General features: G+C 44.1%; 1 protein-coding gene across 2 annotated transcripts; it reads right to left on the bottom strand.

The window, feature by feature from the left end:
• Positions 1–12,141: 12,141 nt before the first annotated feature.
• On the bottom strand, positions 12,142–70,844 carry LOC138521570 (keratin, type I cytoskeletal 19-like). 2 transcript variants are annotated; one of them, XM_069634513.1, is made up of 9 exons: positions 70,467–70,844; positions 60,582–60,710; positions 47,445–47,527; positions 44,087–44,243; positions 41,322–41,483; positions 31,757–31,882; positions 30,595–30,815; positions 17,259–17,287; positions 12,142–15,469 (listed from the first exon to the last, which is right to left on the bottom strand). In XM_069634513.1, exons 1-9 carry the CDS (start codon positions 70,764–70,766, stop codon positions 14,610–14,612), a joined length of 2,067 nt encoding a protein of 688 aa, XP_069490614.1. In that variant the 5' UTR covers positions 70,767–70,844; the 3' UTR covers positions 12,142–14,609. The 2 variants fall into 2 exon arrangements, with proteins under 2 accessions (XP_069490614.1, XP_069490615.1); XM_069634514.1 differs by lacking the exons at positions 44,087–44,243; positions 47,445–47,527.
• Between the last annotated feature and the right edge of the window lie 1,245 nt (positions 70,845–72,089).

The raw sequence follows: 72,089 nt of genomic DNA, 5'->3' as shown, positions 1-72,089 counted from the left end.
ATGTTCCCTGCTCTTTTGTGTGATCAATTCCTCTGTCTGTCCAATTCGGAATAGCAGAGAGGTAGATCGTAAAGAAGAGTCCCTCTTAGAGGAAGCCCGAATCTTTGATTCAGGGGTCTGGAGTACTGGAGATTGGTTAACGCTTTGATTCCTACACTTCCTGCTGGATCGCTATTCATCGCCCCGAGCTGTCAAGCATGGTGAGTAACAATAAGTCACTGGAGTCATTACCATCTATTGTGTTTACAGCTTGCTGAAGAGAGAATAATAATAATGATAATGTGTTCTTATATAGCGCTTCCTACCAGATTTCTCCTGCACTGCAATATCCTGTGATGTTGTTACCTAATTTGAAGGTGATTAGTTATCGACCTTGGACGCATAAAGGACTGACTCGGACCTGTCTAAGAAAGACAAGGTGAACTGGCAGAATTAATTTGGAGTCCTATTGAATAGGTCTGCTCCCACAGGGAATGGCAGGAGGTTGGGGTGTGGGATGGGCAAGTCCTCTGGCTTGGCTGTTGCAAGGATGGATTCTACATACACCCTTCCATGTGAATATCAATTAGATGTAGTATCTATTTTCTAGTACTGTTTTGAGACAATGGTGGTGCATGTGGGCCAAACAGGATGAACAGCCAGGAGTATAAAAAAAAATCTATGGTTCTAATTACAAGTCCGACGTTAACCCTGCCGGTGCTACTGACGGGTTGTCGCCATTCTCATAATATTTTCCCGGCGCCTGACTTCCCAGTGCTACTGTTAAAACTGATATAATATTGTTTCATCCTCATTGTATATGTTGGCCTATTCCCAGTCGCTTTGCGAGGAAATCCGCATCGCAAGGTCGTAACCTTAAGTTAATCGAGCCTCCATTTTAGGTTAAAGCCGCCATTTTAGTTAGTCGTGTAAAGTCACCCTGTGGCCTAAAATGGCCGACCTGTGTTCTCTTGTTCTTACTTAACCTCTTCAACCTCAGTAGGCGAGTTAATGTCCAATCTGCCTGCAGGCTACATGTTAGGGTCATGTAGACCTTGTCCTTTGTTGACCTCGGGATCAGGGGATTACTTGAATCAGCGATGTTAACCTACAAGTATATAAGAACAATAACGCTATTTAAACATGACATGCAAAACATCTGTTTGACCTGCATTGAAACAAATGTGTATAGAGCGTAAAGTTAAACCCGGAGAATAATAGTGCCTGTTAGTAAATGTATTAAGAAGTAAACCGCATGCACGAGATATGTAAATTAGGAATGAACCTGGCGCGAACCCTAGCCCAGTACATGATTAACTTGTAGGAGGCTGGACATCGTTATGAAGAAACTGTATAAATATGCTGATGTCCAGCTAGCAATTCCTTTTCACTGCTCACATTGAACCTTCTGGTGGTCTCTGTGAAGTACTGACGGCCAAATAGCTATTTGTGTACTTTGTTTTGTAAACTGTTCAGTATTGCAATAAAGATTCTGGGAATCTTTACAAGCCCGTGTTGGTGTATTTCTCTTTGCATGTCGTAAAAGCCTTAATATTGTATTTTCTGATTCCACACTACCAGGCTATTACAAGTCTGGCGGCCCGGGAAGTCGGCACTGGTAAAATGTAAGTCCCCATTTCCATAGAGTCCTATAGGACTCTATGGGAATGGGGACTCGGAAGAACAGGCACCATTGCTAACGGTGCCAGTGCTTCTGTGAACGGTCTGCCTAACATGGCCACAGCACCTGACAGGGTCAGACCTGTCGGGCACAGCGTACACGGCAGGCAGACTCGGAATTCTCTGATCCAGAAACAAGGGTGCCAGTGAGCTTACTGGCATCCTTCTTTCCGGACCGGCAAACTCATAATGAGGCCCTATGGTTCACTGTATCACACCTCCCGAACCAAGAGTGTGATAGTCTGATTGCATGGGTGCACCTCAAAAAATGGATGTATGAGTCATCCTGTGGGTTTGGGGGTGTTATGCCAGCCCAGCTATGAGCTATCAGTACACATATTAATTCAGTTCAAATGGTAATCCCCCTTGCAGTGTGGGTTTTGGGGCAATACATAAGGCAAGTGTCATGCAGTAGAGTGTCTCTTGTGATGTTACTAGGCAAAGGCATGGTGTGGAATGAGGTGGAACACAGTGCTGAGAGTACCCTCTGACCCCTCCTTTACTTTAGTTTTATGTATTTTTTTATTTATGTTTTGTTTATGGGACTCTGTATTATTGATGAAAGCAAATTAGTGGAATGTAGCTTTACTTCAAGAAAGCCTACATTTTGTAAAGGATTGTGTTTATGTGCAAACTGCACATTTTGTAAAAGTTGCTTTTGTGAAAGATAATGTTTTAAGGACAGCACAGTATTTTGTGAACAAGTCACAGGGTACGACTCTCCACTTCTCGATGTCACACAGTGTCATATTAAGTTGTGGGAAGTCCAACTTATCCTGCAAAAGCAGAAATCACACATATGATATGATATGATAGGTTATTTATAACGCACTTAATACCCAGAGGTTTCTAAGCGCGGACCCGCGGATCGAACCTGTGTTGCTCTATGTCATCTTGCTCCCAAGGCGCGCACGTTGCCGCTGAGCTATCATCTGACTTCATTTAAAAACATTGGCTTATTTATTTATTTGGTTATTTATTGGGTTTTTATAATGAACCTATACAGCAAAAGGTGTTTCAAGATGCAACATGGCAAAAGCGGGGGGGGGGGGGGGCAACAGGGAGAAGAAAAACAAAAACGGTCCTACTAGGCCTTGTGCCATTCGGATCGTACAAGGGCAAGTTACAAGAAGTGAGGGGGAGTGGGAAGGGAGGAAGTGTTGGTCAGGGTGCAAAAAGGCCCATGGGTTAGGTCAGATGAGTGCTAAGGGGAGGCGAGGTGGGCAAGTGCCAGGGGAAAGCAGAGAGTGCAAGGGAAAGAAGGTGCACGTGCTAAGTGCAAGGGACTGCGCTGGAAGGGCTCAATGGGGTGCAGGACCAGCCAGGCTACTGCAGCGGGAAGGAGCCCAGCAGGGCAAGTGCAGGTTAATGGGAGGCTTAGGGGAGACCAAGTGCAGGTTTGGGGGGGGCCTGGTGACCTGTAGAATCTGAATGAGTGAGGCAGCCAGTCAAAATGAGGCATAGGGGGACTTTAGCAGGGGAGAGGGGAGGAGGAAGAGACAATTAGGGTCTTCAGAAGCTTTCAGAACTTAAGGGGATCCAGCTCAAGCCTGAGAGGGGCAGGGAGGCCATTCCACAGGGAAGCACCTGCGAAGGAGAGAGATCTACCCCCACTCTCTGCTTGGAAAAGCGTCTGACCTGCAGAGAGTTGGAGCTAGAGGACCGAAGGGCTCTAGAAGGGAGGCATTTAGGGAGAGAGAGTTGGATGTACAAGGTCCCAGGCCCCAGAAACCTTGTGGATGATACAGAGGGTTTTGAACTTGATCCTCGCAGCAACCGGGAGCCAGTGGAAAGATTTAAGGGCTGGAGGGTCCCTGGGCTTGAGGCCACGGATAACTCTTGCAGTCCTTTTCTGAATTAGTTGTAGAGGGTGAAGAGAGGAATTAGGCAGATTGAGGAAGAGGAAGAGGATGTTGCAGTAGTCCAGCCTGGAGAGCACCAGAGGTCTGGAGACATTGAGTGTCTGGGGGAAGGTGGGGAACGGGGCAATGCCCCTGAGGAGGTATAGCTGAAAGTGGGCCTTGTTGGCATGGTTTGTGATGTGAGGAGAGAAGTAGAGAGAGAGGAGTCGAAGACGACACCAAGGTTTTTTGCCTCAAAGGAGGGTGAGGGGAGGGGACCCATGGATTATGGCCAGAGAGTAGGAGCGAGGGAGGGAGCTGGGGTCCCAATGAGAAGGATCTCGGTCTTACTGGCATTAAGGCAAAGATAATTAGCAGTGCACCATGCCCGAATAGCAGACAGTCAGGAAGGAGAGATGAAGAAGAGGAGGCAGTGAAGGGAAGCCTCAAGGAGAACTGAGTGTCATCAGCATAACACTCGAAGTGAGGAGAGAAGGCAGAGATCAAATGGGCTAGAGGGGCAAGGTAGATGTTGAAGAGCCACAGCAAGAGGATAGAGCCCTGAGGGACGCCACAGGTGGAGAGTGTAATGGAGGAGAGAAAAAGGAGCTGTGAAGGTCAGAGAGGAAGGAGGGCAACCAGTCCAGTGCCAGGTCTGTGATGCCAAGGGGATCACAGAGACAATTTGTAAGGGTGGTATGAGTGACCATATAAAAGGCAGAGGAAAGGACAAGTAGAATGAGAACGGAAGGAGAGTTAGGGTCAAGATTAGAGAGCAAGTCTTCACGGATGTTCAGGAGTGTAGTTTCCGTGACTCTGTCAGCTCTGAAGCCAGACTGGTGGTTGTGTAGACAACCAACAGATTCAGTGTGGTGGATAAGCTGGGAGATGGCCAGTTTATCCAAGAGTTTGCCCAGGAGACGGGTTATGGAGAGAGGGTGGTGGTTAGCCAGATAGGAGCGGTTGGCAGAAGGCTTTTTGAGGAATGGGTGCACAAGGGAGTGCTTGAGGAGTAACAGGAAGGAGCCAATGGCAAAGGAGTTATTGTAGAAATCTGCCAAGGCTGGAACAAGGGAGGCAATGTTGGCCTTGATAATTCTGGAGGATCAGGGGAGCACCTGTTTGGATGCGACTTTCATAGAGAGGACTTGTCTAGAGATCTCATCCGGTGCTATGGGCGAGAAAGAGGAGATTATGAGGGAAGGAGAGCGGGAGGCCAAGTGAGGCCTGAGAGCTGGGGAGGGAGATGGGAGGGGAATAGAGGAGAGTGAGAACAGGATGTCCTGCATTTTAGTAATGAAGTGAGAGGCCAGTGCAGTGCAGAGGGTCCGGGAAGGCAGGGGAGAAATGGAGGCTACCGTAGGATTGGCGCGTTTCTTGCAGATTTTGAAAAGTTCAGCCGTTTTTTTAAATGGCCCCAGAGATGCGAGCCTGGGGATAAGCCTTCTTCTTCGAGCTTAGTCTGTATTGCCTTTGGAGCAGGCGGCAGGGTAATCTGTTTGAGGATATGCTCAAAGCCTGCCACTTCCGCTCAGCAGCACTGCACTTGCTTTTCAGAGAGTCTATGTCGGAATCATACCAGGTATTATGCTTTGAGGCTGGCTTCATGTGGATCCTCATGACAGGGGCAAGAATGTCCAGAGTGTTGGAGATGGAGAGTTGAAGGTTAGTAAGGGCTGTGTGTTTGTGTGTGTGTGCGTGTGTGTGTGTGTGTGTGCGTGCGTGCGTGCGTGCGTGCGTGCGTGCGTGTGTGTCTGTGTGTGTGTGTGTATGAGTCAGTGGCAGGTGTAGGAGGGGGAACGAAGCTGGTGGCAAAAGCAGAAACTGACACTCATTGGTTGAATGACAAAGGAGGAGAGTGGTAGTGTGGACAGGGGCTTAGCCGGGGACCCAGGAGATCCAGGTGAGAGGACAGGAAAGCATGATCAGACCAGGTGAGAGGTGTAGGGAGAGGGTTGGAGATGGGAATGCCTGCTGAGATAAGAGCGTCCAAGGTGTGTCAGGCTGCAAAATACACTTTGTACCGCTGTGTGAATCAGGGTGTTTGTTGGCAGTGCAAAGTCACTTTGCACCACGCTGAAAGTTCCATGAATCGAGCCCCTAGTTATTTATTATCAAAATCCTCTTAATCTGTGCATATATTGGTCAAAATGTTTAAGAAAATGTCATTTCGATTGAAACATTGATCTCAATGTTATTACAATTATTCTATGTCTAAAGTCTATGGGCCTGATTCACAGAAGCCTTTTATAATGGTGCAATCCCATTGGAGAACGCTCTGTGAATCAGGCCCTGCGTCTACAAAGCAGATTCCTAACTAGAAACTAACCTGGGAGCTGCATAGATCGAGGAAAGTGTGCGAAGGATAGTCGCTGGTCACTCATGGCATTCTCATCAGCGCCCTCTTATCATTGGTCGGTGTCGTTGTCATTGAAGAGCAGGATGTCCATTTGCTCCATGCAATGCAGAAGAGATGGCTTGTGTTCCAGAGTGTAGGGGCATAGCAGGAGAGTGCTTGGCTTCTACGGCTCACTTTCATGCACTTCTGAGCTTCCAGTCTAGGTTCCTAATCTTGGAACTAGCGATGATGGCTCGGATCTTGGACGTTGCTGAATCCCTTGGTCTTCTATGCCCTCCTTAACATTGCCCTTCAGTGGAGAAGGGAAATAGAGTCGGTCCGAATAACTATCTTGGACATCCTTGAACAGAAGACCCATGATGGTGTCCATGGCTGGGCACTCTTTCTTCTCTTTCTATCCACACCATTGACTAGGACATACTACGCCAGTCAGCGTCACTATCTCTGATGTGTAGTGGCAGTCCCAATCTACGGGAAAACTTTGTGAAAATCTGCAGAAATATTTGTCCTTTTTTGTGTGGAGTCGGAAATTCCACAGATACAGAGGGGACGGCGCCGGGAACTAGTCAAACATTTCAAAGTATACAGGTGATTTCTTAAATCTGCAGAGAATTTTGAAAGTCTGTGCTCATAAGAATTCTGAATTTTCTGCATGAAAATTTTCCCCGCGGATTTGGACTGTCTCTGAAATCACCTGTGCGGTGTGGTTGGATCATTGTTAGTCCCAATTATTTAAAAACCCAACATTTATGCTTTTGCATGAAATTAATAGGCTGGTATTTTGACATCAAATATTGTGACACATAATTACCAAAGTAACTTAATCACGCAATAGATTCAATTGTGATATTTTTCTTAAATGAGTGCATATAGCAGAGATACAGAAGCAAAGTTTATCACCAGCAAATATGGAGGGCATTGCCACTACCATAGTGGTTGCAAGAATTGTATGCATAGAGCCTGATTGACAGTATTTTTAGCACTGTGCAAAGTGACTTTGTACTGTACTGAAGCAAAGTCACTTTCCACTGCCAACAAACATCCTAATTCACAGAACACCTTGCACTGAAAAAGTACTCTTTGCACCGGAAATTGGGCCCATTTTTTTAGCGGAGTGCAAAGAGTACTTTTTCAGTGCAAAATGATTTACAAAACAATGCAAGGTAATACCACTTTGCACTGTTCTGTAAATCAAAGTGTTTGATGGCAGTGCAAAGTCACCTTGCACTGCAACAAACACCCTGATTCACAGAACACTTTGCACTGAAAAAGTATTTTTTGCACCGGGAATTGGGCCCATTTAGTGCAGTGCAAAGAGTACTTTTTCAGTGCAAAGTGATTTACAGAACAGTGCAAAGTAATACATTTTGAACTGTTCTGTAAATCAGGCTGTTTGTTGGCAGTGCAAAGTCACTTTGCACCACGCTAAAAATTCTGTGAATCTGGCCCCTAGACTCTTATTTATTTATTTGTTTTGCACAGTAGCAGCATGCCACGTGGGGACTACCTGAGAGCATCTTCACAGCATGGGGCAGGTGCACTTTAGCCCTCATTCTGCAAAGGGCTGAAATTCTACTGCCAGTGACAAATGCAAAAACACCACAAGAATAAAATACCTCCAATCAAAGGCAGGAAAATCGAATGCCTGACTCTGTTTCAATTTACCACCGGTAGTAAAAGAATAGCCACCAGGGGTTAATTCATCACCACCACCAAATCCCATCAGGAAAACACAGTACATGTAAAGAGCGGCCTTTACTGACAAAATAAGCTCTGAGCTGGTCATAAATGTTGCCTTTTCTCTAAAGAACTTCTGCAATGTAAAGTGAGTGCAATGTGCAATCACGGTGCACTCAAGTCATTATGCAACAATGTTTTTTTTTTTCTATTGGGGTTTTTTCCGACTGCCTCAAAAAGGTGTATATTTTATGACCAAAACTATTTTTTTACTGCCGGAGGTACATTTTCACCACCGGCGGTAATCATGTCACTGAAGAAATTGATCATAAATCGGATTTTGGCTGTATATGTTTTTACCTTTGATGGCAATGTTGCGACTATCTTTGATAAATTGACCTTCAGGGTATTGGCACCCAGCGCCAATCCTATACGCCTCCTGGTGATATGGAATGCAATGATTACTATGTTGGCCCCCTGGCGACGGATACTCCTTGCAGAGCAGCCATTTGCGACCAGCGGTGTTTACTACGGATCAGTAGGCCAGGTTCTTTACACTGCCATAGCATTTACTTTGCTCTTGCATGTTCATAGTTTGCTTGCACTTGTTGACTTGTATAAAGGTGCCTTGTTTGACTTTTGGGAATTGATAAGGAAACTCTATTATCTGGACAGAGGTCCAGCTCCTGCTTTCCACCAACCTGCAGGTATTGTCCATGTGTTCAAATATTTGGGCATAGGCCGTGTTTTCGCCGTGACACTTTACACATTTGCAAATTAAATGTGCAGTTCTCACCACAGATCGCTGATTAAAAAAAATATACATATACTTATATCTTTTGTGCGTTTGAGGAAGCAGGTAATATATGATGGGTTATTTATAACACGCTTAATACCCAGTGGTTTCTAAGTGCGTACCCGGGGATCGAGCCTGTGTTACTCTGTGTTGTCTTGTTTCCAAGGCGAGCACGTTGCCCCTGAGCTATCCACCCGAGACTGGTGGCAGGGTGAGGTGGTGGAGAAACGTGGAACCATATTTTTGGGATTTTGTGTAGCGCCAACCTCTTGACTTTAAGGCACTTCGGGACACTGAAGAGAGGGGAAGAAAGAGAGCGGGAGATGAAGAGTGAAAGTAAAGATCGCAGAGTGGGAGTAGAAGACAGGGGCTGAAGTGTCAGTGAAGAGGGGGGGGCAGGCGAGCGCAGCAGTAAAGACAGGGAGAGTGGAAGAAGGGGACTTTTGGTAGAAGGGGGGGGTCTGTTGGTAAAGGCAAGGAAGGCGTCCGCCCGGCCCGGGCCTGATGGGTGGCTCTGGCTAGGCTCTAAGCCATGGGTGACAGGTGAGCCTCATTTGGAGCGCCTAGCGCATTGCTTTTTTAGTTTAAAGGTTAACATTTTCTTTACCAAAGTATCTAACTGGTAACATTTGAATGTCTCTCTCCAAATCATTTGTCAGTAAGAGAATTGCTTAATATAAATATATGGGACCAGTCCAGGCAAAGCAAGTGCTGCCATCATGGCAGCCCTAAATAACGACAGCTGCACCACAAAATATGCATTCTGTTACAGTGCGTATTACATATACACGTGTGTGGTTCCCATAAAAGAAATTATACCATGTTTACAAAGATGAGTCATAGAAAGAAGTAGCAGAGACCGGACCCAAAGTCCAGCAATTTAAAGAAATTAAGGATGGCAGCCTGGGCCGATTGGGTTCTGGCCTACTGGAACGGGTTTGTGGTAGATCTCTGCCTTCGACCAGGGCCTCGCTCTGGAACAGCCTCCCTGCCCCCCTGAAATTTGAGGAGAACCATCGTCGGTTCCCGAAGCACCTCAAAACCTTCCTCTTTGCTTCTGCTTTCTCTCCTCCACTCCCCTGCTGAACTCCTGGCTTTAATTGAAACTGCACTGGCCGCCTGGCCACCCTCGGAACTTGAGCCCAAGTCCCCTCCCCCGCCAGTTGCACACTGCACTGCCTCCCTGGCAACCCCCGCACTTGTGGACTGTTTCTGTATCCCTTCAGCCCACTACCTGCACTTGACACCTGATGCCTGCACTCACCCTTGCACTTGCCACCAGCTGGCTGCACCTTTTACTTATGGCTTCTATGTATTCTATTTATTTCACTGCTGATCTCATGTACTGCACTGATCCCTCCCCCCAGCACTTTTCCCCTTTCCCCTCCACCCTCACTTGTGCAATCTCAGTGTCACCTGGCCTAGTAAGATCGTTGTCTCTGTCTTCACTCTGTCCCCCTTCCTTGCCTCGTCGCGCCTTGAAACACTTGTGTATAGGCGCGGTATAAATGCCATATCATATCATAGCTTCAAAGCTATCCCAGGTCAAACATAGGTAGTTCATTTAGTTCAGGTTAGTTGATTGCAAAACTGGGCAATTTCACATTCGACAATTTTGGGAAATGTTGCACAAAATGTTGCCAATTTTACGAATTTGGCACAATCTTGTCAAATCAACAACAAGCAAAATTCAGAAATGTTTGGTAAAGTTCACAAAAATGGATTTTCAGATTTCACAACATGCACACTTGTTGTAAAAAAAACTCATGAATGAGACCATTACTGGAGATTTTATCTGCAAACTTCGGTAATTAAAATGTTTTCACTTAGTGTGCTGAGAATACTTCCAGAAAAAGTTTATCTACAGTATTTTTTCTAGTGAAGTAAGTTTAAAACATAAGGATCACATTTAATTGGGTGAAAACAATGGAGTGTAACCTTCATATTGTTCAGCCTGTGAAGTGAAGACTATTTACTTGAGGTTCCATTTGGTTGGAGGATCTAAAGAAAAGTTATTTGTGTCGTTAATATTTTTCCACATCGGCAAGGACAGCTATTTACTTTAGATGTTCACTTATTTTGCAGGAATTGTTTGTTGCAATTTCGCCAGAGGCATAATTGGGAAACAGATTCATACTTTTGCTTTTTCCTTAAGTGCAAAAATATCAATTTCGTACAATAATGATGATGGAATTTAAATTTCAATCATCCGTAATTCTCTTTTTCTTTGCATTTTGGAATATCACTTCAGCCCTTGCAATGGGAAAAGCAAAGCTACAAATCGCACAATTCAAAAGAAAACAAGCATTGGCGATGTCAACAGTTTGGCCTTTCGTGTAGGCAAAGGAAAGGCACTTGTCAAGCACTGCCATAGGGGTATTAACTGGCCATTGATGGCAGCAGGGGCAAAATGGTTTGAGTACCTCGGCATCTAATAGCAGTGCCTGGCAAATACCTAATACTTATACACAAGTCAAAACTGTTGGCTTTGCCAATGCTTGTTTTGAACAGGTCTTCATTGAAGAACATGTAAAGTGCTTATAAATCGAGTGGCTGAGGCAGACCTGGTAAGACATTTTTATCACACCAGTAGCGGGTTTACAGGTCCAATAAGTCATTAACCCGGAAGTCTGCTTTGAAAAAAACACTGACAGGCACTTCAAGTGCAAAGTTTGATGGTAAGGCTTGTTTAAAGCGAGCTCAAAGAGTTCTCATGTGGAGGTGTTTGGGGTGGGGAGAGGCAGGAACTGGGTGGGAACGGCCATAGGGATTTGCACAGCCACGGGTGGGTAAGTAACCAACATGCTGTGTGTCCCTGCTCATATGCCATGTCTCCCTATCTGTACTCTAATACAATAGTTTTGGCTAATAGGTGTCGCAAGCACTACCTAATAGTCCACACTAATAACAGGATTGCCTAAACTGCGCTAGGAGACATACAAGCTTTGAGCTATATGAGCCCCTATAAGTGAACAGCTGTTGCTCAGAACATACAGCGTGGTAGCAGCCACTGTCCCTGCTGTGGCTTTACCTATTCATGCCGCCGGGATTGTGCCAGTGTGGAAACAGGCCCTGAATAGCGGACGTTCTAACATGCAGCTGAACCAGTTACACGAGGAGCAGTGTTTGCTCCAAGTGTGGCAGAGTTGCAATCAAAAAACGGGTTCAGTCTAGTCTAAACGTGATGTTGTGTTTGCTTTTTAAACTTTCTTTGCACGCTTGGCAGACAGCTATAAACATATGATAGCATTTTCACGTGGTGGCAAAATTCCATTTAACACAAATGCACAGCAACAGTCCGACATAACATACCATGCTCGGCTTAACACCATGCATCACAAATTCCAAACGCACCTATTGAAGGGTTCTCTTTGCACTCTATTTTATCAATTGTTTTGCTGGAGGCATTGCACATTACTGATGTAACTGGGTGCACCTGGTTAATGTTTTTTGCATTTAAAGGAGAGCAGCTGTGTGTGCTCCCGAAACAGCGTGGGAAGAAGCACGGCGTGGGCCATTTCATCTACCATTTGCCCCTCCTTTCATCATGGAGGAGAGACATTTTCTGGACAGATTTCACCTCAGGGTCCCCTTCAATGCGCCTCCACTTGCCTCAACTATCCATCCATCCTACTTGGGAGACACTTGTGCAGTTCTGGTTTTAACTTTGCATTCTGGGACTTGTAGTCCTGGGTTTATAATGTGTTGGCCATTGTCCTCCCACCGCCCCATATCCCCTGCAAGCCGAGGCTGCTGTTGTTGTTTCAATGTGTGTTACCACATATAAAAAATGCATGACATCACTCATGGAATTTCAAGCTTTGATTTTTTATTTTTAAAAATTGTTGAACAATGCAATCGATGTAATTATAATATAGTGTGCAGAAGAACATACACTTTCATCAACACCAATCCCAATTGGCCCTCTATAGAGGCCGTGCTACGCCTGAGATTAAAAAAGAGCAAAGCAGAAGCTCCGGCTGTGCACATAGACCCTGCACTCTTTGGAGACAATTTAAAAGGATGTGCTTCATGCAAATGAAGGAAGGTGGCTCTTAATCACTCCCCCCCCACCCACCCACCGTTGTGTGAAAATAAAAGCAGGAGACCTATCGATGCACACAGATGCCACTTTGAACCCTTGTCCGCCATCGTGCAAATTGAGGGCTAAAGGATGATTTCGCTTTTTTTTTTGTCATAAGAAATGCGATTCCACAAAAGTGCCATGCAATGCCCTTGCATTTGCTTTCATCTGTTCAGAAACAGCACTGGAGACTCTGCAATGCACGGAAGGATCATGCCCAGCCTCTCTCTGCATTTTGTGCTGCTGCTTTCCCACATAACAGCTGCAGCCTCTTGTAAGGGATACAAATGAGTTTCCTGTAAATTTGCAATTCATCAAGACAAGCACTTATCCCCAGTCACTCTGAACTGTGCCCCCGCCCCTTCATTCACGTGGGGCTTGGGAGCCAATGAACACATTAGCGTCTGGTGAGCCCACCCAACACTGTTGTTTTAAAGATGTACATTTGACCCTTGCAAATTAGGCAACTTGCAGAGTTCAGAATTCAGAATAGGCCAATGAGGTGCTTTTACTGTGGGAAAATGCTCTTTAAATCTCATACTCAAACTAAAAGGTCTAATGGAAATGATATTAGTTAGTTCATCTTTTATAACACGTCTAATACCGGAGCCAAGTCTGGGACCAGGATTCGAACCTGTGTTGCTGTGAACCTGTGTTGCTCTGCGTTATCTTGCTTCCAAGACAAAAGTGTTGCCCCTGAACTGTCCTCTCAGCCTAATCTAAAAAATAAATTACAGAGTCACTTTAATTGTGTCTATGCTCTAAGTATAAATAGCTCTCCGAGATGTTTAAGAATGAAAGAGTCCTTTCAGATCAGTGTCATGTGGTTGTCATATCTCTCGAGTCTAATGACTGCTGAGGGCCGCTCAGAAACGGAACCCTTTCAGTGACACCAGAGCAACTCGGGTAAGAAATCAAGGGGGGACCATGTCACTGACATGGCCTGGGGCGTCTTTGTAAGCTCAGTGATGCCCGTGCGGCGTGGATAGGAGGCATGGACTGTATCCGAGTTATCAAATATTTAAATAAACACCAAACAAAAGAGCAGAGGGGGGAGTCTGGAATGGTCCCTAAAGGGTTCTGAAGGCAAACAGCTTAAGGGGGTAGAATATTCACAAGCAAACATTTGGGTTACCTCTGCCATGCACTATCATGACAGTAACTGTGCCATCTTGTATTATCCCACTTCTGTGATGTACACAATATTATATTGCATGATTCGCATAAACTGTGTTGAGGGCTCAGCTCGCACGTTCCTTTGGCTCGGTTCTGGACAGGCTTGCCCCGGAGCCATGTGTGGCTTGTCCACCTCTCGGTGGCAGTGATGGGGCCGGTGCCAGGCAGGGCGAGATGGGCAGATTCGGTGGAATTACACATGTGGAAGTCCAGGAGACAGTAGAGAGTCTGGAAGCAAAGAGGGGGGAAGGGCAGGAAGAAGAGAACGGGGAGGGCGTGGGCACACGAGGAGGCACTGACGTTATCCTCTTTGCAGTTCCTGTAGATTGTACCATGCCAGCAAGCCTCCTTCCTTCTCAGAAGGCCTTCGCCAACACGAATGCTATAGCCATGACTGTGGAAGCGTGTGGATGCCCCCCTGCTGTGCCCTCATGGGGGTAATGCAGAGTTCCCTTGTAGCATCTTCTGACACTGCCTTGCAGCTTTCAGCTGTTGATGTTATGGACCTCAGAAGGATGAAAGGAGAGAGTCAGGCCTGCGGGGATGCAAACCTGTGACTTGCAGAATTTAAAATGTGCTCCCCAGTGGAGTCTGTGACCCACAGAGGCATCGTACCAGCTAAGGGGTAAATGTGTCCAGCCCTGGAGGGTTGGCAGTGTAAACACATTCCATTTCATTGACAAATAAGAAAGCGCTGGACAATGTTGAACAAGGCTCTTGCAGAATGTATTGGGGTAGGAATATTTCTGACGACAGACGAAACTGTAAACAACAGCCCCTTTGCTCCCAAACCTCTGTTTCGTGTGTGTGTGTGTGCGTGTGCGTGTGTGTACACACCTACGTGTGTGTGTGTTTATGCATGTGCATGCATGTGTGTGTGCGCGCTCGAGTGTGTGTGTGTCACATGAGTGTGCGCAAATGGGTGTGTGTGTCTGTGCCTGAGTAGGTGTGAACATGGATACACCTACATCACCATTCTCTCTTTGTTTGCTGTTCAGAGAGACCCCTCACAGTGTGTTACATTGGCTCCTCTTTCTCCTCAACGCTCGTGGCGACCACCTCGCCATCAATCAAATCTTGGATCACGGTCTTCACTCTCCTGATCCTGATGCTGGCTCTGCGGGTTATGCCGCTCCCAAGATCACCATCTATGGGGCTACCAATATCCATGCCATCGCTCTCATTGCCATCACTCTCAACATCGTCATACTCAAAACCAGCACTCTTGGTACCATTGCTGCCACTCATGGCACTGCCAATCGTGGTACTGTTGCTTGTGGTGCTGCCCCTCATGGTGCTCCCATTCATGGTACTGCCGCTCAAGGTGATGTTACTCTTGGTGTTGCTGTTATCACTGCCACCACTCACTGAGTTTCCGTTCATAGTGCTGCTGCTCATGGTTACATCGCTGTTGCTTGTACTGCCACTAATGACATTGGTTTTACTTTCAGTGTCATTGCTCTTTCTCTCGCCACCATTGATACTGCCATTTACAGTACCACTGCTGTCAGTGCTGCTGCTCTCAAAATTCAATTTCATGGTGCTGCTACTAATGGTGCTTTCAACCTCACTGCTGCCATTCATAGAGAAACCATGTCTGCCAGTTGCGGTGTTACTGCTCTGAGCATTGGTGATTTCGGTGCTACCACTCACTGCCTTGATATTCCCAATGCTGCCGCTCATGATGCTGCCATTCACAGTGTTTGAATTTTCACTTCTGCCATCCACTGTACCGCCACTTGTGGTGCCACTGGTCGTGGGGCTACCACTCATGGTACTGCCACCTTTGGTGCTGCTTTTCACATTGCTACTGCCATCAGTGCGGTCACTCACAGCCGGGCCACCCTTGATGCTGCTGCTCACCGTGCTGCTAACAGCTGAAAGAGAAGTAAAGGACAGCATGGCAATTGAACACCACAATGAAATACGTGCATGCACACCTACATAAAGGAAAGGAAGTGTAACTTGACAGTAGCTCTCCCCAAAGCTTTCTTTCTAGACTCACCCCATACCCGCTTAACACCCTTGAATTGTTGGTGCCAATTTTAGACTCTATGGAAGATACAATATTGAAAGGCTATCATTGAAAATAAGCAACATTTTTCCTATCCTGTATAGGTCTGGCTCAATACCAGCACCCTACTGTACCCCAGATACACAACTGCCAATAACCATACATTAACCAATGGCGTGGTGCGCTTCTCAGATAAGGATTCACAGGACTTTGGAGTGAAAAGGGGGGTCTTTGCAGAGCTTCCCAGTGAAGGTCATTTTTCCCACATTAGGCGTGGTAGTTAAGAGACCTCCTGAATGCAGGTGTAAGGACCCTGTCATTAATGCTGACAGATTAGTTGCTCTCATATATTTCTGCAGGTGACCTTGATATGGGAAGATTGGAATGAAGGCCTATTGTACTAGAGTGACATTCATATCTACACAAGTCATCAAGGAATATATAGCAAGCCAGCAAATGTCACTCAACACACACCTCCACACAGTGCACAGACCAACTGTTTATATTGTTCTAATTTGAGACTCAAGGAACTAAGGAACAGAGTTCTACATGTATGTCCAGATATGTGCCATCTAGCAGAATCTGGTGATTCCAGGACGTGCCGCTCACAAAGCAGAACAATGAGCGGCAATCAAGAAATAAGGGGAGGGTTGGCCGCTGCTTGAATGTTGATGATAATTGTGTCGGATGAACGGGTTATATTTGTCATTTAGAGTTATCATAAACAATCAAGATGGGAATTAAAATGCAAGCAGTCTGCAAATGTTCTTTATGAGGTTCATGGACTGTCTTCTGACAAACAACACTTTCCTGGGAATTCATGTTTATTTGTAAATCCTTGATGTCTAATCAGCCAGTGTTTATGATTCACTTTCCCTGCCCCAAAGGTTTAAGAAAGAAGTCCATGTTTACACTTGAACCAAATACTTGGTCATTCCTCTTACCCCACCCACAAAATGAGTGATCCACTGTGGGGGGGGGGGGGAGGCGGTGGGTGGAAATGTTTCAGAAAAGATATAAAGAACAGTGATAGATGAACTAACATGGGATTAGAAGACACAACTAAGTGTCAATTGGCCAATGAAAGGGAATTTGACATTATTAAATTATATAAGTTGACTGCCTGAAATCCAATCAGACATCCTTTTGTATCAGATACAGTTTATGGATTGAGATCAGAAAGTAGCTGTGCCTGCTATGTCACATATAGGAAACCACGCCATTATACCACCTAATGGCCTTTCTTTGGAAACAAATGCAACATAGAGTGGAATGCAAAAACTAGGAGTAGAATGTGTATGACCCCCTGACCTGGTCTGTAAGGCCCATTAAGCTCTTCATTACAGTGTTTTCAAATCCCTACAGCATATGTATATGAGAACCTTCTCTGGCCTTGTGGGCGTTGACAATAATAGAGGCACGGTTTGATATGCAAACAAGGAGCCCTGCCCTGATGCACAAATTCAACAGTGCAAAGTATCTGGACTAAAGGATGACTCACACTGATAGCCAAAGCATAGAGAGTTGCAGTGTACATAGGGGTTGGTTAGTCAGGCATGAGTGCACACTTTCCTCTCCTGCCCCCTAACACAACTCAACTTCTGAGTCAGCATTGAACTCTTCGATTCAGTATTAAAATGATGTCGACTCACCTGCTTCTGTCTTTTCACTGAATAAAGAGCTGCAAAACAAACAGAGACAGAACAAATGTGTTTTATCCTGTTTCCATTATTAATTTCTCTACCGCCTTCTCTTCCTCACCTCCATTTGGTAAAACATCCCCTGCCCTTAAACCTTTTGAGCACTTTGAAACTCTTGCTTTGTGTATAGGCACTTTACAAATAAACAATACCATACCATACCCCTAACCCTATTTTCATTCTTTCTATGTTCAATTTTTTCTAATGTAAAGCCTGTGCATGTCTGTGCACAAAAGGCCATGGTATACAACAATTAATACAAGAAAAACATGCATTTGTCTTTTGAAGCATGTATGTGGTTTTAAAGCATCACTTCTTTGTTAATGGATCAATATGTGTTTGTGACAAAAAAGGTTAACCTTTTCATTAATATTTTAATGGTTGTCAAAAATTGATGAATTTTTATAAGACAATTCATTTTTATTGCAAGTAAAATGAATTTTAACAAATCAATTTGCTCTTCTGGTAATCTGATTTGCAAATTTCTGTAAGGTGAAAAATGTCGGTTGAATGGGTATTAGTCATAGTTTACCAATAAAGTGTAATATATACATAATTCAGTCAAAATCACTTCAGACCTTTGGTGCAATTGTTTCAAACCTACATACAATCAATGTGTATATGGGGCCATGAAATTGATAATTATATACATATTTCATATACATTGTAAAAAAAAAAATCAAAATTAAAGTGAAAATTCTTATACCTTTTATGAGCTGTGTGATGACCTGGCTTCAATACTGTATAAATTTAAGAACTGAGACAACAAATGGTTTGTATGGAATTCAACGAGAACCCAACTAACTTTATTAACAATGGTTTCCTCTTTTCTTTCAGAAATCGTTTACGTGAAAAGGATACGTTTTCACTGTTGGATCTGGACAGCTTTGTTCCAATGCGGTTTTCTCCTCTGCTCCCAGGTAAGTTGTGTCTCTTTTCTACTTTGACTTTTCCTTTGGGGATGTTGTTACTTCTAGTCTCTTTTCTCGCAGAGTACTCCTATATTTGTTTTCCTCGATTAGTCAAACTTCTCCTCTCACACTTCTGCAGATATTTTTGGAGACGCTAATATTGGTAGACCTGGTTCCTAACACATCGATGTTGAGTCTCTGCAACTACTCCTCCATAGGTGTTCCAGTTCATTGGAGGTGCTAAAAACACCTTTGAGACTCCCTTCTTACGTGGTTTTTATGCATCAATATGTTCGTAAGATAATTCTGCAATTCGCTGCTTATTTATACAGCTCCGTATCCTAAACTTTATTAGGCAATCTGCTCCTTAAAATATCCATTAACTACAGTTGTGTCCTTATCGGTGGTTCCCAGCAGTCTATAATGCTTCCCCTCCTCCGAAGTTTGTCACTAACATCACAGCTCTCATGCAGTTCTTTCTGGACTTACTTATTCTCGTCCTACCGCTCCCTGTAGGCGAGGACCTCTGCGATCCGTCATCCCCTTCTTACGACTCGTAGCCGGTTCTGCACGGTTCCTCCAAGACAACGGCGTACGATCTCTCCCGTCGCAGTCACCTCCTCGATCAGCGTCTGCCCTCCGGATACGACGCCTTCGTTGGATCTGAGAGAGTGCCTCTCTCGGCAAAGTCAGCGACTACGGTCGTTGCATCGAGCTTCTCCAGGATACCGGCATCCCCTGCCGCTCGCCTCAGCCACGTCCACGATCAGCTTCGGCCCTCCAGACTCGGCTCCTTCGTTAATTCGGGGATGGTGCCTCTCTTGGCCAAGTCCGCGATCACAATCGCTTTATATAAAAAAAAACGTAGATCAAACCAAAACTCAGCAACCTGCGCAACGGCGCAACTTCGTATCGTTATTATAACTTCCAGGCCGGAGCCAACAGCTGTTCCTTCAAGCGAACCCCTCCTCAATACGCCCATGCGTAACCGTCCTTTTCTCCCTCCTCCGCTCGAGCCCCCGTCTCCTAGGTAACAACAAATGACAGCCTTGCCATTAGAGGAAAGTCCATACATGGATTAAATAAAATAGAACTTCCTGGTTATACATTCAAAAGACAATATGTATTACTGTACATGTGGTTTCTCCCATTTAAGGACAACGTCACACCCCCTCTACTAAACCCTTACGTTCGGGAAGGGTTTCTGCTCTGGACAAATAATCAGCTTGTGCCAGCATCTTTCCAGGTCTATGAATAGTATTAAAGGAGAAGGGCTGGAGGGAAAGGAACCATCTTAGAACCCTCTGATTTGAGTCTTTATTACGGGCTAACCAGACCAAGGGAGCGTGATCCGTAATCAGCGTAAACTCTCGACCCAGCAGGTAGTACCTGAGTGCTTCAATGGCCCACTTGACGGCCAGACACTCCTTCTCTATGGTCGGGTAACTTAACTCATGTGGTAACAGTTTCCTACTGATGAACAGTATAGGTCTCTCCCCCTCGCCGTGATTCTGAAGAAGCACTGCCCCGAGTCCTGTTCCTGAAGCATCAGTCTGAAGAGTAAATGGAGATTTAAAATCTGGACATTGCAAGACAGCCCTTTCGGTGAGAGCCTCCTTTAGAAGATCAAAGGCTTTTCTGGTTTCGATTGTTTCCCAACTTCTCTTAGGTATCGTGGGTTTCTTCAACAGATCTGTTAGAGGCGCGGCTAGAGTAGAAAAATGCGGGGTAAACCGTCTGTAATACCCCACAAATCCTAGAAATGCCCGTACTTGTTTTGGACTTTCGGGGAATTTCAACTGCTTTATAGCCTTCACTTTTTCTTCTTGTGGTCTAATCATTCCCTGACCCACATAGTATCCCAAATATTTAGTATGAAAGGTTGCTACATGTGTCTTCTTAGGGTTTATGTGTAACCCAGCTTCTTGCAGAGTCGAAAGTATATTTCTTAGATGCACTAGATGTTCTTGCCATGAATGACTATAGATAATAATGTCATCAAGATATGCACCAACATAACTTTCATGACCCTTTATGAGATAATTCATCAATCTCTGAAATGTCGCAGGTGCTCCATGTAACCCAAAAGGTAATACCGTGAACTGGTATAGGCCGGTAGGTGTCGCAAATGCTGTCTTCTCTTTATCTGTCGGCGATAAGGGTATCTGCCAAAAGCCTTTGGTTAGATCAATGGTGGTTAAGAATCTGGCCTTTCCTAGATTATTCAATAAATCTTCTATGCGTGGCATGGGATAAGCATCGAACTTAGAAATTTCGTTCAGTTTTCGGAAGTCCATGCAGAACCTTACACTGCCATCTTGCTTTGGTACCAAGACCACCGGTGAACTCCAATCACTATGGGATGGCTCAATGATACCCAAATCTAACATCTCCTGTACTTCCTGGTTAATGGTGTTTATTTTTGATTCAGGTATTCTATAGGGTCTGAGTCTTATTAGAGATCCAGGTTTAGTATCGATTCGATGGTAAGTCAATTTGGTTCTTCCTGGTAGGGATGAGAATATCTCTGTGAAGTCTTGTAAGAGGGAAGACAGATCAGATTTTTGTAGGAAAGACAGTTCCGGGTTAATGTTTAAGCTTTCCACACCGAACTTTTCCTTAACCTGTGGGAAGTTTTCTTCTGGTGGGGCTTCACTGGTAATTATTGCCATGGTTCGCACTGGGTTTATCCACTTTTTCAATAGATTGACATGATAGGTCTGACAAGTCAGTCTACTACCTGGCTGTTTCACCTTATACGTTAAAGGTCCCAGTACTTCCTGGATTTCAAAAGGTCCTTTCCAGCTGGCCAACATCTTATTGTCTGAGGTAGGCATCAGCACTAGTACTTGATCCCCTGCTTTGAACGTACGTAACTGGGCCTTTTGGTTATAATATCTTTCTTGTTTCACTTGAGCTTGAAGAAGGTTGTTTCTAGCTATATCTTGTAGCTTCTCGATTCTATCTTGTAACTGGGATGCGTATTCCGTTAACGTCAACTCCTGATCTGGTTGTTCCTCCCAATTTTCTTTCAGAATGTCTAATAAAGTTCTTACTGATCTTCCGAACAATAACTCGAAAGGCGAAAACCCTGTTGATGACTGGGGTGTGTTTCTTAGAGTCATTAATATCCATGGTAACATTCTGTCCCAGTCTCCGTTTCCTGGTGAAGTTGTCTTCTTTAGCATCTGTTTAATAGTCTGGTTGTAGCGCTCAACTAACCCATCCGTCTGGGGATGGTATACCGCTGTTTTTAGATGTCCAATTTTTAATATCTCACAGACTTGCTTCAAGACATTAGACATAAAGTTCGACCCTCAGTCTGTTACGATTTCTCTTGGGATCCCCACTCGCCCAATAAAAGGAATCAATACATCACATATCTGTTGCGTATTGGTGGCCTTTAACGGAAACGCTTCTGGATATCTAGTGGCATAGTCTACCACAACGAGGATATACTTATGGCCTCTTCTTGTGGGGTCGATCGGACCGACAATATCAAGTCCAATCCGACTGAAAGGTTCTAGAACCAGTGGCATTGGTTGCAAGGGTGCTTTCTTTATATTAGCTCTATTTTTCTTCTGACAGTCTTCGCAGGATTGACAAAACCTAACCACTTGTTGGTATACGCCTGGCCAGTAAAATCTATCCAAAATTTTTTTCGTTGTCTTTTCCGTTCCGAGATGGCCTTCACCAACTTGTAGGTGAGCTATTTCCAAGACTGTTTGGTAATATTTTCTTGGAACTAGAAGTTGTTTCAACTCATCTCCACTCCTGGACTTACTCACTCGGTATAGTAACCCCTTCTCTTTTATGAAACGTGGACCTTGTCCCGCAGGATCGTCTGTCGTTCGTTCCCGAGCATACTGCAGTAATGGATCCAGCGCTTGAGCCGATCTGAAACTATCTCCATCCTCTTCTAGCTTCCAATCAACGGCTAACGGGAGCATATTTTTCTCCTTCCATTCCTTTTTCTGAATTCTCTTCATTTTCTTGCTCTTTGGTTGCTTACAGGCGGGTTTGTATATTTCTTCTTCCCTGAAAGGGGCCTCTTCCCACCAGCTCTTCTCAATTGCATGTATTAGCTTAGGGAATTCAGGTACGTCTGATCCAACTAGCAAAGGTTTTGGTAAAGAGGGTAGTACGGCTGCTTTTACTCCCAATTCCTCCCCCCCCAATTTGATCTGTATATACTTTGATGGATAAGCCTTTACATCCCCATGTACACAGCGAACTTGGATCTCCCCTGAGGAATTATAACTTTCACCTACCAATTCTGACGTCACAGCAGTCTGAAGGCTTCCCGAGTCGACTAGGGCAGTTGTAGGTTTTCCATCCACCTCAGCCTCGCAGGTGTATAAGTATTGTGACTGCCTTCCAGGTGCTTGTTCATTGTATTCACTTTCTTTGATGGAGTCGAAGACCCCCACATCCATTGGTTCTGTTCTTGGCTTCTTCGGGCAAAATCTAGCAAGGTGGCCCCAGTCTCCGCAGTCAAAACATTGGGGTCCTCGAACGGTTGTGGTGGAGGGACGATAATTTATTGGTCCCTCACTGTTGGGTCTGGACCGTGCCACTTCTCCTTCTGGCTTCCTCAGCATGGAGTGGGGCCATCTTGGTTGAGACCCAGCTTTATTGGTGTTGGTATGCGCTTTATACGTTGTCGTATAGGATACCAACCTTCCTTGACCCGCTTTCTGATAAGCGGAGGCCACATCTACCGCTTCCCGGAGAGACAGTCGATGATGTTGTTTGACCCATCTCTGCACAGGACCGGGAAGGGCCTCAATGAACTGTTCCAAGATCACTTTTTCTGTTATTTCATTTGTAGTGGACAGACTAGGTTGTAACCATTTCTCCGCCAGTTCCTTCACTCTATAAAATAATTGTCTGGGTGTTTCCTCTCCAGTCAATTTGACTTCCCTAAACTTGATTCGGTACATTTCCTCATCGTGCCCCATTCGTTCCAACACCACTTTCTTCATATCTCTGTATAGGGTATCTCCCGTTGGGTTGGCGGCCTGATAGGCTGACTGCATTTCTCCGGTCATTAATGGTGCAATGTAATGGCACCACCTCTCGGCTGGCCATTGGGCGTTCCTAGCTACTCTCTCGAAGTTCACAAAAAAATGGGTCGGATCCTCCCCAGTCGCGTATTTTTGCAAGACAGTTGTAGGTACTTGAGGGTTGTTCCTAGCATTAGTAACCTCTAATAATTGTGCTTGCTGCATTTGTAAAGCTTGTTGAAAAGCTAGTCTGTCTGCTTGGGCCTGTTGATTCTGCATTTGCAAGGCCTGCTGTAACATTTGTTGTCCCTCACTTAGGGTCTTGATAAGTTCCTCCATTGCGTTCTCTGTATCCCACTTCTGACACCAATCTGTGATGACCTGGCTTCAATACTGTATAAATTTAAGAACTGAGACAACAAATGGTTTGTATGGAATTCAACGAGAACCCAACTAACTTTATTAACAATGGTTTCCTCTTTTCTTTCAGAAATCGTTTACGTGAAAAGGATACGTTTTCACTGTTGGATCTGGACAGCTTTGTTCCAATGCGGTTTTCTCCTCTGCTCCCAGGTAAGTTGTGTCTCTTTTCTACTTTGACTTTTCCTTTGGGGATGTTGTTACTTCTAGTCTCTTTTCTCGCAGAGTACTCCTATATTTGTTTTCCTCGATTAATCAAACTTCTCCTCTCACACTTCTGCAGATATTTTTGGAGACGCTAATATTGGTAGACCTGGTTCCTAACACATCGATGTTGAGTCTCTGCAACTACTCCTCCATAGTTGTTCCAGTTCATTGGAGGTGCTAAAAACACCTTTGAGACTCCCTTCTTACGTGGTTTTTATGCATCAATATGTTCGTAAGATAATTCTGCAATTCGCTGCTTATTTATACAGCTCCGTATCCTAAACTTTATTAGGCAATCTGCTCCTTAAAATATCCATTAACTACAGTTGTGTCCTTATCGGTGGTTCCCAGCAGTCTATAATGCTTCCCCTCCTCCGAAGTTTGTCACTAACATCACAGCTCTCATGCAGTTCTTTCTGGACTTACTTATTCTCGTCCTACCGCTCCCTGTAGGCGAGGACCTCTGCGATCCGTCATCCCCTTCTTACGACTCGTAGCCGGTTCTGCACGGTTCCTCCAAGACAACGGCGTACGATCTCTCCCGTCGCGGTCACCTCCTCGATCAGCGTCTGCCCTCCGGATACGACGCCTTCGTTGGATCTGAGAGAGTGCCTCTCTCGGCAAAGTCAGCGACTACGGTCGTTGCATCGAACTTCTCCAGGATACCGGCGTCCCCTGCCGCTCGCCTCAGCCACGTCCACGATCAGCTTCGGCCCTCCAGACTCGGCTCCTTCGTTAATTCGGGGATGGTGCCTCTCTTGGCCAAGTCCGCGATCACAATCGCTTTATATAAAAAAAAACGTAGATCAAACCAAAACTCGGCAACCTGCGCAACGGCGCAACTTCGTATCGTTATTATAACTTCCAGGCCGGAGCCAACAGCTGTTCCTTCAAGCGAACCCCTCCTCAATACGCCCATGCGTAACCGTCCTTTTCTCCCTCCTCCGCTCGAGCCCCCGTCTCCTAGGTAACAACAAATGACAGCCTTGCCATTAGAGGAAAGTCCATACATGGATTAAATAAAATAGAACTTCCTGGTTATACATTCAAAAGACAATATGTATTACTGTACATGTGGTTTCTCCCATTTAAGGACAACGTCACAAGCTGACAAAGAAAATCTATAATACTGATTGTAAAATGTACTTGTGAAACAGGAGAAATTGTAGCATTTTGATCATACATTCGGAAAGGATATGTAACTTTATTTACTGTTGGATCAAAAATGTGGAATTCCTTGGAACAATAATGCTTGCAAACAGATCATGATGTTTTAGTAAAATGATGGCACACATTTTAATACTGGCTACAGTAAAATTATATTATTTTCTGTAATGTTGAGAAGAGGTGGCACAAATGTTTGAATTGTTTTTCTGAAGTTCTACAAACATTTTGGATTTTAGGATTAAGAAGCAAAACTAAGTTATTGAATTGACAAATAATTTACATTTAAAAAAAAACAAGATTGTTAGTTGGAAAGTTCTAAAGATTGTTAGGACTGTCTAACAAGTTGGAAGAGAGGAAAAGAGTGGTTCATATTTTTTGTGTTTTGCAAATTCTAAAGTTAACCTGCATTTTTAAAATTGTGAATGTGTCATTTCGGAAACATTTTTATAATATTATATATAGTTTGAATTGTGATTTAAATAGCTGTTGAAATGGGTTTAAAATATGTGAAGGGAATGTTTTAAAAAGTTTTAATTGCAAGACATTTCAAAAAGTAGAATGTAATTGAAATGTAGTATTGGCATGTTTGAAGATTTTACAATATTTATAAAATGCTGTTTACCATTTGTTAACATTTCCAGTTGTAGTTCAAAACACATTTGAGTTATTGCATGTATTTTTAAAAAAATGAGTTAGTATAATAAATGCATGATTTATTTCAAAATATTTGGATTTTTAGTTGAAAAGCCCTAACATTTTGGGGGGGATTTTTTATGTGAAGTTAGCCAAACACATTTCAGAATTAGGTAAAATATTCTGTTCAGATTATTATAAACATATTTCAAACATCTACAGTTTTGTTTAAATGTTACAGTTACTTCAACACTTGTCTTCGGGTTTTAACATAGTTTTAATTTTTTTTAAATGTTAGCCCATTACAGCCTGATTCACAAGGGGTTTTTAATGGTTTACATCAATTAAAAAAACACTTTGTGAATCAGGCCCTAAGACATTCATAATGGCTGTTAGAGTGTCTTTGAATATGTTGAAGAGGCTGTTTAGATATTGTAAAGAGTGTAATGCTTACCGCGTGAGTTTAAAAGTGTATTTTGGAACTAATTCATGTAGTTCTTCTTAAAATAACTCTAGAACATTTTAGTATACTAAAACTCTTAAATAAATAAGTTAACAAGTTGAAACTTTCATAAAAGCAGAGTCCCTAAATGTGGATTGTTTGTTTTTCTTTTGAACATAAACATTTTGCTGGTACGATTTAGAGCTCACCTAATAGGTGTTATTTGTGATCACTAGATTATAAAAGGCTGACTACTTAGAATAATATATTGTGTACTGTTCCCTGTATATTGTGTGCCTGTTTTACCTACTTTTAATTTTAGTTTTGGTATATTCTTGAATATAAGTTTGTAACCTCTGTTTCCATGGGTTTTAAACCTTCCTGGTTTTATCATGAGGTGGACATATTTGTTAGTATTATTCTTCTGCGGGCAAGTGAGTGGCTTCAGAGCAAAAATATGCTCTTTGATCTGTGCCTTGTAGGAAAAATGTTGGTAATCAATGGGTGACTTTCAAAGAAAATCAAAACATATTGGTTTTTTTTACAAAAATGAAAATAGAGCAGTCCTTTGCCGAACTGGTCATCAGAAAGTTTAGTTTAGCTGTCCATTTCCATAAATCAAAGTAGTTTAAAATGCTGGATACTTCTACATTACATTTACAAGCAAAGTATGCAATTGTGGAGATGTCTAGAGGAAAAAGGACTCCTATACGAAGTTAACACATTTGAAAAGTCCCTTAACATCGAACATCACATTTTTAGATGCTAAAAATGTGGGAAGCAATGAGGTTCTCACATTTCTTGTAACTTCTTATTTTCATTATGTTTTAAGAACGTTAATGTAATCTATTATTAGCTAATTGGAAAAATAGGGTGAATGGTATGCCTATGTGCCTTTCTTCGTTGTTCAGTTGTATTAACTCAGTATATAATTGTCATATGAAGGCCGGCTGCAAGAAACTAACTACGAATGATATCCAAATAATCAGTCAAAATGTAAAAATGGGACTACAAGGACTATTAGGGATTATAGGAAACACATCAAATTATGGAAAAGATTCATAGATGACATCCTATTGATCTGGACAAGTGATTTATTGACTTTTGATTCATTTGTACTATGGTTGAATGCACAAAATCCTTTTTTGAAATTTACTAAAACCATAAGCAATGATGAAATCAATTTCCTTGATTTGACAATTCTTGTGAACAAAGATGAATCAGGTCTATATGTTAAGCCATTCCACAAAGAGACTGATAAAAATTCTTTATTACTCTATTCGAGTTCCCATCCGAAACATACCAGACAAAACTTACCCTTTGGACAATTCTTACGTATTAAGAGAAATAGTAGCACTAAAAAAGATTTTGTGCAAGACGCCGAGAACCTGAAATGTAATCTGGCCGACAGGGGTTACCCCAAAAAGTTATTAAAACAGCATACAAGAGAGCTTCCAATAACAACAGAGAGGCACTATTAGAATACAAAGACAAGAAAGGAAATGATGATAAGATTGTGTTTGTTAGTACATACAGTACATTATCAAATGAAATCACGAAGATTATAAGACACAATTGGCATGTGCTAGAGAAGGGTGAGTGTACCCTAAGAGCACCGAAATGCGCTTTCCGAAGAAGCAAGAACTTAAAGGAACTTACTACTAGGAATGATGTATTTAGAAAACCCACCACACAAACTACCATTACAGAGCAATGGGGGCTCCCAAAAACTACTGGCCATAGTCCATGTGGCCAATGTAGGTGTGGTGCACAAACCAGACGGACAAAAGAAATTGACATGGGCCTAAACAAAAGATGGGAACAGCGAGTCCTTACAAGCCTTGGACACAAACCAGAAGAATTGAGATGGACAGTTGTGATGAAAATTGCCGAAACCCATGACTCTAATATTGATAAGCGTACTCTGAGTATACAAGAGCAAAAAATGATTTTTTTGACCAAAAGTTACCCCTTAGGATTAAATGAAAATATCGACTGGAGTGTATTTATCAACTAATACAAGTAACTTCTCTACAGGTATCAGTATGGAGCCATTTCCCTTGTTAACCAATAGTATATACTAATGCACAACATATTCCTAATACTCCATCAAAGATCTAGTGTAACCATTGAGTATGATATCAGATAGTCTCTACTTTTAGAATTTGGTTGCATCTAATTTAGACAGGAATTTGCGAAGACATTAGTGAATTTATTTTATTTATAGCTCGATTTGATCCCAATTGAGCCGGTACATGTCTTTTTAATAATACTCCTCCACGCATGTTACAGTTCGATAACTTTATTCCTTAACAGGATAGGGGTACAACTAGACGTGTCTTCAAGTGCACTTTGCTCCTTTCCCTGATCAAAATGGTGACTAGTGTGACCTCCGATAGCGCATGCGTAGGGACGACATCGACAATATGAAGTAATGAGGAAAATAGGCTACAAACGGAGCCATAGTGCAAATGCAGTTCCAGTTATCAGAAGCCATTTTTTACTTTGTTTCTACTTTCCTTACACACAAAAAAATCCCTCTTTTTTAGAATAGGATTACTCACCATAAATTTCAATATTTTTAAGAGGGTAACACGTACATGGTGCTCGTCAACATTCTATCTGATGACGAGTGTACCATCCTCCACGCATGCGTAGTCACGCTCGCCGTCGTGCTCAATACGATTGAGTTACCGTAGCAACGGTTGCTCACACGGCGTCCAACTGACAGCTCTAGCAGTCAGACGAACCCAGCGTCTGCAAAGCTCGCCCGAATTAGGTAAGATTATGCCAAGTATTGTCATAACGCCTACGCAGGTATCTGGTTGAACCAGGCGCAACAATGAACATATGTCCATTAGTGCACTATTTGAACGTTTATGATACGCTCTTTACAGCTAGCATTGTTATTGTTACTACATCCACCAGACGGTTCCGCGAGACTAATACCTCGCATTTTGCCCCTCAAGATCGTGTGCCTTTGAATAATTTAGCTGAATAATAATGGATGTAGCCCACATATTCTACGTAGGGACATATCCCGCGCAGCAATATTGAATTCAGACTGTTCTTAATCTTTACATGTTTTGAGCAAACAGCCTTCTTTTGCTTGGGACTTTTTCTTGAGCTCTGTTGTATTCCAACACAGTGCTAATTAAAGTCTGTTGTTTTAGGACTCATCTACCAGCCATACCTTTGTGACTTGTGATTAATAAGAGCACTAACTGACTATGACTTCGTACTATGGAGTTGTGAGCTGCCAGCCACAAGTAAGTCTGTTAACTCTGAGACTTTTTTGTCATTTTCTTCCATTTACGCTCCCAGTAAACTTTACTTTGACACTATTAGAGAGCCAGCCTATATTTTGCGACGAGAGACGATGGGACTATTTGTCCTGTATTTTGTTTATCTACAGGGCTTCATAAGGCCCTGACATTGAACATTCAAACAGCCTTTGAGGAGTGGTCTTAATGACACTAAGATACGGTAAGCATCTCCTAATACATCACAATATTGTTAATATTATTGATGTATTTTAGAGACCACATGTATTAATAAGGTGTGGTCTGTGTTTCTTTAAGGTTTGGCCTGGATATTCCCTTTGGGATTGAAACCATAAGGGTGAAGATAATTGCGCAATAGAATTGCAATTTGGGAATCAACAAACCACCATCCGCACTGCTACGACAACGTCAACTTGTCAAGTTCTTCCTTAGAGACCACTGCAAGACCGGTTTAAGGCGTTGTTACGCCCCGGTGTATCTATACCCCTGAAGAAGTTCCTTATAGTAATTCTAACCACTAGAGGAACGAAACATGTTGGGAAACTTGAGATACTAATATAAAGCATCAATAAAAGCTTAAGAATCTTGAATAGGTGAAACTCAGGTATTGACTAACCCAGACATCTAGACAGGAGGTACTCATTGTCAACAAAACAGTATCACCTATTGTAATATCAAGTGGTTCAATCCTATTGTAAAAATGGAGACTTGAATAACTGAAAGCTGTTCATATTTTTATGCACATTTGAATTGAGATCTCTAAAGGAGAGATACTGTGAAATTGCGTTTTTTGTACAATTGAAGCACATTTTGCACATTAGTATTGATGTGACGAACATCGCTATGCACTTTAGAGCACTGGACACTTTATGTTTTATGTGATGATTTTAACAAATCTATTTATTAAAAACTGTTTATGTTATTTTAATATTGTTCTATGAAGTCAGGTTGTATTTTCCTTGAACTTCTACTTGTCTTTGTTTGAATTGTCGTACACTAATGTGTGGATCCCTAATTCATCCAGTGAACTACATGCCATAAACCTAATTTAGGTGTGGGAGCTTTGTTGTTCTAACTATTAGGGATTATAATCTGATTCCATGCAGTGAAGGTGCTTGTGGATATCTGCCTATATGGTTTGTGTGCTTCCATAAAGTATGAGATCATAGTTTGGCCATGGGACCTTGGGCTGACATGAAGAGAGAGGGGCTTTGTTACCTGATGCCTTCACCTTCCAGGAGACGGCGGTAAGTGGCAATCTCCTGCTCCAGCCTCATCTTTACACCCAGCAGCTGCTGGTACTCCCCGGCATGATGCTCCATATCGGAGCGCACTCCGGCCAGTTCAGCCTCCAGGCGGTTGATGGCCCCTTGCAGCTTCTCCAGCTCTGACCCATAGTGTGCCTTGGTCTCAGCCAGTATACCTTCTGTGGAGTTTTTCTGTAATTTAAGACAGGTACATGCTATGAATTGCAGATGGAAATATGGGGCTGATGCAATTTCCAGTCACATATGCATGTGATGGCAATATCAGGCAACGTGCTCATTGAATTTTCTTGTAACAGAATGCCATTCTGAAGATGCTACAAATGGTATAAGCAATTTCTTCCTCCTTTACAAGAACAGAAGGGGCAGGGGCATAAATGGGGGTTGGGTAAGGGAAACCTAATGTGCAAACAGTAATCTTGGGAACTTTCCTTGGCTCGGTTGCCAAGTGGACGTAATGCTGGCATTTTGCAGCACTATAAATACATCTTAAAAACTGACATCAGCTAAGTGCACAGCAGTCTATTGATATTGATATATATATTTTATTTGTATCGCGCTCGTACACAAGTGTTTTAAAGCGTGACAAGGCAAGGGAGGGGAACAAGGGAGAACAATACAACAATCTTACTATGCACAGTGACATTGAGAACGTGCAAGTGCATGGGAGAAGGAAAGGGGAAAAGTACATGGAAGGGCGGAGAAGTGGAAAGTGCGGAGCAAAGGAGAAACAGATACATAATAAAAAATTAATTAATAATAGGAGGAAACAAACAGTGGTAGTGCAGCCAGAAAGTGGCAAGTGCTAGGTTTAAGGCAGCAGACAGGGTCTGTCTGATAAGTGCAGAGGGGGAAAAAAAAGAAAAAAAAAGGGGGGGTGGACTGTATCGTTAGGGTCCACGTGGCAGACATTAGAAATCCATTGGTACCTCTTACACACACATACGGAACAGCCCCCCTTTGTAAATAATATGTAAATGCCTGGGTATCTCCAGTTGAGTACAAAGTAAATAAAGCGTGCACTCCATCCATCTGCACACAGTCCGGCCGAATCATCCTTTAGGTTAGGAGGATCCCCCACCACCTACCATGAAGAAGCTGATCGCTGGTCTTACCATGCTCAGAGTAGACTGCAGCTCTATTTCCAGTGCCTGGAGTAGGCTCCTAAGTTCAGTGACCTCACTTTTAGAAGTCTGGGTGGTTTCAGTGTGGACGGCTACCTCCTTCTTCAACTCCTCGCTCTGTAGAACACAAAGGAATGATGAACGTCACTCACTGTCCCGCGAAAAGGATCTTAGGCAAGCAGGTGTGTAGGCTTAGGCAATGCATGCTGAAATAAGAACCATTCTGAATAGAAAAGCTGTAATGGTGCCTTGAAGTTGTGTCTTATCAGAGGTGAACTCTGAAGTCTAGATAAATAGATCATATGTTAGATTCCATAAATTAGAGGGAAGTTATGCTCTTTGGACTATATTGGAAGAGCAATGAAAGGAGGGATGTCTATCGTAATGGACTACATGTGGGGGTCCATCATTAGTTGGAAGTTCTGCTCAATGGACTATATTTGAGAACACTCCGATGAGAGGGAAATTTTGACCAATAGGCTATATGTTAAACTCTAAAGATTAGAGGAAGATTATGCTCTTTGGACTACATTTGAGGGGCATTAGTAAAGGGAAAGTCTAGGGCAATGGACTATAGTTAGAGGTCCATCGTTATATGGACGTTATGCTCAGTAGACTGTATTTCAGAAGAATATGTTGAGATGGAGGTCTATCTGTATGGATTATATTTGGGAGTCCATGAATTAGAAGTACATTAGAGTATACTTGAGGAGCAGTCATGAAATTAAGTCTAGTTTAAAGGGCTGTATTTTGCTGTCCATGAGTTCCAGGGAAGATATAGTCAGTGGACTATATCTGAGAAGCATTTATGGACCTGAGGCACCCACCTATCTCTGTTGCAATCTCTGTTCCTTCAATAGCCCCCTATTTATCCCCCTATTTATCTCCTCTTGTATTTCCGCTCTTCTGTCTCTTTCCACATTCTCCGCCCTCTCAGCTGACGATGCTGTAACATCTCTTTCTTCCTCCCTTTCCTCCTCACTTGATACCATTTATCCTGCTTTTCTCCCTTTCACAAATCCTCTCAACCTTGGCTTTCTTCTCATCTCTGTTAATTGCAGCAAGTACTGCGCCAACCTCCTACTCCTGATCATTCTCTTCACTCTACTCTCACTGCTGCTGACTTTGCAACATATTTCTCTGCCAAAGTTGCTTCTCTTTGTGCTACCATTGGTCCTACTGTCTCCTCTCTTTCTCTGTATTCCCCTATCTCTATAATCTCCTCCTTTCCCCATCACCAACTTAGAAACCTCAACACTTCTTACTCACTCACATCCCACTGGCTCTTCTCTCGATTCCATTCCATCTTCCCTAATTCCCAAAGTCTATCCTTCTCTTGTCTCGTACCTTACCACGTTTCTTAACACCTCTTTCTTGACCTCTATTGTTCCCTCCTGCTTAAACCATACCTCTATTCTCCCCATTCTTAAGAAGCCTTCGCGACCCCTTTGCCTTCTAATTTCTGGCCTATCTCACTTCTTCCTTATCTCTCAAAACCTCTTGAGGAACTCGTCTATACTCAGGTTTGCTCCTTTGTCAAGGACAACTCTATCCTTCCTTCACTTCAATCTGGCTTTCGTCCCTCACACTCAACTGAGACTGCTCGTCTCTCTGTTTGTAATTCTCTCATATCTGCACGTTGCTCGAAGCATTCCTCTCTGTTCATACTTCTAGACCTCTTTGTGGCTTTTGACACTGTTGACCACACCCTCTTTTTGGCCTCTCTAGCCTCATTTTGGTTTGACAACTCTTTCCTTGCATGGTTTAGCTCCTATCTTTCTGACCGTACGTATTCTGTCTGCTGGGCTAGTTCCTCTTCTCACACACTTCCCCCTCCTTCAGGATGTCCCTCAAGGCTCTGGTTCTTGGCCCTTTCCTCTTCTTCCTCTACACCTCTCCTCTTGCTGCTAATACCTCGTCCTTTGAGATCTCCCACCACTTCTATGCTGGCGACACCCAACTATTTCTCTCTTTCCCCACCTTTACTCCTGCCATTCACAGTAACCTATCTTCCTGTCTATTAAATCATGGATGCCAGACCACTTTCTGGTTCTAAACCCCTCAAAAACGGAAATTATTTTCTTTCCTGCCATTTCCTCACCTTCCCCTCCCTCCTCTGTCTCCATTCCCCCTTCCTCTTTACCACTCTCTAGTACTGTTCGCAACTTTTATACAGCCTTATCCTTCTCCCCTCACATCTCCACTATCTCTCGGTTCTGCCATTTCCATCTTTTTAACGTTTATAAAGCCTGGCCTTTTGGACTTTTGGTGCTAGCAAACTTCTCATCTCATCTTTATATTTTTCTTGCCTTTTTTACTGTTCTTCTACCTTCTTTGGTCTCCCCTTTCCCTTCTTAGCCCTCATAAATCCCTTTTCATGCATGCATCCATACATCTTCTCTACCCGTTATCTCCCGGCGACTCCATTTTACAATCTCTGTCTTCGCTTGGCTAGCTGACATTTTCCTCCAGCTCAAATTCAACTTTCTTTGTATGGTTTTTAAATCCCTCCACGGTTTTGCTCCCATGTATCTCTCTTCCTTGGTCTTCTTCTACACGCCTGCTCTCTCTCTTCGTTCAGAATCCCAGTTTTTGCTAACAGTCTCTCACCCCACCCCCCTGTGCCCAATCCCAGTTCCGTTCTTTTTCTTTTCTTGCTCCCTATCATTGGAACTCTCTCCCCCTCCTTCTCCGTTCTACTACCTCCTACTCTGCCTTTCGCACATCTCCAAAATCCCATCTTCTCCAATCCTAACGCCTAGCTGCTCTTAACCATATTAAACTTTCAGTGTATTTTGTCTTTTATTTAAACACTTCCGTGAAGCTACCAAATGTCATGTTAGTGTACTGTAACCATTTTTATGTCCAGCGCTTTGGCATAAAGCGCTTAATAAATAACAAATAAATAGAAATACAAATATTGAAGTCTAAACAGTAATCTACATTTCAGGTTGATTTAACTAGATAGAGGTTGAGTCCCATAGACTACTTTTATAGTTACTTTATTAAAAACATAGGGTCTGGGGACATTGTATGCCAGGGTGGATTAATTAAGAACTTGAGGGCTGTCTTTCATATTTTATAATGCAATAATGAGAAGGATTTTTTGTTATTCTTCATTTATACTCAGATATATACATAACATGAAAACAGCAGTAGTGAACAGAAACACACAAACATATCTTATAACAAGATAATATGAAAACACCAGAGATCAAAAAACAATTGCAAGCTCCAACCCCTCTCCCACCAACACTCAATGTCACAATGGAACTAGTACATATCTAAAAACTTTCCCCAACTTTTATCAAAAATCATAATTTTCCGCTGTCTCCTGTAAATTGTATTTTCCATGTCCGCTACTTTATACATTTCATCAATCCAATCTGCCGGTTGCGGAGCAAGCCGAGACGTCCAACCACGCAGAATAATTTTCTTACAAATTAAAGCTCCCATAAGAAGCCATTTCTTCTGAGATGTCGACAATGTATATATTAAATCGTCACAGCCAAGTATCATCGTCTTGAAATCAAGATCGATAGGCTCACCAAGCACTCTCACACACATACTGCAGACCAAAAGTCACGCACACATACACAATTCCAAAGCATGTGCTCCAATGTTCCTACCACACCTGAACAACCCCAACATTCACTCGAGTCCGACATACCCCTTTTCTCCAATCGTTCAGGGCTCCAGTAGACTCTATTAAGGATTTTGATTTGCCTCGATCTCTCACACAGGTTCAGCGATCAGAGAAATTGAGATCAGATCAGGCTGCCTTTGCAGGATTAAGCATTAATCAAGTGGCACTGTGGGCAGTACAGACAGTTTCAGGATCATTAATGAGAAGAAAGTCTCGGGAAGATAACTCAGGGGCAATGTGCTCACCTTGGAAGCAAGACGACACGGAGTAATGCAGGTTCGATCCCCGGGTCTGCGCTTAAAAACCTCTGGGTATTAACCGTGTTATAAATAACCTATCATATCAAGTTGGGATCAGTGGCCTTTAGATCAAGCTGTATAAATTAGAGGGTTTTGAGCTGAATGACTTATATTTTGGGGCGTGTAGATGCAATGAAATGTGGGCTCCTAGAACAATACTTTCCCCACATCAACGATGTGGGCAAAGTGCTCAGTGGATTACATTTAGACATTCACTCATGAGTTAAATGTTAACATCCGAGCACTTTGGAAAATGCGAACAGTGAACTATGCTTTCTGATTCCTCAATAACACAGATGCTGACCTTAGTACAATAGCTTTAAAAGCTTAATCATTAGGGAATGGTGTTGAATGACTATATTTTTGGGGTACAATAATGAGCTGGAATTTGTTGTCAGTGAAGCATTCTTCGGGTGTCATAATGACATAGAAAATGCACAGTGTGGACTAAATAGACAAGTTTGGCAAGTTTATTAAATCTCTGTCCACTGAAGGACTCAAGCCAAATACGAAGAAATGCAAATGACCTTTATAATAATTAAGAAAAAATGATAAAAAACAGGTCTCTGACCTTTAGACATCCAACTGCAGGGTTAAGATGACAGGCAGAACATGTTCCCTGGTATGCTGGTTATGGGAAATGTAGCAGAATGTCGTTAGGGCAGACTATTCCCTGCAGAAGGTATCACAGAAATGCTGCCCAAATCTGTCCACTGAAATATCACAGTAATTCCACGGATCATTAACAGGGGTGGACTGGCCTATAAGGAACTCTGGAGATTTCCCGGTGGGCCTCTGCACCCTGGGCCTCTTTTGTGTGGCATTTCCAAATGTCCTCATAGGAGAAGCATTGGGCTTGCTGAAAATGTGTCATATGGGGCCACTTTGAACATTATTTCCAGGGCCTCTTTTGGACCCCAGTCCACCCCTGATCATTAACTCATGTATTAAAATATCTCGCCAAACTTCTCTTGTCCGAGGACATTTACCAAGCCATGGGGCTGATTCACAAGTAGGTTACACTGAGTAACTCTGACTTACCCATGACTTAAACCTGGATAGGGCTGTTTGATTCACAAAAGAAGTTAACATCAGTAACTCTGGCCTACCTCTGACCTACTAGGAGTAAATCAAGAGTAAGTCAGGGTTACTCACAGTTACCTTTTTGTGAATCAGCCTGGAGTACTGCGCTACTACTTGCAATTTCACCTTCTGATAACATAAAACTCAAAGGCTTGAACTGTCTTTTGTTGAGTCTCACACTTTCCAAGCTTCTTTCCAGGAGCCAGTGGTTGCCTTCGTCACTTATCATGTAAGTGAATAAGTGATTTAGCAGCAAAGGCCCAGTGGCTTCCCTGGAGCAGTGCTCCCATCTGAGGAAAATCATCATTTAAAAGGATGGAGCTTGAGCTTCATCGATTATTGTATTGGAGCATCCTTAAGATAGCAGTAAGGGTCAGGATATCCATATTCGGTGTGCATGACGACAACAGATGTTGAGCTCAAAGACTGTACGGAGACTTCAACACTACCCTGACATTTCAGCTCAGAGGCTGCAGTAAGCAAATAGAAGTTGAGCTCAGACGGCCACATTTCTGAGAGCATTATAACATAAATAGCTGTGCCATCCTGCTTAGACTGCTGCACAACCGTAGAAAAACCACAGCCTTCTTGAAGGAGGGGGTGGGGGTGTGTTTTTTATGGGTTAAAGAAGAATGAGGGCACCAGTGACAGAGGCATCCCCCAAGGTGGGGACTGGCTTGGTATTTGGAGGCATGGATTCTCATCACATGTATCCTGAAAAAGTGTCGCCATTCCTCTGAGGGTGCATTCTGCTTACAGGGGTGCTGGTTTTTCCTACAGAAATTCCCAGGACCAGAAGGCCGGGCTGCATGGGCAACGACTGTGTTTGGAATGTTCTATTTTGGTTAATTAGCGCTTATGCACACTGTAACAAGTGCAGCACAGCCGACCAAGCAGTGGCAGGAATATGCTAAATTAAAGGTTGCTTGGCGCACATAGAAGTCCCACATCATGGGTTTTAATCTGAGCGTAATCCTTTTCAAGGAGGAAGGGCATTTTGAGAGCGAAACAACATGTTGTGCCTTCACACCAAAATAAAATAAATAAATAAATAATATAAATGATTCTCTGATAGGCTGTAATTCCCAGATGAGAGTCTTGCATGCTGCTATAGCACTCTTTCACAATACCCATATGAGAAATGGGGAGGGCACAAAAAGCAGCAACATGCACACCTGACCAATATGCAAAAAGAGCATGTAGGGATTAGAGGAATGACCACGGCTCTTTGTATTCGACAAACAATTGTTTAGTGCTCATTTAATTTTTCAAACCCCTGACCCTAACATTGAAGTGATTCTAGCCATGAACCATTTAAGCTCAATCAATTTGCTTCAGAATTTGGAACTGGGGATAAAATGGCTGCACAACCTGACGCTGCTTTTGGTCCCACTGTACATGAGGAGACCCTCACCTCACAGAATATTAGAAGAGGAGGAGGGTCTGGATCCCAGGCTGAGGATATCTCTGGGTATGTGTCTATGTGCATTCCGTGTCCTCAAAGCACGTGTATACTTTAGAATTATAAATGAATATACATATATATATATATATATATATATATATATATATATATATATATATATATATATATATATATATGTGTGTGTGTGTGTGTGTGTGTTGGATTATGTGTTATTTGATGATGTGCAGACTGTATGGGAGAGTCTCACTAAGTTTAGCATTGATTTCAGGAGTTGTCAGAATGTCCGTGTTACTTGCTGTGCAACCACAGTCTTTTCTTCAGTCCTACCACCAGTGGAAGTGCCAAAATGGACCAAAATCACATTCTAATCCGACTGAAATTATTGTGTTTGAGGCACCCCTACTCTATTCCGTAGAATATTTTGGCCAGATTCCATGCTGGGAGTAATGGCTATAACCATTTGTTTCCAGCAACTCACTTAGGAGAGAATCTTCATGTCCCTGATGCTAAAAAGCAGGATTGCAGGAGTAAGTGCCTTAATGACTTCACTTCAATAGCCTGCATTCGGAATCATCAGGTTATGTCTTTCAGGAATACTCTAGCAGGAGAGTGAGGCTTAATCTTTGGAAACAGGAGCTATATCTACCACTCTGCTCACTCCTGTGTCTTCTAAGGCACAGTGTACCTCACATCGACCCTGTCATAAGCAAGTCTCTCTGTTGCTTATCAACAAGTGCCATAATCACAGGGAAACATGTGCCCTCGTGTGGGCAGATGGCCAACATTTACCAGCAGAGACCCACCAGGAGACAACGGAGGAGGCATGACTTCTCCTATCAAGCAACAAAAGCTATGGAATGCGTTTCCTTGCACAATCCCCACAACCCAGACTACATTGAAACAGGAGGTCCATAAAGGCATGGCTCTTCCCACTTCCCACTGAACCCGGAGGTGCTCCTATGTCCTGTCCTCACTTTGGCACTGCCATAAGGCCAATCTGGAAGCAGTAGAAAACTTAAAATATAAAAACCTTAAATAATGAGACAATTAAAGGTGCTCAGGCAGATAGACAAGCCTAGATGAAGCAACTTAGGAACCAAATACTTCAAGCTGTCGTATCCTTGCCTTGACACTCGTTTCTTTTCCCATGTGTTGCATCCTCTCCATAGGCTTGACACTTGCGAAGGGTGTCCCTGCACGCTATTTCATGTCCTCATGTCCTCAGAACACAAATCACCGAGAAGGACAGCCCCAATGCAAGAACACTTCCAAGTGAGTCCGGGGCTGTTGTGTGTTGCTCTGCTTCATTAACCCGAAGAGCAGGCTCCAAAATCCCAAATAGGCCCAGAGGTATCAAACTCAGTCCAAACAAGACTCAATGATGGAGTAGACAAATTGCACGGCAAAACCCAGCTTTATTCACATCAAGACAAAGCCGGGGCAGCATACAGGCATTCAATTCTCTGCTGCTCTCAACAAGTGTATAATACAAAAAATTGCTAAAGTAGTAGAACACTTCATTAATGATGTCAGAACGTTATATCAGTTCACAAAATCCATGGGGAAGGAGGATAGGTTAGTGGGTTTGGCTGTATATAGATTCTTTAGGGGATAAACATTTAATTGGGTTACAAGTATCTGATGGCTCCATCTGGAACCACCTCATATTGATAAAGTTTAAAATGCATCATCTCTACCCCAAGTAGTTGGTTGGCATACTATTTCATGGGCGGGGCAACACCAAGGATTTTGATAGGTTGGCTCCTTACTAACCAACCTTGGACACTTGACAGGTCATCAAAATATAAGCCAGACCTAGAGTGGGGGAGAGAGGCCCATGGACTGCTCTTCTTCCAATTAAAAGTTACCATCCCTCATTCTCAGGCCAAAAGACCGGGCAATCCCTTTGTATTTGACTTTGTGCAGTGATTTGTGTCTATGTTTGATTTTAGGGAGTATCGCAGGTGCCATATCTGTGCTCACCTCTAATGAATGGACAGTGTTTTCCATGTCTGGGTAACGTGCGAAGAGCCGTGCATGAATTTGAATTACCGTCTATTTATTAAGGGTTTAGCTAATATCAATGTCTTTCTTGTGTTTTCTCTTGCCACTCGGGACACTGTTGGGTTATTCTTCATGGAGTCTTTTGGCTTGCTGTTATACTGCACCTGGCTATCAAAGGCTGTATGTGCTTTTCTGAAGACTTAATCTATGAGTATGCTGCGTGCGTCTTGGGAACCGTTATCTTGTGCCTTTGTTCCACTGTTTTCATCCCCCCATATTTCCTCTAATCTTGGTACTTATTGCCAGCTACTGTCTAAACTCCGCACAGATATGTCTTTTTGTGGATTCAGCCTGTTGAGCCTTTCGAGGAAGCCTTGAGGCCTTTGCTATTTCTGAGACATACTGTGGCTTCCATTTTTAAGACGATGGCTACCCAACTGCACTCTCATTTCCATGTTAGCGAGATATATTCACGTGTTGTTCATGTTGCATTTACCTTATACATTGATCATGTTAATATACTTCCTGTCTTATGGATGCAATGTTAGTATTATTCCTGTCTAAAGGCATACATTAACTATTGTACGTGTTCTTCTTGTGGAGTCCATATTTGCTCTGTGTCTAATGAATGCACTTTTACTGTTACAACGTTAGTCATCTTCAGATCACATCGTCCCCAGGCCCTGCTGTACCAGTGAGGGATAAGGGAGGAAGGGCTGTCTCAGGGAGTAACGTATCTCATCTTTGCGGTATTGGTGTGGATAGGGGCAGAAGCTATGGATGACATATTCAACTGTCTCTCAACAAACCCAACATAACTGGGGTAGTTTGTGCAAGAAGGCAGTCAAAATGGTCATTCAAAGGGGCGTGAAGGTTGGATTTGTGGATCTTCAGCGTCAATGTTGCATTGGCTCTCGCAGGCTGTTGCTACTTTGGTGAGCCAGATTTCGAGAACCCACTCCCACTCAGTTTAAGCTTTTTTTAACTATATTTCCGAGGAACAATAATCAGAATGAAGTTGGGATCCATACACAACATTTGGGTGATAGTTCTAACACTCTCCTAGGCCATCCTACAATCTCAAGGAGGTCCACTCACCTTTGCCTGGTACATCCTCTCTGCCTCACTTCGGTTCTTTGCGGTGATGGCCTCGTATTGGTCCCTCATCTCGGCAAGCACCTTCTGCAGATCGATGTTAGGCCCACAATCCAGAGTCACATTGACCTCGCCGCTCATGTTGCTGCTCATGTTGACCTGGTCCTAAAACAGAATAAAATAGGTTACTAAGGAGCTTGGGGCACCTCTACAGAGAGTATGAGGAACCAGGAATACATGTGTAGGCAGTGTGAGGATCTAAGGGAACCTGAACAGACAGTGTGAAGACATTGGGGCAGATAAATAGACAGTGTGAGAAGATGGGCACCGTAATAGACACTGTGAGGAGCTGCGGACACATGGCAAGGCAGTGTTAAGCTCTTGGGGCATCAAGATTGAACATATGAGGGCATCGGGGCACATGAACGGATAGTGTGGGGACTGTGAGATGGATAAAGGGACAGTGAGAGAAGCAGGGGCTCCTGCAAAGACAGAATAAGGAGCAGAGAGCACCATGATTGACAGTGTTAAGAGTTTGAGAGTAGGGAGCTTCAGACTTTAATAATGTGTGTGTTTTATTAACCACTCGTTATTCCAACATTGAAGTGATGAAATGCTGGGTAGTTTCTGCAGGATTTCGAAGCTGGGACCCACAGGGTACACGCAGATCTTGGGAACTACTGCTTTCTACACCAAGCTATCGTTATCGTCCCCAATACATTTTGCTAGTATTTCAGATGAAAATACCACCAAACGTGTTGTCCGTTACTGCCACTCAGTCTGGCGGGTTTGCAGCCTGGGTGCAAGCAGGGTATTGTTTTGAGGAATTATGGCAGCCGGTAAATGTCACTGTGAAAGTTCTGCCAATTGTTAGTGTTAAAGTGGAGGAAAGACCTTCAGCTGCATGCTGGAGATGTCTCCTCCACTTAACCAGCAATGATTGGAAATGTGACGTGCGCGAACGTGGCAGTAATTCCTTTACCACTACTTTGCTGTCATATTTACCGCACCAGCAAATTCGGAGCCTCTTCATGAGTTGAGTGGTGCAGTTCAAAATGGCAGTAACAGAATTACCACTGCATTACCACAGCATTACCTCACCACCCAACTATGGTTTTGGTGGTGGGGTGCAGGAAAAACCTCCGGCAAATTGCTGTAGGTAATTCCGCCATTTTACTGCCAAAATACGACCATTTTGTGCAATTAAGGCCAGCGGAATTACCTCCAGTGTCAATTCCACTGAACTCACCATGGAGTCTTATGGACTCCATAAATAGGGACTAACACTGCCATACCACCAATTGTAACCCGGAGGTAATTCTGCTAGACCAAGTGGCAGTAATGGTAAATCCATTAGGTGGTATCTGGGTGGATTTACTGCCGAGATACCACCAAACTTGCAATGTGTCCCTATATTCTCTTCATGTCAGTTAGGACCCATTGGTGAAACAAGTGGAAAGGATTTCTCCCCAAACATGTTTATACATTTTTCATGATTCTGTTAGATGTATAGTTTTGCTTTATTTTACAGTTGCCTTTGGTTACCTTGAGCAGCACGTTGCTTTGAACTTGTCAGACCAGTGTGGGATTAAGGTCTGACTGCCACCTGGCAGTTCGCATCAAGCCTTTCCTAATGAGCGAGAGGCTATTTTTAGTCTCGGTTGCCGTTGACACCTGGGTTTAGAGAGCAATTAAGCCAAACACTGTTGCTAACAATGCCAAGCAACATGTCAAGAGATTTCCACACATTGAAGCCATAGAAGAGGCGCCCCATTCTAGGGCGCGGCACTGTTACATTGCCGCCTAGGGTATCTCACTAGGGGATGCCACATCGGCATACTGCGTCCTTACAATCTGCAAGCGTGGCACCCTTTATACTTATTAATTTGTCTGTATTTCATAATAAGCATGGTGGCGGAGGCATTCCCTGCGTAAGATGCTTTTTTACAATATGTAATGGTTGCATGGATGATATTTGCCAGCAGTGCCCTGGGCGGGGTGTAGCATGAGGGGCTAGGCCTGCCCCCTTTCCTATAGGGTTCAACCTGCCATTGTGTGAGGTAACAGCACGCAGGGAGCCCCGCACTAAGCCCAGGTTTATATGGTGCAGGCCCACACACAGGGGTATTGCTAGGTCTGGAAAAGATCCAGGGTTACGCTAATGTCAGGACTGTCGGGGCTAGCTAGCTTTTTGGGTGTAGCCGCTGAGTTTCTATCCAGGGCTACAACCAAAAAACCTGGGGCAATGGGCCACACGGTCATGAAATTGTGACTGCAGCACTGTTTGGCAGAAAAGGAAGTGAGGAAAAGTCTCTCTGTTAAGGATGGCAGACAATATACTACCCTACACCCAAGCGCATGCACACCCAGGACCTTCCTGGTTCTTGTGGTTACCACGTGTGGCCTCTTGGTGTTTGTGTTCGGTGTATTCTGTGGTTCGAATCCACATAAGGGCCAACTCAGCCTTTTATCCTTCTGAGGTCGAAAGAACAAGTGCCATTCAGGTAGATTCTACTAAGGCCTGTTAGTGACCGTGTTAAAAGTCCTCCAAACTATATCTGAAAAGCGACACTAAAAGAAGATATTATTCTGGCACGGAAATGTATTTCTTGGTTTAAAACAAAATGTAGATTACAAATACAGTTGTTATTTTTACACTGCCCGTGGTAGTACTGTTGCCATTTCTTGTTAGTATTTAGTCTATCACCTCCAGCCTGCTTGTGTGGCTGCACCAACCTTCCCGCTGCCCAAAGTGCACCGTGGCCTACCCCCTTGTGGCTGTTCTTCAGGTCAATCAGCTCCTCATTCAGGCCTTCAATCTCCATCTCCAGGTTGCTATTCCTCAGGGTGAGCTCGTCGCGTGCTCTGCGCAGCTGATCGGTGTCCCGCTCCAACCCCTGTCGCATTGTCAGACACGACGCGTACCTAGCAAAAGCAAGCACAGTGCAGTACTTCCTGAATCATATCACTGGTCATGTCACACTCTTGGTTTTGTTGCAGGCCCCATCACCCAGGGATGTCATTTAGGGGTGGCCAGGGGTCGCAATTGCGACCCCTGACGTCTCCCTTGCTACCCCTGTGGTCTCCCTTGCTACCCATAAAAAGCTCCTAGGGCGGTGCCAGTGCCATGTGGCTCTTAGCTTAAGGAGTGGCAGGCTATCTTGTTCAGGACTCTTAACAAAAATAATTTAAAAAACAGTGACCCTAAATAAGAAAGAATAGGAATACCAAATAATTTGACTTTCTGGAATTCTATTAGTTAAAGGTTTATTTCAGGAACACTTCAGGGGGTTAGTCACTGATTTAGTCTGTTCTTAAACACCTCAACTCAGCCTTTCATCCTTCTGAGGCGAATAAATGAGTACCAACACTGGTTGGGTGATATTGTATGTATCTTTGTTCTATATAAAGTGCTTAAGCGTAAGTGCTATATAATAGCACATCATTATCAATTGGCCATGGACGTCTGCTTGCATTCACAGTAATTTGGTAAAATGGGCCTATGCACACTGATCTTAATGATACATATGGTGATCAATTCTTGTATGAAATGTATATCACATTATAGTGATATCATAACCATATTTTTCATAGTGTACTTAGGAACAATGCTATGTGATGCCACTTCCTGTTTTATCAAGGGGTGAATGGTCGTGTTCCATCGCTTCGAGTGATATCAGTTCGGGTGGGGTCAAATGACATCACTTCCTGTGATGTTATCAAAGGTCAAGGGTCATGTGATGTTATTTCCGCTACCCCTGGCATTTTGGTGAAATGACGTCCCTGCCATCACCTTCCTGGTATCATCACAACTCTTGTCCTGTTTAGGTAGGTAAACAGAACCACTGATTTCATCGTGATATGGGGGGAGACTGTTCTTCAAGCTCATCAAAATGTTTCCCAAAAAGAACATAAGACACAGGTTTACAAAATTCAGGTTGGATAAGCAGGAGCTAAAAGCAGCTCCTGAGTATCCAGCATTAACCAGTGACTGGGAGCTACCACGTGGGAACGAGGAGTTAGTGCACAACGTTCCTCAAATCTAACTTCTGCATAAAATGGAAACCTATCATTTGCTCCATTATGTATGTCCCCTTATGTTTTACATTTTGTAAAGATGTATCCTAATGCTTACTTATAGTTTGACCCAAACAAGCAGAGTTAAATTCACATAGGTGTGTTAGCTCAGCTTCAGTGGCCATGGGGAGCAAATGGTAGCTTGTGGTAGCTGTTGGTGTCAAGCTAACCAGGCTGTTCTAGGCTACAAGAAGAAGCAAAATGCTTCCCAGATCCCCTCAATTTCACATCCTGAGGCACATGCCCATGAAACGCAAATAATGTGCAAGAGACCAATTTAAGACTGTTGCGGATTATGCAACTAGTGCAAGATTTATTAGGACCGCCTCCCTTGATGTTCTTACTGCTTGTGGTGAGCTGAGTGGGTTAATGGTCATTTGTCACAACACTCACCCTCACAATAAAAAGGCATAAAGTCTAAATGTTGCAAGACATATATACCAAGATAAAGAGCTGCTCACCAGGATGTGAGGCTTTGGATGTTCTGCACAGAGCTTATGCACTGAACATTCTCACTTGCCTGAGCCCCATGAAGAGCTAGTTGTGGATGAGAGCTCGGTTCGGGAAAAGCTCTTGCTTGGAGTTTCCTAGGCTAGTCTGGGGGGTTTGGGACGAAGCAGCACCCTGGGAAGACAAGCATTGCTGCAGCGCAGCTCTGTCCTGTTAAGGCCCGTTCCCTACCCTGAGTATAACTGATTTCAGTAGTAACTGAGCAGCGAAATGCTGAATAATTTTTATTGCCATTCCTGAGATTTTGCAAAACACTTCAAAATGTCTAATTCTGTTTTTTACGTTATGAGCTTAAAATGCTACAAGTGAATGGCTCCGATCACCAAATCCTCTGCTTTCAGCCACAAAAATTCTTGCACGGCTTTCAGAAATTGAAAGATAAATCACAAATAGAAGTTATGAAAAGTTTAAAAGTTTACTTTTGCAAATTCTCAACTCTTCCTCAATTTGACTTTAAGGGAACTTTATGTTAAACAAATATTTCTGTTTCCCATACACCTCTTAATCTTTTTTTGGAAAGGTAATGGAAACAGAGTTAAATGCAGGAAAGTAGACCAGAAGTTTCAATGAAAAAATAAATTAGATTGCTTGTTACCGTCTATTTTTTCAAGACCATGGGCCTCTATAAAAGGAAGGCGGCCGCGGAATGAACGGTGCCGGTAAGGTACCGGCACTGTTCATTCCGGGCTGCCATATTACGAGGTCTGCAGTGGGTCCCGCTAATGGACGCCTGGCCAGACCAGACGTCCTTAGTGGGACCCGCTAGCAGACCAGGATGCTAACAACGGCCCGTCATTAATGGGCCTGTTGTTAGCATCCTCCCCATTCCCATTGAGCCCTATGGGGGATGTACCGGGTGCGGGTGCGGGTCCCGAGAATGGGAATTACCGGGCCCGCCAATCTCGTGGTGAGGCCCCATGTGGTTAAATAGAAGGGCAAGATTCGGCCAATGGCACTCGTTCCAATACATCATGACACACAACTACACTGGCAGTGCTTTTGAATCATTTATAGCCTCATCTATTTTCCTTTGACTTCTTCAGGCATTATAACATTACTGCAACCAATTAACTGCGCCTGCCGAAAATGTCGATTGTCGCAGTACCCATTTCACCCCATATATATGTGGGGGATTGGTACAGTAAGTATGTTATGTTGGACATAGTGGGGCCATCCGCGCGTCTCCCCCCGCATATATAAGGGGTAAAAAGGGTACTGCAAGAGTCGACATTTTCAGCAGTCGCAGTTAATTGGTCGCAGTGATCACATTGATCCCTTATTTAAACAGTTTCTGATGAATTATGGGCAAACTTTAATTCCAGTCTTCTTTCAACTTGTGTATTTAATATCAGCATTTTATAACATGCTGCAATGGGTACGTGTCTTCAAAGCACCTAGTACTTTTATCAGAAGTGGGAACAAAAGTTGATAGACCTGAGATAGAATGTACGCGGGGAAGCCACCGCGGTGCACTCTCTCACGTGTGGTAAGTTTTCACTCATTGTGTGCATCTAACATGGCGGCGTGGAGGGCACTTACTTCAACTTAAAGTCCTCCAAGGCCAGCTGAGCATTGTCCATCTGTAGCGTCAGCCCATGGTTCTCCAATGTGGCAGCGTGAATCTGTAACGTAAGGGAAGGGTTGTGACAGTCATGAATGCATGTGTTTGGAGGCCTGGGCATGGAGGCCAAGCCTGGGAAGCAGGACGACATTAGAGAACTGTCACAGCAGGTTGTGGCCTCACCATCCTTAAACCGAGCACTTCCACCCCAAGTTCCCGCATGTGCCTGATTATAAGGAGTGGTCTCCAAGCAAGAGAGTTGAATTTTGATTTTCCCAGGGGGGTTATGGGGTGGGGGGTTGCATTTGCTGGTGGACAGATTTTCAGGAAGTCCCATTAAAAGCAAACAAAGCTCAGATGGCTTTCCCCGGGGGTTCCTGGGCCCTGGAGCACCCGTGTACTCGGTGCCGGTGCTGCCAAGTGTGCTTTGCCTCACTCGAGCTTGCATCTTGGCCCAATTTGCTTGTCTGGAGAGATCCCAACATTGTCAGTAGACATTGAATATGATATTGCATTTACTTCAACAACTGAGTTTGAGGACAATTATGAATGGAGAGAGGTACAGAAATGGGTTACTTGCAAAATCCCTCCTCTCTGGCACCGTTCAGAAAAGTGTGATATTACTGTGCCTTCTGACTCATGCTAGGCAGACACCCTATATGTTAATTTAACTGAATTGTACAGCTATACATAGAGGAAGGCTGGGATGTTGTAGGTTTGTGATAGGTTTGCTGGCCCCGACCCTCTTTCTATTGGCCTGAAGTCATGCCCTTTGATGTAGAAGGGGGGCACAATTCCATGTAAGCCCAGTGTTATACTCAACATGCTGTGTCTCTGCGACTCCATTAGCTCTTTTAAAGGTCCAGTGCCCTCATTTTTTGAAGCTCAGTTGCATTTCCGGTCTTCTCGAGTGAAGGAGATGCTTAAATGCAAGGGCTCGATTTGTTTGATTTGATCCTGTGCATGCGTATTGCAGAAACAGAATATTTTTGGGGAAATGTTGCCGCCTGGCTCATACTTTACTGAAGGACCTGCCATTTTCAAATGCTGGCCACTAACACAATTTGGTAACAACAAGGTGCTATTTTATCATAACCCTATACAAAAGCAGTGCTGGGAGATCCTCCCAAGGAAAGTGGAGAGTATGGGGGTTTGTACAAATTCATACACAATTAACCTTACCTGATTCCTTATCCCATGCGAAATTGTGGAGAAAGGACCTATTTTCTTGAGTGTTTTTGTTGTTTAGTAAGAGAGACACGCCATTAGAAACACAGGGTGTTTAAGAATTGGCAAATAGTCCTGTTGTTTTTAATCCTTTAATCAACAAAGCCTGATTAGAGGTTTTGCATTGACTGGGAAGTATGAATGTAGTTACAAAAGGGTACGCCTGATCAAATAGGTTGAACGGAGTCTGGGTCAATATTTGCAAAATGTGTTTGTAAATGAAGATGTTTGTTTAGTTTTGATATTACCATTGTCATTCATGAATTTTGTATAGAAATAAATATTGATTTTGTAGTACACATGGTTATAATCGACTATAATCAGGCCTGTCCTCCACTTAAGGTCTTAGTCAACTGTTTTGCTTACATAGTTTTTGGACTATCCGTATATAAAAAAAAACTATTGCACACAAGACGATCACAGTATAAGAAAATACTAAAGATAACAAAGAGACTTACCTTAAGTCCAAATGGGAGTGTTCAGCATCCGCTCTCGACAGTGGGGATAGCTTTACCCTTTGGAAACTTGTGTCAGGCACTGAGGTTAGAGCGGATGTTGATATACAGAGCAGTATAACCGCAGAGGATTGGCAAAACCACTTTTTCAAACTGCATGGTCTGGGCCACGACCCGGAGGCTCTAGAGGAGGCGTACACAATGCTCTTGGCAGCAGAGAGAGGGCTTTCATTCAGAATTGAAGATGTCGCCATTTCCATTAAATCGCAGAAAGCAGACAAGATGGCAGGTCCCAATAAGGTACCAATTGACATCTTTAACGATGAACCATTAACCTGGGCCCTGGTACTTTGGAAAGGTTACACTGCTTGTGTCGGCATGTACATTGTGCCTGAAATGGTGGCTTTATCTAAACAAGCATTGGCAATGCCAATGGTTTGGGCTTTTGTGTAGGCATTGGAAAGGCACTGGCTTGCACTTCCGTAGTGGTATTAACTGCCATTGATGGTAGCAGGTTCAAAATTGAAAAAAACCCACAAACCGTGTGAAGAGAAGAAGAAAGGAAGGGGTGGGGGACAGAAGCAACAGAGGGAGCCGCAGAACTAGGTAAGGGGCAGGGAGGGCGCACGCCAAGCAATGCGATGGAAAAGAACCATGCCACGCCGTTCTCAGATTTCCCCCATCCTCTTGAAGCTTCCACATGATTATAAAGCCCACATTACAGTTTGGGGGTGTAGAAGGATTCACCCGTCTTTCTTAGCGGTGGACAACAAAGGAAGTCCATCATTTGCATAACCGTTTAATGTCAGTGTACCACACTAGTATTGCAATCCATGGGCAAATCCAGTCACAACCCCCCCACCCAGCATTGCCTATTTTCACTGGGCATTCACAGCCGTTTGATGTACTTTCGCACAATGATGGAGGCAAGAAGGCAGCAGATGCCCACACCCTGGCATTCACTGAAAAGCAACGCAAAGCAAAAACAAGAAACAACGTCGCCGCGTCACCCCGGTATAGAGCAAGCACTCGCTCCGACATATAGTACACCTTCCTACAAATCGAAAAAGAAATCTGAGGAATATTCAAAAGCATTGTTCATGGAACCGTAACATTGCCGCAAGTGGTAATATGTTGTAAAGCACATTCAAGCATTTTAACATAAACTATACTTTTCCACTGACCCTAGTAGCAGCAGATCTTATGCACTTTTTTTTTTAACTCGTGCTTCCAGGGGACTCCGCAGTGCTCATCTGTGATGATTGTTTCCAGAGTTCTCTTTGCACAGATAGCAGGTGGTGCTATGTAATACAGGGGGGTACAGTCTATTTCCGACAGGGGATGCCCAGAAAATAATGATGACTGCTGTGGGAGGTTGGACAGGTGAACACTAATGCAAGAGCCAGCTCCCAATAGATTAACTATGCATGGTGAGGTGACCAGTACTGCATGGTAACGGAATGCAGCAGAAGGCAAGTTAAGCGCTATGTCAACCAAACTGGTCTCCACAGATTTGCCAAAGATTTTCCAAATACGAAGGAGGGTAGATGTGCTGCTCAAAGTATGCAATGAATGCGGAAGGGCAGGCCTCACTGAGTGGGGTGGGGGGTGAGCGCTGTTAACTGGATGGGGACGGGAAGATACAAGCCATGGGAAAAGTGGAGGCTGGGCACACGGGGTCCGGCTGGCTGTGGCATGCAGGACAAGGAATCCCACATGAGGAGAGGTGCCTCCTACCCCCCTTCATAGTTACCCTGACTTAATGCCTCACTCCAATACCAAACTGAGAATATGCAGGCCACACACTGAAATCGAACACTGGAACTCCTCCTCAACGACTCTGAAACAGTGTCTCCTGTGTGGCAATCATAGACAAGAGAACCCGTGTAACGAGTGAAACGTGCAGCCAGTGCTGGCATTTTAGCTAACTACCTTGTGCCTTCTGGGACTTATAGTTTTTATTAGCAAGTAAACTGTTTTTATTTTGCATTGAAATTAAAGGTGTTATTTTGCCATACATATGCTCTATGCTATGATGAGTTATTGATGCATTTAATGTTTGAATTTACCACAGTTAATGTAATAACAAAGGGACAGATATAGAAACATACAGGAGCATGTCTACTTTAGCTATTTTAAAAATCATATCATTTTATTTGGAAGATGCATGGTATCTTTCCCATTCAAAGATGGCCACTAGTTTTATCTTGTTTGAGAGCTTCTTTAGAGAGTCATCCAAGATGGCTGCTTCCATGGAAGAGCTCACACAAAATCAAAATATTCTGAGATGAGCAGGAATGGTGGGATTAGCCATAGGGATTACATTGGCTAGGGGCAGGGAATGGGAGGGATTACAACTCTGTATCCCTCCTCAAATGTCATCCGCATTGGAAAAGCATTACAGACCCTCATTCAAAGGCCAAATTGGAAGCTTGCATGTTTATGACAATAGTTTCAGCTTTTAAGGTAGCGCATTCAGCGCCACCTAATAGTCCAAACTAAAAAGGAGGCAAAGATCAACCTGCTAATTACTGCCAAAGTTGTTGCCAAGGTGGTCGTAAGCATATCCAGTCATGGGTCACTGAGAATGAAATAATTAGTACACTCCAGGTGGGCTTCCAGAGCGGTAGGGGAACTATAGATCAAAGCTTCCATCTCTTTCTCCATATTAAAAAATATGCCATCCTTGAAAATTGAATTATATGCTACTTTTGTGGACCTTATGACAGCTTCTGACTGTGTTACCTGTGACCTCCTTTGGGATGTTCTATGCATAATAAACAAGCCACATTGCCTAATTTCAACCATACAATCCCCGTATAAGAACAATAAGGACATTTTCCATTTTGGGCGAGCTAGGGAGTTCACCGCACAGCTTGACGTGACTAAAGGAGTAAGACAGGGGTGCATCCTGGCCCCTCTGCTGTTCTGTATATATATAGAAGAGGTCATTAAAACCTTGCTTTTGAAAGCCAAAGACCCCCTGTGACCCTAACTTAGGTACACATAAATATCCTGATCTCTTCTTTGCAGATGACGCCGTGATTCTATCCACCTCTCACCAGGGATTGAGGTAACCTTTTGGGGCGTTCCTGAGGAAGTGTGGGGAGTAAGGGCTGAGCCTAAATATTGAGAAAACTAACACTCTAGTCTTCAAGCCTAAGTTTAGAAAATATCAGAAAATGAATGCCAAGGTCAGGGGCACATCTTAGAGTAAGTTAAGTCATATGACTACCTCGGAATCCAATTCCTTGAGAATGGTTTTTGGATGAGCCAGCTGGTAAAGGTCTGTGTCAAACTGGAAAAATATAGTGGGGGGCACCATGCATTCTTCAACAGACATGGGAGGGGGCTAATAAGCCCAGGCCTGGATTTGTATATGAAAGAGGCCACTAGTTCTGCCCTTTTTGGGGCTGAACCCTAGGGGTATGAAGATAGTTTACCTGTTGTAGAAAACAAGTTCTTAAAGAATCTTATCTCGTTATCACATGGTACTCCCAATGCTTTAATCCACTTAGAATTTTTTTTTTGCCCAATTGATATTATGGCCCCAATTAAGCCAATCATATACTGGGTACGAATATGGCATACCCCAGAACGTGTGGCTTTTAGGAACTAATTGACCAGTGGCAGCCTCTTACTTAGTGCGGGGGGCGCTGTCGCCCCACCCAGAGAGTATGCAGAGAACAGTGTTCACTCCTCTGCATCATTCGTTTTTTTTCCATGTGCAGAGAACAGTCTTCACTCCTCTGCATCATTCATTTTTTATATGAGGAGTGTGGCCCGCGCCATTTTGGCAAATCAAATGTGTGCAAAAAAAAATAATAACAATGAATTTGCATTGTGTCTCATGTCTCATAGATGGGCGCGTCCCATTTTACGCCGTTTTTTGCAGTGTAAAATGCTTGGAGCTCGCAGCTCCATGCACTTTACGTAACCCATAGATAATTTAGGAGACTGGCACGGTGCTAGAAGGGTGGTCCCGCCAGTATATATCTGTGCACAATGTATGGATCTGATCTTTTACAGTAAGCATTGCATAGCAACTGAATTTAATGAATGTCTTTGGCTGTTTGCCAGCCAATGACATTCATGAGTGTGGGTGCAGTCATGGGCGCATGCGTGTGGTTACAATACCACCTTCTCACATTGTGTTGGATAGTGAGTTGAGGTGGTTGACCGCAGTGAAGAAGAACAGCAGACAGCCCACGTGCATGGCCTTGCCAGCTAGGACTCCAGTAAGTAAGTGTGTGTGAACTTGAAGAAGAGAAGACTTCTTCAGTGGTTAGTTACTGTGCGCAGCCCAGCCTTCATTCGAAAGGGCAGCAGGGCTCCAGGACCGTCTGGACTGGAGCCCTGTCCTGGGTAATGCAGAGCCGAGTTTGAAGCCGTTGAATGAAAAGTAGGCCGCGTAGGCCCGACATCCATGTTTGGCTCTCCACCTTGCCCACTTGTCGGAGCCAGGGCTTCAGGACCGTCCTGGAGACCTGCCCTGGGGAATACAGAGTTGTCGATGTTGTTCGGCCATTGCAAACTAGGCCGGGTGGCCGGGGCCCTCCCTGCATCCATCAACACTTGGCTCTCCAAGTGATAAACCTTCCAGTTGCCCACTGGTCCACAGGTATCCTTTCTGTCCATCTTCAATCTGTAGTAATATACAATTCTATATAATAGAATTGTATCTTACCGCAGATTCGATTTTATGAATCAAATCGATTAATGGCGGCACAGAATATGCCCAGTGTAGAAGGAAGAATGCCGTGTCTGCATATCCTGACCCTGCCAGGCCTGTTGAGGCGGAACAACTCAAAGGGAGGGATTGAGCACCCCTGCCAGGGGAGTGCAGTGCCAACAAGATTATTTACACCCACTCTCCCCAATCACAAACACCCGCAAGCGTGAATGGCCACTGTTTTTGCCCAGAAATCTTAAGATCCACGCTACCACACGTGAAATGTTTTAAGGGGATTTGAACCAAAAGTTAATGGTGCGATACTCCATTGAAATTAAAGTATTTCAAGTAGAAGCTGATGCTCAGTGTGCGGGTTTGGTGTCTGTACATCCTAAATCCCACACTGCTTAGTGCATTTCACTAGTTATGTTATCATTATGTGCTATTTGTAAAGTCAGAACGTGCCGCTCACCCTGACCTGAAGTGCCCCTCCAATTAACAAACTAAACCTGTTCAGAACATCCATCAAGCACCCCCACTTTCATGATCTAAAAACCTGAACTCCCGGGTTTATTCTGAAAGCCTCCTCTATATCCTCTATTAGTGGTGCTGTGACTGCCAGGAGGGAAGTGGGCGGCCACATTAGGGACCTGCTATACAAATGAATGGACGCTTGCTATACTCTAGCCAACAGCATCTTCGGGTCAATAGCAGAAAGAGATTATGCTTGTGAAAGTGTAATATGTAGTTTCACCTTAAAAGGCAGCCTGTGGCTGTAATATGTGTGGCTCTAAGAACACGACATCATCTTCCAGAGCGCGTCATGCCAGGAGCTAGCAATACCCTCCATCATGCCACCTTCTCCTGAACTGCTAGCACCTTCCAATATGCACTGCTGGACAGGAGAGTAGGGGGCCATACATGTCTATTGAGCAATACATGCATTAAGCAATACTTATCCGAAACTGCAAATGCACATTCTCAGCACTGATTATGTATGCAAAATGCACAGCATCTTCAGTGCATTGATATGTATGGGCATATTCCGTTATAAATGCACACACATTGAGCACTGCACATTTCAGCACTACGCAAGCACAGGGGTTCCATGATGCACATCCAGCATTGCACAGACTCGCATACATTCAGCATTCAACCAAGCATGCGTTTAATAGACTTTGCGCTCTGTGTGCAATGAGGCGGTAGTGCATGCATGGTGCATGGTCCTGATGCTGCGTGCAGTGGTCTCGCTTTTAGGTGGGCACTCACTGTGAGGTCTCGTTTACTTGCTTCCACTCCCAGACCCGCCTTGTTGTCATGAAAACTACCAATAAAGTACCCTCTGTCGCCGATGCACCTGCTTCGCTTAAACGCTCTTCATGTGTGGAAGCCCAAAATGCTCGTGCACATGTGCACGGTGCATGGTGCATTTACTGGAAAGGGAATGCTTTAAAGCAGGGACTCTCTGGTGTCCAGGGAAGAGATAGCAGACGCGCCCGGGTGTTTTTTTTCCCTAACAATCAGTAGGACTCTTTTTTAAAATCACGTTCACCAATGCTTGTTGAGAATGCACACGCAGTTTGGCCATCCCACAGTGTGGGGACATTTGTCACGTGCTGCCATCATGGAGGACCCCGCGTTGAGCTTGCCACACACAAGTCTCACGATTTAAACACATGGGGCATAGGAGACTTTCATATTCAGATGAAAGGGCAGATTTTTAAGTGCACATTAAACATACTGTGTTTTCTATGGTAGGAGTTAAGGTGTGATGAGAAATCATATTACTATCCTACACTGCACCTGGTACAGTGAATTGGGAAATCTAGTGAGCTGTCTTTCCATTTGATAGCTGTGATGCACGGCTTTCCGAGGTACAATCCGCCTGACCTCTTAACTTTGAGGTGCATGTGGGGAGGGGATGGTTGCAGGAACCCTGATGACCCCCACCAGTAGTGTAGTGACAACATACCAGGTACAGGTGGGTGGGCCTGCGTGAGCTGAGCACTAGCAGTGTGACTGCTACTGCGCTGCCATTTTTAGCAGCGGTTTGTCATCTGCATGCTTTGACACAGCATCGGGTTAACATGCTGCTCTATCAGAGTGTGCTGTATGAGGCAATATGCCCTGAGGTGGCAGGCGAGGGTCCTTTAAAGAGGGCGACGGGCCGTTACCCACAGGGTGGGCCCAGCCACTGAGGGGCAAATCGCCATTAGCACCCGTATAGCATGCTACGTGGGTGCTAATGTTTCTTTTTTTAATGGAAAGTATTATACCAAGATGGGCGCCATGGAATAGGAAGATGGGGCTCCGTGTGGCTCCTCTTCCATTTCCAATTTCCATGGCGACCAGAGCGGGGATGGGAACAGCAGCAGCTCCGCCGCAGCTAACAGGTAAGTGAAATTGGGGGGAGGGATTAAAAACAAAAACAGGGTCGATGGGGGGAGATGGCGGGTGGGGTAGCTGGCTGTCAGGCGGCATAGAGTGCAGGCATTCACGGGTAGTGTCAGCCCGCGTTCCTAGCCACCTGATTGGCTGGCTCCTCCACCCAGGGTGCTAATACTGGTTTCCCTGCAGCAGCAGGTGTAAGTAATAGTGGGAGTCGTGAAATGTCTAGCTTCCGAGCAAGTATTACATTTTAAGGAGGTGCCAGCCTACTTTTGGCACATATGTACAATGTACACCATTTTTATATCTGTAAAGGATTTTTGAAGTATATTTTCTTCCTGGCTCAGAATCATTCTGCCCAGTTTCTACATTGGTATGTTCTTCATAGATTCAGTGGCCATACAGTACTTGTGCGCCTTTCAGCCATTCTGTTTTCATGGTCTTCAAATTCATTCCCTTCCAAGTTTGACCTATAGCTGCACCTTAACGTCACTTGGATGTGATCTACTTAATTTCACCTTTCCTTTGCACAACCATCAATCCCAGACCCTAAACAAGTGTCACACCGTGTTGCTGCGATAGGACTCCTGGGAGGTAATTTACAGAGCAATGAAGATCTTTGTGTTATGGGAAGAATCCAAGGTGATCTTAGGGCCATTTAGGAACATGCATGTAATGGCTGGGATCATATAGAATAACTCTGAGTCCAAACAACTGAACCGACTCAGGAAGGTGCAAAGTACAGTTTTATTAACAATTATCTAAAACAGGGAGTTACAATGAAATCAGCGGACGTACACTCAGTTTTTCTCTCAGCGATCTTTACACAAAACATAGTATTTATATCAAAAATACATCAGAAATAACATCACACTACGTGGCAATAATGAAAAACCTATCAAGGGTCGAGATTGGCTGAGGGGAATATCTAAGTATACTTTCTATAGGAACTAGGATTGTGATTGGCGACCCTCTATCAGGTGGACAACAAATGCCTACCTCTAAAACATGTAATCTTCAGAAACATTAGATACACCGTTTCTCATTGGTCTTCAAACAATAAGGTCCTTCGTTATATGGACTACCATAATTGGTTGCCACACTTGTGCCATGTCTGGAACATTCGGTTCACTTAGCAGCACATAAGCCCAGACCCAGGTGCAAGGAGATGGGGCATGACACTTCCTCCCCACCCAATTAGCCCAACATCTCTCATCACCCATGCCTTCTGCCATGAAGATTTTCTTTGTACTTGGCCTTGCAAAGTATCCTTCTCTTTGAGAATGCTCAGGAGTGAGGGCACTCACTATCGTGTCTTAGGACTCCAAGTTCGAACTCTATTTTCATCCTTGGCTTACGTGACAGGAGACCACGATTTGGTCAATTTTGCAGGTTTTAAATGCTCTTAATGTATTAAACTTGGCACTCTTGGTGTTCTTTCTTTCACCTTAACATGGAATTATTCATCCTCCGCACGTTCCCTCATTTCCAGAATAGATAGCGGACCTTGGCTGCTTCAGTCTTGACTCCAGGCCAGACAACCTCGACTTGCAACTCTACGAATCTGCTTATTCTTGCTGCAACACAGTTTTCCCTTCCCGCTTCATGGGTCCTAGCTTACTAAATTCATGATACAGATGTCCAGTTTCTATATAATGGCTGCTTCACCTGTGTTCTGCTCACCACGTATAGCCAACTTCTATGATGACTTAGGGCCATTCACAAAAGCGTTTTATAATGGCAAAACCCCCTTGGAAAACGTCTGTGAATCAGGGGCTTAGTTTACCTTGCGTTTCAGCATCTGTACAATTATTGAATGGATGGTTTTCTGCAGCAATTTGTGTACGAATAATCTTCTTCTTTGTATTTAAAAGCTCATTTGATTCTTTACTCTGTCATTTGTTTCTTTAGGATCTATACATTCTCTTCAACCAATATCTCGGGACGTCGTACATACTTTTGATGACGTCACTAACTTCTTTTGTTTGCTTTTTCTCATATTCCTTCAGGGAGTTCCTCCCTTAGGTTGTTATCACTTTGGGGATAAATTCAACGGGTATCTTCTTTCGAACACACGCTGCGGTATTGGCACAACAGCAGGTGTCAAACACGGTACAGTCTCATTTCTCCAACATATAGGAGTAAGGAGGTCTCTTGCAGAGGTATACAGCTGCTCTTCTACAAAGGTGGGCTCTTTCGGTGGGACGTAACATGATGCCTTTTGTGTTGAGGGTATTAGTGAGAGGGGGCAGCTCTATGGGCAACACTGCTGCTGCACATGCACAACCAAGAACATTTTCACGTTTTTGACGCTGCATTTCCTTTTATTTGCTCCCTTGCTTGTCATTAGACCTTTGGTGCTATAGTGCATGGCTGCAGCATGGGCAGAGGAACAGGGCTCTGTTAAAGGCACAGCGGCCTCTGCATATGTTACATTATTTTACGTTTGTATAGCGCCTACTGCCTTATTTTATGGCATCAAAGCGTGTTTGTCTACAGAGAAGCAAAGGAGACGTATAAAAAAAGAGTGAAAGACTTATCTTTGGTGGTAAGGAGGCAGGTCTGTGTTGGGGGCAGTGGGGAAGCGGGAAAGGATGGATGCACGCACCCTCTATGAAATAGGAATGTTACACATGTAATATCCCACTCAAAGTCCTTCTCTTGCACATTTTACCCCCACAGCTGTGTAAAACCAATTCAACACTGGTAAACCTAGCAATAGATAATGAAGTTCCTTCTGTCCCAGGTGATGCAAGAAGTTTCACTATTTCAGTACTTCACGTTGCCTACTTAGAACGCTTCTCAGTGGTTTACATTTTCGTTAAATTCTCCACCTTAGTAAGAGGACCAACGCATATGAATGCCAGTAACAGCATGACAAAATGATATTTGTCCGTCATTACTGGATAGCTATTTAATTAATTTCTTTATGCATGTAATGATTCAACATAGTACCAGCTATTCTCAATACAAGCCGCTGCAAAATACACCATCACACTTGTACACGTAAGAATAAAGTACCACCATTAGTGCCTGAACCCTAATGCTTTTTAGGTCATATTTGTGTGGTTTTGACAGTAAATTACACATACATTTTGGAAGCCATTATTTCAAGATTTTCATGTTGGTAGAACTCCCTTGCGCCATCTTAGATGTGGGTTGGGCTCGCTGGCTGTGCTCGCTCGCTTACAAATTTGCCCGGAGAAATGTATGCCCCACCACCTTTGAAAGTCACCAGCCGCCACTGGAGTTGGCCCATCTGTTGAGAGTAGAGGGGGGCATGAATTTGGTGTGGGTTGCTCATGTGAAAAAAGGCCTTCATGACTTGAATGAACATGATGTATGGCTGCGCCGTATGCAGATTAATGAAGCCACACCTACTAGAATCAAAAGAAAGTCACTTATAGGAAGAACATGATGGATGCGTGTTGTAACTTGAAGTTGGCTCCCAGTTATCTGGGCACCAACCATGCATTCGGTTTCGAGAAATATCTCAACTATGTCAATCCACCATTTCCTTCTGCCTTATTAACTGATTTCAGATTGGCCAGACTGAAATTGGCCTCCTTTACAAGGACATGGAGGAAGGGGAGTTTGAGTAAATTTACCATCTGCAGTACCTGTGAGGAAGCAATAACACGTTTGATGTCTTTCTACCATCAGACCAGGGATCTGAGAGCGCTTTATCTTAAACCCGTTCTGAGATTGGCCGTAATAGGCACCACCTCCGATGCCCTGGAATTTTGTAGATGTACAGATGATGTAGAAACTGTACATAAAGTAGCCAAATGTGTCCATCATGCCTGGCTACTAAGGCCCAAGCGTAAACCAGGAGATAAACGAGCAAGGGAAATTAGGCTATCATTTTAGGGGGGCAACATGTTTGATAATGGAAAGTTTAGACGTGGAGGTTGCGAGTATCTCACTCTCTCGTATTTGGCCACCGCCCGTCATTCTGGGGTTGCGATGCTCTCAACCAAGGCCCACATTGTTAATCAAGTTACAAATTAATTTGGAAAAATAGGCCAAAATTCGAGGGGGGTAAAATGGCCAACAACTGAATGTTTGGATGTGGCGACTGCGAGTATTTCTCCCACTTGTATTTATGCCTCTTTACATTGGGGGTAATGGCGATTATTTGATGTGATTCTCAACATTTGTTTACCTCTTTGATACATTTTGCATTGTCCCCTTTTTAAAAGTATATATATATATATATATTGATTATACTATTGTTTCGGAATGCACATTGCACAAAACTGTTTTTACAATTGTGTATACATTTTATGGCTCTGTGCCGAATACAAGTTTTACAACAACAACAATATCAAGTAATACTCCATAGCAGGTATCCAGCCCAGCCCTCAGAGTACCTGTGATTGAAGCAGGCTGATGTTGTCATAGTAAGAGCTGAAATCCTTGCCAATCACAGGGCCGCTCTTTTTCATGAAGTTGTGGATCTTCAGCTCCAACTCCCGATTGGCTTCTTCGAGAGAAAGCACCTATCGGCAGAGACAACGACATCACTGAGCAGGTCTAGAGCCAGGACAAGACTTGAGGAATCTACTAAATGTCTAGAGCTCATCAATAAGCATTTGTACCCTTGCCTGTGACGCTTACTTAGTCCACCTATGCATGACTGCATAGACGAGCATAGCCCAGACAATATGGGAGTGGATTACAATTATCCCGCAACCAGGATGAAACAGGGGGAGCAAGAAGAAAGATGGGGCTAAATAGAAGTAACAATAAATAGAGCAATCCTGGCAAAAGCAGAAGAAAGTATTAAGCAAATATTTCCAAAACCTAAATTCTATCATCAATTCCAGCACACGTTCTTGAGAATATCACGCAGGCGATTCTGCATAGTGCATAGCCGGAGCAACCATTTACATGCGTACATAAATCAATCTTTCCTTATCAGCCAATTTCAACATTTCATCCATCCAAACATCCACTTCTGGAGACAATGTCAATTTCCATCATGCAGAGTTAATCCAATCTGTGCGTCCAAGTGTGACCCATGACCTCTCAACACCTGTCTGCCTTCACAGAATGGATACATCTTGGGATCGACTGAATTATTTAGATATCAGAAAGATGGAATTTGGAATCCAGTTTGGATCTTCCAGCAACATTTCGAAAATCAAATCAGAGTTGAACGACAGGATCCCAGCAGTGTAAATAAATGAGTTGCCTGGCTTTGCTTCGACCTGTGAGCAACAGTGGGGTGAGTTTCATGGTAATTGATTAGGGTTGGCTGAATGGCAGAAACAACTTTAGTTCTTTCATGAGACATTCACAAATACAGATTATCGGAATTTAAAAAATCCTAGATTTCATCCCTAGGCTTCACAATGCCATAATCCCATCACACGTCTTAATATTTCGTGCCACACATCACACGTCTTAATATTTCGTGCCACATCATCACCCGTATTAACCAACTGCTCTCAAGTGCCTTTATGTCAGATCCCTACTCGCCCTTTCTGACCCACCACTGCCACATCAGTTCCACTGACACGGCCACTGCACCGTTCCTCCACAGTGCTTCCATGACTGACACCTGCTGTCCTCTGAAAGGCTGAAGACTCTGGTGTTTCATGGGCCTCTGAGGAGGTCGAAGGGGCCACCAGATAACATCGGCGAAGTTGCCAGAGAGAGAAGGCAAAGGGTGTCACAGTTACTTGTGTAAGTTACGGGGGCGGGTGATTCCAATGTCAGGATCCAATTATTTTAATGTTGTCACTCATCATTGCTCCAGTCCGTGCTGCCTCTGCGGCGGGTGATGAAGGATGTGGGATGCTCCGGGGCAGTCCTACTTCTTGGTGGTTGTCTTGGGCATGCTGATGTTGTGATCGTCATTTGACTGGCTAAACACTTGATGTTGTTAGCAACGTTGTATGGGGAAGGTTGTTAGGCAGTGGTTTGGTGGAACACATGATATATAACTGACTGCGTGACCGCCCATTGAAGGACTGGTGCACATTGAGATTAACAGTAGGGGTGCATCTGTGGGGGGCACTGAGACTGAATAATAGCTTATATTATCAGTTTATTTTCTTAGCATATCATTATTGCCAAGAAATGAAGCAGTTCACATTGGTCTTTCCAGAGATCTAGGCGGCCTAGACTAGGCTGGTGTCTTCCCGTCGTCCAGGAGGGTTGCCACCATCATGCCCAGACCTGAGAGTACCGGTCATATGCTCGGTCTCTAATGCAGTGCTCTAGACTGCTGCCTCTCCGTCGTCCCAGGGGGACGCCACCATTGCCCCAAGACCTGACAGTTATGGTCATATGCTAGGTATCTTATGCCATGCTCTAGACTGGTGCTTCTCCGTCATCGTGGAGGGACGCCACCATAGTGCCTAGATCTGAGAGTGCAGGCCCTATGCTAGGTATCTAATGCAGTGCTCTAGACTGGTGTCTTCCTCTCGTCTAGGAGAGACACCACCAGTGTGCCCAGATCTGAGAGTACTGGTCATATGCTCGGTATCTAATGCAGTGCTAAAGACTGGTGCCTCTCCGCCGTCCGGGGGGGGGGGGCGCCACCATTGTGCCGAGACCTGATAGTAACAGGCATATGCTAGGAATCTAATGCCATGCTCTAGACTGGTACTTCTCCGTCATTGTGGAGGAACGCCACCATAGTGCCTAGATTTCAGGGTGCAGGCCCTATACTAGGTATGTAATGAAGTGCTCTAGACTGGTGTCTCCCTCTCGTCCTGGAGGAACACCACCATTGTGCATAGATCTGAGAATACCAGTCATACGCTAGATATCTAATGACGTGCTCTAGACTGATGTCTCATCCTCATCCCTGAGGGACTCCACAATTGTACCTATGCTAAAAAAAAGGTGAAATGGGTGACTCCCCCTTGTTAACAGCTTCTTTCCCTCCTGGATGAGCACGCAGAGGTAAATGCTAAGGTGCTCCTATGTAGATAACAGGACTGGGCCTCAGAGGATGATTTTCGGTGGGAGTCACAGGAGAGTTTCTGGGAAGGGAAAAGGACCCTACAGGCGTGTTTCCTTCTGGATATTGCTAGATTTCGCTGGTCTACACTGGGGCCTGCTTTGCTTTGTCTTCATAGACCTGATACAGGCTTCTGATTCGGCTGACAATGGTCTGATCAGGTTGGTGGGTCACCCCAGAACCTTGTAGCGCTTGTATGCGCCCGAAATATTACTAAGCTAAGGTATACCATGCCAGAGGGGTATATGAAGGAACTCTTCTCAGTTGATAAAGGGATATGCCAGGGGAATAATCGCCCTTTTTAAGGTGTACATTAACTGTATCTCTGAAGGATTCCCCCAGAAAGTGGATGTGGATCCACAGAGGTTGAGTGCGGTTGAGCTGCCCAGACTTCTTTTCTTGGAGGACGTAGTCCTGTTGTCCATAAGAGCCAGTGGCATGAATAAGCTTCTGGTGCCTTTGGAAGGTTCTGTCGGTCCAGCAATTTTTTTGGGGGGGGCTCTCATTTCGGGCGCGGCTTAAATGATGGGTCTGGTCTAATAATTGATGGGCATGGCCTAGAAAAGCACAGGTAAGACCAGAATGCTCAGGAGTGGTCTGGCCTAAGCAACCAGGTGCATATCCCAACACTGCCTGCCTGGTAAATTCTTCCTTAGATGCACTCTCCCTTCGAGTATAAGAAATACAAGTTCCACAGCATGATTTATTAGACCCTTAACTAAGGGCATTGGCAATAGGTTATGGTGTGAGGAGGCACATTAACAGGCACACTAACATCTGAGTACACAGGTCGGGCAAGACAACCCTTTAAAGCTATTACACATAGAAGTGCATAAAGTGGGAGCAGCCAGGCATAAAGTGCCAGCAGCCGTGCATAAAGTGCCAGCAGCCGTGCATAAAGTGCCAGCAGCCATGCATAAACTGGGAGTGGGGTTTAAATTGAACACAACATCAAAACTCCCAGCACAGGGCCAGAATCAGGGAAAACAACCCCCCAATGCTGAAAACTCACTAGCCACATTCTTGGACCTGCTAAATCGTCATGACCCACCTCTCACCTTCCTCCTCCTCACTCCCAGCTTTGGCTTGCAACAATACTCTGTTTTATAAAGACACCTTGAAAGGTACCAAATTATAATAAATTACTATCAAAATGATATGGAAAAAAAGAGTGCATGATTGTAGGGCTGTTTCAACCATTTTAAATGAGGGCCTACAAATACCACAATGCAATTCAATGGAAGGGTAAAAAGAAATGACACATGTGTTTTTGTAAATGTACTTTCAAGACTCACGGCAAAAGGCACCGGCGCTAAACCATGGCGCTATTAGCACCATGGTTGCTGCCGGTTTTGTAACGAGTCTGCCATGGTGAAATGGGGAAGTACCACCCCATTCCAAGGTTGGCGGGGCGGTACTTCCCCATTTCACCATGGCCCTTCCCCATTCCCATTTTTGCCCCATAGGGCATAATGGGAATGGGGAAGGCGGAAATTACAGTACCGCAAATTGCGGTACCGTAATTAGCACCAAGGTCCCTTTGCGGGTCCATTCCTTAACGGCTGGTAAAACCAGCCGTTAAGGTGGGAACCCGCAAAGGGACCTCGTAATCAGGCGCTAAGGGATTACCGCTACCGGTACCCTTACCGGTAGCGGTAATCCCTTAGCGCCAGGGTCGTAATGAAGCCAATGTGTGAAAAGGGGACCTGGTTGACTTTTCCTTGTTTGACAAAGGCATGCTTCATATGCAATGAAAAGGTGACATTGTACAAAAAGAAAACACGTTTTGGTGTGTCGATTAAGACTTACACCTCTCCATGCATTAAAAACAGCATAACAATAATATGAGAGGATATTTTCTTTAAATGTTGCTGGGAAAGAATAAATGGTGCACACCTTTTAAACAGAAAGGATCTGCTGCACTTAAATAATCACAGCAGAGCAAAACAATAACATGGGATATTTAATCACGCTTCAACGGATCACTCGCATGCTCTATTGGGCACATTTCTAGCCCAGGACGATGATTATCCTGGTTCGATTCCACCTGTCATGGCTAACATGTAAATGTACATTACAGCAACACTCTACCTTTCTTTTTTTAAATAACTTTTTAACTACCAGCCTAAAAATCAAGCTTTGATAATGCCAATAGTTTAATATTTATAAACAAGCCAGAACTGTTGGGTTTGCCAATACTTGTTATTAACAGGGCTTCTGTGAAGGACATGCATACTGCTTATAAATCGAGTGGCTGAAGGCAGACTTGGGTAAGGCATTTTTATTACACCGGTAGCACGTCTACAGCTCCAATTAAGTCATTAACTCTCAGAAGACTAGGCCTTGAAAAAAAAACTGGCAGGCACTTCAAGTACCAAGTTTGATGGTAAGGCTTAATTAAAAAGTGAACCCAAGGAATTCCCATGAGGAGGTTTTTTGGGCGAGTGTGGCAGGGGTTGAATGGGAATGGCTATAGGGACTAGCATGGCCATGGGAGGGCATATAACCAAACAACACCTACAAGCTCTGTGTCCCTCCAATATGCCATTTCTCCCCATCTGTACTCTAATGGAATAGTTCGGGCTTGTAGGTGGCGCAAGCACCACCCAATAGCTCTAATAATTTAAAAAAAACTGGGACGGCATGCACTGTCGATGTGCGCGCTCTCTGCAGATACGTACTGTAACTGTCACTGCCTGAAGGAGCCCCAATGAAGTGTATGACCTCAGAACAAGACCACCCGGGTTTACATAGTTGCTCTCCATAAGCACCGTTCGAATGACCAACACCCCTACCTGTGTACCGCCATGTGTATTCCAAGTCATTTGGAGTGATCCCAAAGGTGATTGCCATACACATAAAACTGCCTCTGCAAATCAACTTTAACTAAAACCCCATCCTGGCACACGCTCCTGTTTTTCACCCCGCACACTGGGATTTTCAAAGCCCACTTGTGCAGGGAAAAAGCTGGGCAGTGGTTTGCTTGGACATCCAAAGGCGCCCCCCCCCCCCCTCCTCATGTGACTTACCTTGGCTTCTGCGTCTTGGTGAAAGGCGGCACGAAGCAGAGACTGCAGATCAGGGCAATATAGCACGCAGGGTTGGAATCGAGAGTGAAATTCCACGCAATGCACCTCACACACTTCTATCCGGGTTGCGGCTGCAGGCGTGTGGGGCCACATCTTACTCCCACCATCCCTCATGAAGGGACCACTAGAGCAAGCGCACCCGCGAGCAAATGCAGCAACGTGGCGGACATTGTGCACACTGATGTGGTGGGACAAGGGAACCCCGGCAGAGCACAAGCTGAGAATCACTTTTTGGAGAGTGCCGGTGCTCTGTCCTGGCTAGCCCCGGCCAACTTGAAGCCCTGAATATCATTACCGACATGTGATCATTCCCTCCTCCAATTGTTCTGTGCAAAGCCTTGGCATCCCTCCTCGCTAGAGCGCTGCACTTCCCGAATGACATGTAGAGGTGATATTGGACAGAGGCTTGATGCCATGTTCCACCCTAAGCACTTGTCATAGTCAGGGCCGGCCTTAGGGCAGGGCGGGCCAGGGGACCGCCCGGGGCGCCATAGCCCCGCAGGGTGCCATTAGCCACCCAGGGCACCAGCTCGGGGGAGCCTTCAAGGGCTACCCCGAGCTGGCGTGGCGAGAGAAGTGTCCTTTTAAAATTAAATGCGCTCGCGGGAGCAGGTGCATTTAACAATTGGGTGCTGGCACCCTATTGAGATAATTACCTCCCTGCTGAGATGGGGGGAGCGGGCGGTTCTATCAGTGCCCTATTGTAGTGATTAACTCCAACAGTTCCTGCAAGGCATGGGGATCAAAAACAGCAAAGGAAAAACTTTAATATGCAAGAAGGCCTGTGTTGAGTTCTACATTTGACCTGCAAGTCCACGCAAAAAAAGCCCCAAGCGAGCATTCAAGGGTCTTTTCATAAAATGCAATTACCTATATGCGTGTGGCGTCTTGAGCAGTGCATGGTGGTGGCCAAGTTATAGTTGCTTTTGCAATTTCTATGTTTTTATTACAAAAGGCTAAACATACTTAATGTTTTTTTGCGGGTGAACACACGTTTATAACTTGTCCTATAAGGTGTAAGCGACTCAGAAGGACCTCAAAGATGTTTTAAAAGTAGTAAATCTTCTAAAAACTTTGCCAAAAAATTCGGACATGACAGGACTTTCTTTTTCAGAAAATTTTTTGCACATTCGACCACAGGCACCAACATTATGAGCGTCCCGAAATCAACTTTTTAATAAAACATTGAACTTAGCCATGACTGCAGTAGCACTATTAACAACCCTGTAATATATTGATTACTGTTGTTTCATAGACAGGAATGATTGAGTGGTAATTTATTTTGACCAATTGACTTCGTGTTGATAAAATGCACATGTATATGTGGAGGGATAGTGGGCACACAGAGGTGGGTAAGTATATGATACGGGAGGGCGATGCTAGATGGTATGGGGGCATTTAAAGAGAAAAGAAAATGGGAAAATGCCACAAAGTCATTTCTGTGTAAAGGATTGCCCCTCGCTAATTTCTGTCAATGAACTCATTTTGAAGATAACCTCAACCCAAGACCCAAACAACACCCTCAACAAATGCCTCATGGATATGTACACCTGGGTGACAATCAACAATCTCAAACTAAACCCCGGGCCAAGACAGAAATAATGACCCCCGCCCCCCAGAGGATACCGCAACAGACACACAACTGAACAGGCCCCCTGGCATGGGAGGCCAACCGGAAGCATCTGCCGTGACAACAGACCTGGGAATTCTCATGGACAACAGACTCTCACTGGAACCACAAATCAATGTAATAGCAGAGAAATAGTTCTACCTCCTGTGACTAATTACATGGATCCTCCCCTACCTCTCCTTCCCCCACAGAACCTTTGGAATCATCTCCCTAGTATTATCAAGTATCGACTACACGAACAGCCTCTACCTTGGAATGTCAGAACGTCTGACCAAAAATCTCCAACGCATTCAAAATACTGCAGCAAGGATACTCATGAGACTAAACAGAAGCGACCACATGACACTAGCCCTGAGAAGCCTACACTGGCTCCCATTAAAATAACGCATTAACTTCAAAGCCCTCTGCATCACGCACAAATCACTTCACGAACAAGGTGCCAAATTCCCCCAAGCCAAAATCAACCGCTACCAACCAGGAAGAAATGTAATATCAAGCAACGTCCTCCAAATAGAAATGAAACACTACAAAAAAGGAAATTATAACGAATGCTCTAATAGCTAATCTATGGAACTCAATCCCGAGGGAAATAAGGACAGAAGATCACCTTACCTTCATGAAAAGACTGAAAACCGCTATTCAACTCACTCAGACTAGCATAAAAATGGGCAACTCCCACAACTATCACCGTGGACCCAAGACATTCAAGGAACTGTACGGATCCTGGAACCAAGAATTAAACAACCACACTCTACTAACCACTAACCACCTTCTCCTCACTCCTCGCCAGCATACCCCACACATAACTTACACAACCTAATGGGCCAGTCCTACCACAAACAAAACATACAACATGCGTCAAAAGAACAAACTGCTGAAAAGAAACAATCCAGACACTGGGCATTGCCCCTTGCGGACACAATAACCCAGTGCGCACAATCCAAACACACTCAGATGCCAGTTTCCTGTGGTTCTGCAAGCACCAACAGAAGAGCACAACCTGTACCCTATCCCTCAACCCTCACTGACCTATCCAACCCACTTTCAACATAACATATAGAACCATAATATGTAGTATATTACAGTTTACATCCTGTATTAGCCATGTGTAATAAATAGTGTATATATCTTCCATCTTTTACCCCTTGTGTTTTGGTTGCACATCTGAGATTCTCTCAAAAACACATTATGCTACCTGCGATAAAACAAGACACAGCTCAGTCTCAGAAAATAAAGCGTATATATGAGAACATATCAAAGGAGAACCACTAGCAGACTATAATTAGTCCTATGTAGCCACACCATCCAACACCAATCTCATATAGCATTTTGGAAAAAAAAATGTAAATAGTCCTATATATTATTCTTTAGGGATTCGGGTGTATTGAGGATTGGGCATGCACTTAGACCCAGTCCCTCTTCTTCTAAAACTCTCCCTACGATCAAGAAGAAAGACACCTCAAGACCCTAAATGCCTATCAGATGCTATAGCCACGTTAGCCTCACAACCAACTCATTTGGCGACCAAATGAGTGTATATAGTTCATGGGTACACACATTTTAATGTTATGGTGAGAAAGCACCAAGCCAAGCTTGCTTTGCATACTTAGAGATTGAAGCATACAACCCTTTCATCACAGAAATATATGTTAGTTATAAAGATTTGTGGTCATTCATATCTTCCCAAAAAGCACTTTGATTTCATGCAAATCAGCCAAGACCACTCATTAGTTGTATTTGTCCCCATCCCCTTTCTCATTGTGGTATGTACCAGAATGCCCAATGCAAGATGATAGTGCATCAGAACATTATTTATATAGCTATTCTAGGTTTTAATAATGTGCTTTTCTCAGTAAGAGAAATGTAACACTGACTATGGAAGCAATATATTCTGCAAGTGATCGTTAGAAAAGAACATTGTACATTCTTAAAAAGAGTCATTTTAAAATGGTAACACAATTAAATAATGTACTTATTTCAAATAGCTTCCTTTGCTAAAAAAAAAAAAAACCACCCTTTTCAAGTTATCTGTGTTTTATTTCTGGTTGCACTACTGTCAGCAAAGGCTGGGGTGGCTCTAACAAACTCACAATTAACAGTGGGACTCTCCCCACAGAAATAGAGAGAGAAAAGGAGATAGAGAAGGGGAGAGAGAGGGAGAAAATAAAAGAGAAAGAGAAAATGAGAGATAGAGAGACTGATAGATCGAAGTACCATACGCCTGGCATATAGTTTTGTTTATTGATTTTTAAATAACAGCGCACGATAAGTCGATATCAAGATCACATTCATGGGGAAATGAAAGCACAGATGAATGTACAATTGTTTACTTTTTCACACCCTGGCAGGGTGTGAGGTCTAATGACCCAAACTAAAGACTGGGACTAAGGTGCCTTGCCCTGTGTTGCACATGGTAATGAGTGTAGCCTTGCCCTCAAACAGGAGGAAGTTGCTTTACAAGAGCTAATAAGATCGTGCAAACACAGCCTTTCCCTGGGCACCTCAGGGGCCTGGGGCCTGTGATGAATTGTCTGACACGGTGGAGTAAATACGGCTAAAGTACCTTGCCCAGGTAGGCAGCCAGGCGGTCGTTTAGGTTTTGCATTGTCCATTTTTCGTTGTTGCTTAGAATCCCAAATTCGCTGGCACCGGATCCGACGCTACCGCCAAAACCTGCCACATACCCCCCAGCATCGAGAGGGCTGAACAGGCCGGCGCTGGACGAGGTCCTGATCTCCCTGCCTCCGGCCACACCTGCCAGACTCAGAGACGTTAGACTTGGCCCGCTGCTGCCCGGGCCACTAAGCGCTTGGAAGCTCGTTGTCGCCCCAGGCGGCACTACAGAGAGTCTCAATGACCTCATCGTCACGGGTGAAAGGAGCAGACTAGCAGAAGAAGCGAGCCGAGAGCATCACTAGGAAGCCGACTGTGTGCCGGCCCGTAGGCGGCCGTCTTATAAAGGCTGTGTGGGGAGCGGTGCTGCGAAAAAAAAGTGTTCCATAACTGGCTGGGCCACATTAGCGCCTGAAGAAACAAAGGGTTGACAGTTAGCACAAGCAAAATAATGAAAGCGGTGCTGCCTGCCTTCACATCTCCATCGAAGTATGTTCTCTGTTGGTTTTGCCCTTGCAAAATAAGTCCTAGGCAAATCCAGCAACTTACACGCCCACTCAAGACAGCGCAGGTGCTCTTTGTTTGTCAGGGGCTTCTTAAAATAAATATCCATGGTTGAAAAGCACAGTAGATGGAGCACTCTCAAAAATGATTCATCGTAAATGATTTTTTCGTGCAACCATTTTGCTTCGTGTGTGCCTGATGAACTAGGTTTTTCTATCCTAGAAGGGCTGACGTCACCGGCCTTGTGTGGGCGGCAGAATCCCTTTGACAATGTCAGATGAGTTATAGAAAGCTGTGAGGGGTTTCACGGACACAGAGAAGAACCAATCAGTGAATGCCGACTCTGTCGGGGGCACCTTTTTTGGTAGTATGAGCTTCGTACAGCGTTGTGCACAAAGAAACTGCCCAAATTCTTCCAACTATGACCGTGTGGCTTCTTTGAACTATGCATGTTATATACGAGCGCTGACAACATACCTCACAGCGCATTGAGGCCATACAAATGGGGAAAGGGTGCTATATAAATGACGAATACAATATTTTGTAGCACACACTGGGATTTAAGTACAGGAGGCCATGTGCTGTTCTACCCATGATGCTCCACCATTGCCAGTGCAGCATCGTGCTATTTAGGTAAAGAACACAATTCTCGGATGATCGCAATGCGTGTATTGTCCACCAACGTGGCTGCAGGTCTACTTACGAGAGTGCCACCTGTGCGCAACACAGGGATGTGCAGAATTCTACCCAAGCTCTCGCTTTCTTATGTGCAACTAGCAGGCCCAATAGTTACTCTGCCTGCCTCTGCTGCTGCCTCTTAGTCAGGATCTGATTGACTTTTTAAAACAATAAAATGGACTCCTTGAGCGCAAGCATCAAAAACAAGGCCTTGTCCAGCTGTCTTGTCCGTAGTGCCACCCCATCACAGACTCCTCCTTGAGCACCTGGTAGTTGCAGAATCCAACATTCAAAAGATCATGGCCTTATGTCTCACAAACCACAACCAAGAGAGGATGAAGGCTCTGATGCTCATAGATCTCTCTGCAGCATTTGACACTGTTGACCTGAT

The sequence above is a fragment of the Ambystoma mexicanum genome, chromosome 13, assembly GCF_040938575.1.
Source record: "Ambystoma mexicanum isolate Mex_15411 chromosome 13, UKY_AmexF1_1, whole genome shotgun sequence".
Lineage (NCBI taxonomy): Eukaryota > Metazoa > Chordata > Amphibia > Caudata > Ambystomatidae > Ambystoma > Ambystoma mexicanum.
The sequence above is the reverse complement of the archived record's forward strand: the minus strand, read 5'-3'. Positions and strand labels throughout refer to the sequence as shown.

Bases quoted from the DNA above. Each gene is read 5' to 3' on its own strand.
- LOC138521570 (XM_069634513.1), bottom strand. From the start codon at position 70,766: ATGAGGTCATTGAGACTCTCTGTAGTGCCGCCTGGGGCGACAACGAGC. The intron at 60,711-70,466 runs GTACTTTAGCCG...CTCTGCCGATAG, and splicing joins TGGCTGCCTACCTGGGCAAG to GTGCTTTCTCTCGAAGAAGC. The intron at 30,816-31,756 runs GTAAGACCAGCG...CTTAAATTACAG, and splicing joins TGCAGTCTACTCTGAGCATG to AAAAACTCCACAGAAGGTAT.